Source organism: Anser anser, assembly GCF_964211835.1.
Source record: "Anser anser genome assembly, chromosome: 3".
Classification (NCBI taxonomy): Eukaryota; Metazoa; Chordata; class Aves; order Anseriformes; family Anatidae; genus Anser; species Anser anser.
The window spans coordinates 62,206,379-62,267,326 of NC_139722.1; the positions used below are offsets into that span (position 1 = coordinate 62,206,379).

General features: G+C 36.3%; 1 long non-coding RNA gene across 1 annotated transcript; it reads left to right on the plus strand.

Moving 5' to 3' along the window:
• The first annotated feature begins 29,977 nt into the window (after window positions 1-29,977).
• On the plus strand, window positions 29,978-60,409 carry LOC310896456. The gene is made up of 3 exons (XR_014581508.1): window positions 29,978-32,017; window positions 46,147-46,279; window positions 50,305-60,409. It is a non-coding gene; the product is annotated as an uncharacterized lncRNA (long non-coding RNA).
• Window positions 60,410-60,948: the final 539 nt, after the last annotated feature.

Sequence of the window (60,948 nt, forward strand, 5' to 3'; positions counted from 1 at the left end):
TAATACAGTGAATAAATTTACCAAATGGTATCTTATTCAGTAGAATATAGGAAACATAACATAATGGGTGCCAAGCATGCTAAACAGGGTAAAATTATTGACAAAAAATATATAGTTCACTGCACCATCAAAGCAAATGTATCAATAAACAAATAATTGAGTGAAGCTTATAACAAACATATGAAAAATTGAATGAGAGGGACCACAAAAATAGATAAACTGTAGAGTAATAGATTTTGATTTGCAAACTCTATAGGTAGAAACACATCAACAAAGATATAGGTACAATACATAAGTACAGGCAGCAATAGATCAGCAAAGAAATAGATTGCTTTGTCACAGACAGAGGGGAAATTTTAACAGCAAAAGGATAACCTGACACATCTTCCTTATCACATTTCAGTTTAACTGCTAAATATTTGTTCTTAGTTACTTATAGATTGCTTTGTATGCTTCACATACAAGTTGTAATATTTTATAGCTTTTATAAATACAAAGAGGCTAAGAGATGAAGTAAAGTTCTAGCTTAGAATCTGAATTTTTTTCACTTTTTTTTTTTTGAGAGTGGGGATAAAGGGTGGTGGTCCAGTGCCAATGAGGACAGAGTTTGGATTTTGGAGTCTACATCATATTGTTATGTCTAAAATTAATATTTTTCTAACACATACAATGGGGATGTCATTATGTGATACAGATATGTTTGGATGGAATTTACATTGCTTTTGCTACTTTTGCTCCCCCTTCTTGAAAGTTTTCTTCATTATAAGAAAGTATCATTTATTTAGTGTGTAGTAATGTTGTGAATAATCTCACTTTATGCTAAATTTCTAAACATAAAGCACCTACTATAAGCTAGGTTTCTTTCATAATCAATGAATAGCATTGAGCTCTTCCAAAGGGCACTTCTACTCATTCTGATGATTATAAATGGAACCTTGTTAAGTTAGATGAGTATCCTATTAATAAATGAAGTTAAGATGAATCAATATCCAAGTCACTTCAATTAAGCATTACTAATGTAAAATTAATGCGAAGAAGCTCATATGCTGTAAACTCACAAATTAACTCACTTTGCAGGAATTTCCCCATATAAATACTACAAATAGTCCTAATCACTTTCTTGTGATATTAATGGAGTATATTCCCTTCAAGGATTGTTAGTGTCCACCACAACCTGATATCACAAGATGTAACAAAGATAGAAGAGTGCAGTTAACTTACATTAATATTTATTGATTACATTTATTCAAAGCTTTCTATAACCTGGATAGTTTTCCCTTCCCTAAAATTTATGTAACTGCAATTTATTCACTCCTTTCTTCACAGCCTTCACTCCTCTGCCACACTTTTTTTACTCTGATATGGAAATAAAAAAATATATGGCTTTTGCTACAGTTTTAAATGAGGATTTTTACAAGCTAGTGGGGTGACAGTTGTAAAGAGGAGTTTGTGTCCTACACAATCCTGCCTGAGAAGGATCTGAAGGGAGGTGTGGATTCAGAGTTCACAGAATTTAAAAGTAATTCAGTTACCATTTTTCTTTCCATTTTATGCTGTTAATTTTTAAAGCAATTTCTTTTTTCCCCTTACCCTCAGGATTCCCTTTCCATCTGCAGTTTGTTGATATTTTTATTCCATATACTCTGTATTTGTCATTACAACATTCTATCAGGAATATATGACAGAAAATATTCTGGTCAGGGTTGGAATTCATTTCCTAAAGATGTTCAAAAGAGGTGTCTCCGTTACACTACAATTTATTTCCTGTTCACTTGAGATATTGTTGCAATACTTAGTTTATCCCACAGGTTCATTCTGTCTAGGTCGTTCCAAGTATGTTGAACAGACCCTATCAATGTACAGCTTTTACTAACGAGGCAGGGTTCTGGTGGATAGAACCTGTCTCTAGGATACAGACTGTGTCTCCACCTTCAGTGCTGACTCCTGTGAACGTGGGGAGAAGGTTTAATTATTCTATGACTACATTTCTGCACCTTTAATAAGGAAAAATGAAGTTATCAATAGTTGTCCTAACATTTGAGATAGACAAAAAAATACTGGAGACAGAGATGGAGATGTTTGATTCTAATACAACAGTATAATTCCAGTATGTTCATGAGATTGTCTTTTTAAGCATTCTTTCAAAATCCTTAAAACTTCTAAATAATTTTCCAGAGGGAGGTTGTGTGGCACATGGAAACTGATAATTCTTTTTTCTCTCTCCCTCTTTGCCACTTCTCTGATTTCATTCTTTGTTGACACAGCTCTTTGTATTTGGTGTGAAGACTTAACTTCATTATTGATACTGTACAGCACACTACATAGTGTCCTGGTATATAAACATTATTGAAAATAATCTAGTAAAAAGTTTTTGCTGTTTTAATTGTTTCTTTTATACCTTGTTGGGCAATTTAACAAGGTACAGTCGTGAAAGATTTCTGAGACTTAAAAATAGAATTTTTCCCAAGGACAGTATTCTGCAATCTAAATTCCTGGAAGAGAATTAAAAACTATTGAAGTGACTCAGAATTAATATAGTCCTTAAATCCTTATGGGAAGGGCCAGTGCCAAAACCAGAACACTGTTGTATCAGTGATATATGGCTGTTATCTTGTTTACTGCAGAAGACATGCAGAGTGAGAAGGTTGGCTGAACAAGATAGAAGTGCTTCTACTACAGCTATACAATTAAATTTCAGGTCACAGCAGACAGATCTAGGATCTCTGGCACAGTGTCTTACAGACTAGTAAGTGGCTAAAAGCTTAAGACCTCCTACCATGATCTGATTTCAGAGAGAGTGGCATTAGTTTAGTACGTCATTATTTTGTTGTGGAATGCGATAAAATACAGAAGTTATTTTGAATCTTCTCTTCGCAAGAACTTTATACCACAGAAAAATGACTTAAGGTTTAGGTATTTACAGATATATGCAGATTTACAGCAATATACTATATATGAAAAGCCAATTACATTTTCAAGCACTTGTCTCAATTTTTGTCAACTGTATTTGCAACATAATCTTTGCTTGAGAATGTTTAAACATTACAGAATGTTCATCTTTGCTAGGATTCATGTTTGAAGCCATTAATAAATATATAGATGTTCATAATTTAGTAAGAATTCTGTGTTTATAAACAATTTTTCTTTTCTCTGATGCTTAAAACCATATGATAACTCCACATGACAAACTAAACAAAAGAAGACATTTTATATATAATATATCATTCCTCTTCTCCTAAAGGCGGCTTGAGGCTAGGGTGCTTGTCAGGTTTAAAACTCAGGGTCTGGAGCAGGTCTGGATCAGATTAGAGTGTCAGAGAGGAACAAAAACACAGTTGCTTCTTTTTCAATGAGTGGTAGCTGTTTAGCTGAAGTTTCTGTGTAATTCCTGACAGTGTGTGTACAAGGAAATATTTTGTGAATAAGCAGATTATACTAAGAAATTACTTATGGTTCCTTGTAATGGATTTCTTTTCTAACTGCAAAATGGATGTGTAATACTCAGAAACCTGCTATCATTTTTCAAAGTAGCCATGCTCTTATTACTAGCTTTCTTGCTTCCTTATCCATTGCTGCTCACTTTCCGTCTTCATTAGTTGTGTACTTTCAAGTGATCATCCACTGAGAAAGTAGGAACTTAGTCTTCCTTGCAGCTTCTTCCTGTAAAGCATTAAAAGACGTGCTTTAAAAGACTCAACTGACCCAAATTCACAGCCCTGGGAAGTTCTTATTGTATAGGAGAAAGCAATAAGTGAAATACATATTTATGTACACCAAAACACCTTTCTAGGGAGATGTTTCATCACACTACCACTTAAGTTGTGTTCTGGACCCGAGGGTATTGAAACGTAAATGCAGCATATTTAAGAAAGAGTTCTTAATACTTCCTGGAATTTTATTAAAAGTTCACATGCAGTTCCTCCTGCTCTATGGAAAAAGACAACAACAACAACAAAAACCTACAACAACAACAACAAAAAAACACCTATATGAAGATTTTTCCAAGAATTAATAATCCATCATAGGGACAAGGAATACTTTCTAGAGTTCTTAAATAGCACTATTGCAGAAACTTAGCATGTCACACATACTGAATAAATAAAAAAAAGACAGCTCCTGTTGGTGGCTCAGGAAGAAGTGGTATCATTGAAAATTAGACAGATTTGTTTATGCTTACTAAAAATAAAAGCTAGAAAGAAGAAACATCCTAAGTATGTGTTGAACATTATTCATATTCCCTGAAGAAGTTCTAACTTGTATCATGCCTTGTACTGAAAAAAAAATAACACCATTTTCATTGAATACCTATATTATACCTAGCATAGTAAAAACTGGCAAGACATTTCTGTAATATGTCATGACATTAAAAAGTCCATAATAAAGTAGAGATTTCTACATCTAACAATTGGGTCCTGCTGTCCATACATCTAAGTAGTAAAAAAAACTGTCAAAGTATGGTTTGCAGAAAAAGAATGCAAAAAGATGACTAGCATCCAAGAATCATGAGCTGTAAACCAGCATGTTTTTTAGTTCAGAACCTTCAATTAGAGAAAAATAACAGGAGAGTCATATGACCTGATAAGGTTAAAAGCTATCAAGAAGGTAAAATACTTTTCTATGGTTTGGGAACTTCAGGGCACCATCACTTCCTGGAGAAGAAGTTTCACGATGCTTTCAGGGGATAAATGTTTGTAAATGATACTGACATTATAAAAGATAGCCATAGAGTCACACAAATTCATCTTCAGGCAGACCTGGCTTCCAGTTGTGATGGCAGTCAGAACTGGTGGACTTATAAACTTGTTATAAGAGTGCTGTGTTTTGCAGAACAAGATTATAGAGAGACTAGCTAAATATTCTGATTTTAATAGTTACATAAATGTTTGAAATCTGATGCTGTTATGTCTGTTTGGAGAAGGAAGACATGAGAAAGTGCATTTTTTAATTAAGTCTGTTTCAGCCAACTAAAATACAAAGTCAGGGCTGTTTAACATTACAGTCACAGCTAACATTTCCCTTGGTTAATCAGAATTCTAGCAGGCTACTGGACTCTGCTGATTTCTAAACTGCCGGATGCTCTTTCCAATGATTACCAGATACGGATCAATAAAATGAGATCCTTACCAGCCTTTTTTCTGAGTGTTTTATAATACTGAAAATTTGAGCTGTATATAATTGAGATGATTGTGATGAGTATTTCCTGGTAAACTTTTCCACAGGCAAACTAAGAAAAATAATTACGTATATGAGTGTATTCAGCCTGGCAAACTGTAACCCCTGATATGATGCTAAGCCTCAGTGCAAAGGATCCTGAAAATCTACCTGTAGTCTGAAATGCTGTTCACTGATGCTTTGAAGTCCATCTGCTAGAAGAACAAAAAAGATAGTTTATAGAACATGACATCTTTTATCCAGGTCCTTTAGAAAGCTACAGTCTATCTGCACTACAAAAAAGTAAAAACCAAACCAGACCAAACCAAACCAAAACAAACAAAACAAAACAAAACAAACAAAACAAACAAATAAACAAACAAAAAACGCTTTAATATGGTTAAAGAATGTCACGAGCAAGATGTTGATGTAAACGCTTCAGCCAGTGTGGTTTGTGGTATATAGTTCTTGCTCAATTTTACAAATAGAAGCCTTTCTGTAATATCTAGTGAACATTAAAAAAAAAAAAAAAAAGATAAACATAATGGCATTAACAGTATTCCTTTTATTCCTTTTCTCCAAACTTTAATTCCTGGATTCAATCTTCTTTATAAGATATCTCAACAGCTGGTCAAAAGTCCTTTATAGTATAAATTAATTGAGATACATTTAAATGAGCTAAGTGAGTTTACAACATTTTGGGGGAGGGTCCACACTTTCTAGCTTAATGCTTCAATCAGGCTATAATTTTGAATCAAAATAGTTTTCCAAAGCATTCATATGCCAGTAGTAACTAAGACTTCAAGCATCCAGATCTGCAGTCAAAAGTGTAATAACTCATTACAGAATAATGTCATAGGACATCTTGCAGCAATTCTCAGTCACTAACTACTTTGTTACTTAAGACCATGTGGATTTGACTGTCATGGGTTTGGATTATACTCATATTTAAATGTAAGTGGAAGAGAAGGAAAAATTGTGGAGACTTCCACATTTTAATATAGGAACTGGACAAATGAGTCTAGAAGTCCCACTCATGTTCACATTTACAAAGAATATTCTGTCATCCTAACATAATAATATGATTTATGTACAAGAAGCAGACAGTTTTAAATCCTGAAACATGTTTCTAATAATATCTTTGATGCCAGATCACTCAACTTCACTACTTCAGTTTCTGTACAGAGTCTTTCTGATCACTGCAGGATTTTTAAGGAATCAGTGAGGAAGAATAAATTTAAAATGGAAGTAGTAGTAAGAGGAGGAATACAAATTACTAATTCTGTTTATAATGAGAAAGTTCTTTATAAGATGGATGTTCAGCGTCTGGGGAAAAAAAAAAAAAAGAGAGAGAGAGAGAGAGAGAATAAATATCAGCATAGGTTAGTCAATCAGAAAAATGCCACAAATATCTATCTGTTGTGGCTGTGAAGAAATGGCAATCACATTTGTGAGATGTATCCAAAAAAGTATTTTCTAGAAAAGATCAGATAGCCTGTGAATGCCTTCAGCTAGAAAACTTTGTGCAGTTCTACCCACCTATATTTTAGACGCATTTGTTCAAAAGTAATACAGATCCAAAGGAGGCCTGCAGTGACAACTGAGGAAATGTAGACAGTGTTCTACAAAATGAGAAAAAGAGCTTGGTTTGTTTTCCCTAGCAAAGTGGAGCTTGAGAAGAAATACTGTTGTATTGCATTCATGCAATGCATTGATAGAAAATGCATTGATGAAGTGCATTTATAACAGAAAAAGCGAATAACTGCTAGACTTGTCATATCTAAATTTAGGATGGAAGTTAGAATAAAGTTTCTAACCACCAAAGGTAAGAGATTCTAAAAGAAGATTCCAGTAGGAGGAGTGTAGGTAGGCATCCTAACCACGTTTGATTCCTTCATGAAAAGGACTATACGACATGAAACAGCAAGAGATTGATAGGCTTTTATGTTGTCAGATATGTAAATTCAACATTATAAATCCACCAAAGTTTCAGTTATAAAAAATACTTTTTAGCAAGACTCAAGAATATTCATCCTTGGGTAATGAAGCAGAACTTGAGAACGTACATGGTTTTAAGAAGGAAATATGCAGCCTGTTGCTGTTGTATATTTTCAGTGAGAAAGACATTATGAAGTAGTGAATAGGCTCAAGGCTAGTTATTGTAATAGTTATTGTAGTACCTTCAGAATATCTTAGTGTGTTCTTGTCTCAATTCATAAATATTGTTCTATCTAGGACTTGTCTGGAACTGGATTTAAGGTAGCAGCGAATAAGTTCAATGTCACTATTTATTTGTAACATTTGAGAGTGATTGTGTCTGTCCTTGAAAACAAATTGTGCATGGATATTAGCTAATAGTCTAGGATTCAGTTCAGTAAGCCTGAGGTAGTCTTGGTAATCTATAAGAAGTAACTGAATGCATTCAGAGACTATACCTGTTCCTCCTATTGAATGTTTCTGTTTTTCATAACTCATGTTTACAAATAAAATAATCATATGTAAAATAATCATATGTAAAATAATCATATATATCAAAATAATCAAAATAATCATATTTCAGTGCTGCTGAGGAAAGCTATTCTCCATATTTGGCTTGCAAACTGCATCAGTCTGCTTTGAACACAGACCAGGTCACTGCAAGCTATGTTTTTCCATTTCAAGATTAGATCATTTGCACATATTATGAAAGATTGAACTTTAAATCGATCCAGAAGCCATAGCTGGTACAGAATGTGACACCTGATACTAAAATACTAAAGCATTGCATTTTGGCAGAATACAGGCCAAACTGAATTCTTGCAAACATCCATGTTAATTTCCAGATGCAGTTGAAGATATGGATCATTTTGCAAGAATGGTCTAGAATCTATGTGTTTCAGAACCAGTCTTATATCCTATATCATTCTGCCACACCTCTGGTCAATGGGAGCATTTGAACTGGAGCAAGAAATTAAGGAGAAAAAATGAGTAATACCAAAAAGTAAGAGAAACGACAATCCAAGAGGAGGGTTTTTTTAGGTACCTACAGCTTTGATTTTTTTTTCCTGTCTCTTGTTTGGTCTTACATTGCCAAAATTTAATCTTGTTTTGTGCTCAAGAGACAGTTAACCTCCTTACCCAGACTGTGAAAAAAAGTCAAACAGAGGAAAATGGCATTTGTAAGAGAGGACAATGATATTATATTTGACTTTTATTGTAAAGTTGCTTTGTTGGTATGATTGTATAGAAAAAACCTTTAAATATTAGGATTAAAGTCTGGGATACACACTCTCCTTTTATATGCTAGACTTTGCAACATTAAAAATTGTAAGGCCCTGAGTTTATAGATAATATATGGCAGAAGCCCTGGACGTGCCAGCTATCACTTCTATTCTCCATAAGACATCACTTCAGTCAAGACTTCTTTTTCCTCAAGATTCCAGGCACTAGTACTTAAAACATTTATTACACTCAGGATATGAAAGATATGTATAAAAATCAAATGTCAAGGTTTCTTTCTGTTTGTTTTTAATTCCAAAGAAAGGCTCTCATTCTCTCTTGTGTGGGGATTTTGAGGAAGATGACAAATAAATTACAAAGCTTGAGAAAATTGCTTCCAGGCAACACTAGAAAAGAACAAAAAGCCACTGAAACCATTTGACTCAGCCTTGGTTTCTTCCAATGAAAAAGAAAAAATCCATCTGGTCTCAGAAGCAGAAGGATTAAACTTTAGAATGAACTAAGATTGTGATGAGTAAAATACAGGCTAAACTAAAAAGCTCTGTTTGTGTGCATGTATGTGAAAAATAGAGGTAGTCTAACAGAGTAATTCCACTTCAGGAAGCAAAAAGAGTGTTTTTGTTTGTTTGTTTTTTCTGTTTGTTCCTGTTTCGTCTGTTTGTTCCTGTTTCTTTGTTTGTTTCATAAATTTTTCAATCAGCTTTTATAAATATAAAAGTATATAGAAAAAATATTAAAAAGCCATGGTGGTACAGTCCTCTGTACGTGAACAACTCTATTAATATCTCCCACAATTGTCTCTTTGTATGATGTTGGTCGACAGTTCTGTGTTGCAAAACACATGAAGTTCATCAGGTCATCATTAGATCAGGTAATCAATGTACGAAAACCAGTAATAAGGGAAAAGCTGCACATATCCTTGCTGCGTTACTGTCCTTTGACTTTTTGCTGCTGTAGCCTAAAATACAAGGTGCATCTGTTTAACAGGTTGCAAATAGGCTGGACCAACTGTTTCCAGCAGATGTGAGTCAGAACTTTCCAGAGATGCTCTTGAACTGCACACCATATTTGTAACACACAGATCTGGTTGGGAGAGTACTCGTGGGAGAAGGTAGTGAGAGTCTCATACCCTGTGCAGACTGAGACCTGACAGGAGGCTTGCACTAAATGAGCTTCTTTGTCAGAGGTTGACTGCAGCAAGAAAGAATTACAGTATGTTCAACACCTCAGTGATAATGTCTTCAGAGAAACCATACCATCATTTAGCACAAAAACACCGCTAAGTTTTAAGGATAACAGAGCTGAACACAGGATAACAGAAATGTGTACTTGTTGGTTGGTGAATGCACAGCGAAGTAAAAAGACTTACCGAAGCAGTTGATCAGTGATACTACCAGGAATACAACTGCCTAAGTGTAGCACGCTGTCTAGTGCCCTACCTAACAAAATACTGAACTAATGGTAGACCTAAAATGTGTTCTTATTTATTCTTGCCAATGAAATAATAAGAAACTGTCTTATGCAAATCATGTTCCAGTTTATGAAAATATTGATTTGGCTTGGGGGGATTTCACTGCGATTTTCAAGCATAAAATTCTAACTATTTCTATATTTAAAATACATGAAGTTGCAAATAAAAAATATATGTTCTCTCCTTACTAAGCTACAAAGGCAACTGAAGAGTGGAAGCCTTTCCCTTCAGCAACATCTTCTCAAACCAAAAACAAGTCCCAGAGAGAACCAGTGTGGTTAGCTCCTTCAAAAGCAAGAGCCTGATGCAAAGAGGGAGCCTGGCAACACTGCTTTCAACAGAGCCAGCTCAAGCAGACCAGCCAGTGTGCTTCTCGGCTGTGGACTGCAAGGATGCTGCCACTGGCTCAAGTCCTGCAAGGGGAGCTCCCATTTCATGACGTGGAGGAGAGAAAGATACCCACCCTCACACATGCACATATGTGTCCACTCACACACATGCACAAACATTGTGTGCACACCCATGTTCCTGTCAATGTTTGCCAAGCTACCTAACCCACTTCACTTTCGTCCTATTTTTTCATAACCTAGCTAAGACAGACTACTATGAGATAGAAAGGAAATGTCAATAACGGGAGTTTCTGCCTCACTGAAACAACATCTGACTGCTTTGTATGCACAGTCTGTGCTGCTGGGGAGCCACTCCTACCTCATAAGCCCATTCTTCTAGCATTATTTCCATTGTTATGCATTTTTGCCATCCTTCATCATTATCTGAAATGAACTGACATTAGTTTTGGCAGAAAAAAAAATTGGCAGAAAAAAAGCAGTTCAAATAAACCTATGTGAGCCTTCAAAAATATTTGATGCATTATTGAAAGAGAAAAACAGCTGTAAGAAAGTGTTTTATAGCTTACTGTGTAATCATAGAGACAAATATTCTACAAATCAGTGAATCTGCAATGGCAATATGATGAGGGCAGTCCCAAATGATGCTGGGCTGCTGTTACTCACAATTCTCATCTAAGCCTGTGATTATTTTTAAGCTGTGTGATTTACCCTTAAACAGCCCTTAAATCAGGTTATTTTTCTGAATTCCCTGAGGCTAGCTGCTGCAATAGGGCATTTAGAAACATGGTCCTGCTTTTTTTCTGAAACTTCTCATTGTTTTCTGACCAAGAAAACCCTGAAGGTACAGATGAGGACTCAGTTTCTGGTTATGTGTAAAAGTAAATGACCGATTGAAAGGCTAGGTTGCTCAGTAAATAAGATGTTGGACTGGGTGAGTTTGATAATTGATTCTGTGAAATCTTCTTGTTTCCCAAACCAAATACACACATATATTTCCTTAGACAGAATAGTCATACCTTCTCAGCCCGTCTCCTCTCTTTTACAAGCTGTTCTCCCTGTGATTGTGTGGTTTCAGCAATGCACACTCCACCTCTTCGCTACTTTGGCTCTCTTTAATCCATAAAAACTCTTCCTTCTTTGGTGGACTAAACTCTTGAAACATGTCCCAGTACAGAACTGATACCATTTGACCATGCTTTGGTTTCTCACTCCATTCATAAGCTGCAGCAGAGCAGCCACACTGGAATGCAATGCTCACTGCCACTGAAGCTCACCGCAGCTGGAAACAAACTGTGGGTCACTCTTCCCCTTGCTTTCCCTTCATTTTTTGATGTATACTTTGGTATCAGCACAGCAGCTATTTTGTCTGAAGGAGACACAGAGTCACAATCAACGATATTCTCAAGAGGATACTGCTGTGGACTTCCCTGGATTTCTGGTATTTGCTATTAATGCATATTTCTGTAGCGCTCACTTCCCCGTTGGCTGTGTTTGTGCAGGTCTCACAGGTTTCAGGTGAATGGATAATCATATCTAACAAGCAGTCCAGGACAAAGTGTGTACCATTGCAAAATCAAGAGACATATGTCTGCATTTAATTTTGTTAGGATAACAAGGATATCTATAGATTTTTAGAAGTAGTTGAATTTAGGTATTTGCATGTAATTACTGCCTAATCAAAAGACTGACAAAGCATGAGAGCATTTTACAGGCCACAAACAAAGCTGCTATCACATTATAGCAGCCATCACAGTGATTACTACCTTCGAATAAAATGTAGCCCATTGGAACATTTTATTTATGAGTTGTATTAAGCACATTTTTAAACCAGTTGGTGCTATTAAGTCATCTTGTTTAACTTCCTTCATACACAATGTTAATTTCATTCTCCAACTCCAGTACTAAGATTTTGATATGTTAAAGACACTCAGATATGATTTGAAGGTACCAAGAAATGGTTATTCAATTACGCTTAGTTGTACTTTGTTCCAGAATTGTTTGGTATTTTTTAATGTCTATTCTTTGTCTTATTTACTGAAATACCTATGAACTTTTGTCCTGGAATCAGACCTCATTATGCTAAGTTTCACAGACACATAGAACAAAAAGAAAGGGTGAGTGCTACAGTTGCCGACCTAAGTGATTATTCAAAGAAGTGCTAATCCCTTTATTTTGGCCAGAGTGCTATCCAAATTGACTCTGATTCTCTTGCAGACTGTCTTGCTAGGCTTACATTTTCCTGTTCTTTTACTACACAAATTCAAGTTTTAGTAATTTGTTATTGTGATGCCAAATTGCTGTGGAAGAACTCTGATTAACTGCACTGATACAGTGAGTTTTGTCCAGAGTTGCAGATTATATTTTGGGCAACACAAACTGCGTTATGGGGATATATTTCTATACATGCACTTACACACCTGGAGCTACAGTTTCATTACAATGGACGTAGATGGTTGTGTTGCTGATAAGTGAAAGCTGATGATTGGAGTATGCAGTTCATCCAGACAGTGCCAGTAGTAACACTTAAAAATAATTTTCATGGTCTTTGGGATAGAATTTGTCTTTGTTTGGGAAGGGAGAGGGTTAACTTGAAAAGAAAGAAAAAAGACAGAAAGACAGAAAGACAGAAAGACAGAAAGACAGACAGACAGACAGAAAGAAAGAAAGAAAGAAAGAAAGAAAGAAAGAAAGAAAGAAAAAGAAAGAAAGAAAGAAAGAAAGAAAGAAAGAAAGAAAGAAAGAAAGAAAGAAAGAAAGAAAGAAAGAAAATTCAAGCAAAGTAAAGCAGAAAATGTCCTTTGTTCCCACTTCAACACTGTATGCTGCAAGCACTCTTACCTCTTCTTCATAACTATGTATATTTTGAACAGATAGTCACAGCCCACTCGTCTACTGTTGATAGTTCTCAGGCTGATTTCATTGTTATACGTTAGTGATTTCACGACTATATATTATCTTTTGCAAATAGAGGTATTAGTACGATAAATACAAAGGATTTTTTTGTAAGATGTAAAATTTCTATTTGGTCTTTATCTTCTACTGATATTTGAAATGTTGAGTTTAAAGGAATGGTATATTTTCTTTATAACCTTAAAAAATGCTGGGAATGTTTTCCTAGGTAAAGAAAGGTTGGTATTTGAAAGGTGGAAAAAAAGACTAATTTGCACTTGGGAGAATTAATAAATTAAATACTGATTACACTCAGTTATGAAAGTTTTAAAGAGAAATGTGTTTATTTTGCATACATTGAAATGAGATCTCTATGTGAATTGGGAACAAACCAGATTTTGAGCAGAATTTTCATAAATTTTACATTGTCAATTACAAAACAGAATGAAAGAAATTAAATTCAAAGTTTCAACTGAAGAAAAAAAATCTGAAAAATATTTGTTTGATTAAACCATTTCATTTAGATAAAACTGAAATTTTCTTATTTAATTTTCCATGTTTTTGTATAAAGAATGTTAAAAATAAGATCATCAAAAGATTTCTGAAAATGGCAAGCATTTTATTTTTCTTCTTTGGGGATTCTTACCTTTCCTTGAAGCATCTGCCTTTTGAAATATTTGCCAGTGGAAGAAGAAATACTTGCAAGATTTCTAGTGTGCTCAAGATACTAAAGAAATGCTAGAAGTGAAGCTTACAAAATACTAAATTTTTAAAGACTGCTAAACTCCAGCTCAGCTCTACCTGACAAAGTAGGTCAGTAGACCAGAGAACAACAGCAAGTTTATAAGCAAGTTCCAACAATATATACAAGATAAACTGATTTGATCAATAATGTGACCCAACACAAACATAAGAACAGCGTTTTGAAATATCCCCCATCTTAATGGGAGTGACAGGAAGGGAGTAGTTTCCAGGTCTATCAGTGTAACACAGAATTACGTTCTGCTGTTATATGTGCTGCTAAATAAGATTTGTTACTGCATAACTTCAGACTGAAATGATATGACATCATTCATTTGCTAGACAAACCATGTTGTGGACCAGTTTGTTCTCCAGATGATTTTCTTAAAGATACATTGACAGCTTTTCAGTTAAACATTTTCAGGTAGCCAGACAAATAATAGTAGTATTTAATTATAGCTGAATTCTTACAAATAGTTCAAACTGTTCTAGTGATTCCATAGTCATAGAACCATTAAACTATAAAGTTGGAAAGGACTTCAGGAGCTCATCCAGTCCAACATCCTGTACAGAGCAGCATCCAATATTCATTCAGAAGCACACAAGTATAAGCAGAGTCATTGTTTTTCTTCCCAGGTGTGCTACACTTGCATATCTTTAGAAATGCCCGCATTTGCACATTTGTGTGCAACATGTCTGTTTAATTCCTCATCTCTGTTTTTTATTTTTTATTTTTTGGATAATTTCTGGGCTTCAAATGTGTAAAAATGATATTTTAGATTTGGTGAAAAGCAATTGTACTGAGAACCTATAAATAAAAGAAGTTTTGCTCTTTCATCTCTCTCTTCTTTTGAACTTATAGGTCCTTCAGCTTTGTCTTTTAGCAGTGGCCCTATTAAACTGTGGCCCAGAATGCTTGAAAAAACATGTTTCAAGAACTATTTCTAGTTCTGAATAGTCTGGATTTTAAAACCTCTGAGCATTCGGTGTAAAAATGAAATCAAATTTCTGTGTGGGTTATTGTGAAAGAAAACTTTTGCCAGATGCCTCCTCCTTTTCTCATTCAGTTGCTTAATTTGAGTTTTTTGATCAATGACCTGGACTGTCCCCAACTTTCTTTTTGTTTTGAATTTTGATAAACAGATTGGATATAGTTTTGTGGTAATGTCTGCTGAATGGGAAGCAATTACTGCTGGAGATCTAAATTAGCAAAACTTTAAATCCTATTGAAGCAAGAGTGTAACCAACAACATTTGTGTTAATAGTTACCAAGACTCTTTTCTAAGTGTCATTTTTAGAACAGACTTCAGCACTTAAGAGTCTAAGTCTATATTTTGTCTGTCAAACCAGAAGTGTTCCATAAATGTCCTCAAATGAAACATACAAAGTAAACATACATTTCTACTTCGAGTGTTGTCTATATGCACATTCATGTTATGATGTGTTTTCATACAGCAGTGGCTTGAGTCAGACTCTGTTTTGCCATAGATACACCTGGAAGATAGTCTTCATACTACATGTGTCCATGTCCATCAGCTCAGCTACTCCTCTGAATCAAAACACTTTACAAGTAAAGCAAAACATTTTTGAATAAACAAACAAACAAACAAAGTAACAACCCTTTTTGTCTGTTATTTTGTTCACCACTTTTGGCTGTGGGTTGCTTTTTCTTTGGTTCTATTTTATATTCCTTTTCCCAGCTCTGTAAAACAATATGAAGGTTTCATTCAGCTTAGACCACATAGGGCTTTTTTGTGCCCTTGTTTCCCATGTTACCTTGGGATTTCCATTCCAGTTGATTAATACTTTACTTTCATACTTCTGTCATGACCTTGTCAGTTTCTGCACGTGGTTTCATAACCTGCCCCCCGAGGTTGGGTTTGGAATAGATATTCCAGTTGCTTTCTTTCAGTTCTTGGGCATGAGCAGAAAGTGAACTTTACCTGCATAAGTGTTTCTTGGCTAGACTTTCTCTTCTTTTTGAATCCAGATAGTCAAGAGGCTTTCAAATATTCAAGAGGTTTGGCACTTATATTGACTACTAGTCCATTTCTGTTTTCAGTGCTGGAGGATACTGGTGACCCCCAAGGTATGTCAGGTCTTCTAAACCAATATTTAAAGTACTCTTGTACCTTCACTATGATAAGTTGGAAACATGAAGACCTTTGGCCCCTGATAGTCACTAATAAAACTTAATAAAGCCAGGATTCTCAAGTTCTAGTTTGATTTATTCATAGAACAAGTCCACTTATGTATTTTCTAGTATCTGTGTGTTTCAACAGCCAGAAATTTAAATGGCATATCCACCTCTCTGAAGAGATTGATCAGATGGAAAATATGTTATGTAAGGACTAGTTATGAGATCACCAAAGCAGTTTTTCTCTAGTTTAAGCTATATCTGTATACATACTGAAATTGTAAGAATACAGTTGCAACATCAACTGCAGTTGTATCTACAGTGAACTTGCCTAGAAAATTCATGCTTACCGTAGTGTTGTTGCATATATGATGAAATAAGAATATGACATACATGAAGTGAGAAATAATATCTTTTATTAGAGCAGTGAATATTTCTTGTGCACATAGTGCTGGAAAGACACGCATATTCCCTCTCCTGTTTTTCAGGCAGAAAAGAAGACAGTTTCCTTCAACCATGGAAGTGCTTGCATAAGAGCCTTAGACAAAATGCAGAAGAATGCAGAAGAACTACAGTCATTGGAAGTAACTTTTCTTTCTCCTTCACTACTCATCTAAATGCATTCACACTGTGGGTGCTCAAATCTACTTCATATACTTACTAATTACCTGAAGGCAAAACTCCTCTTATAGCTTCTTCTGAAAGACAGGGTGGGAGGAGTGGTGTCATAACAGTCATTATTGTGTACATCCAGAAGCTATATTCCTATGGGATAATAATGTTGAAGAAGAAAAAGAGAAGTAAGACTCTGTTCTGAGTAAAGGGAAAAAATAAATCACAAAGGTTTTGATGAACTCTAGCAGTCTGGAAACTGTTCAGATCTTCAAGCTAGTTCTAACCCATGCTGTGAACAATAGCATGGATTGTCATGGAGCGGTACTAGCTGAAGCTGTTCCTTCAGTAAGAGTATTTGAGATAGTCTCTCAGGGCACAAGGTATAATACTGCCAAGTATAATTTATGATTATATGTTGTTGGTTTCCTTCATTTTTGTAACTTTTCCAGTCTTGAAATTGAGAAGTTAATCTTTTGCTTTTCTTGATTATGCTTTTGTTTTCACTTTAAAGCTTGTCTGGTGGAAAGACTGAATGTGGATAGAGCAGATAATTTTCTTACTTTACAGTATTTGTAGGGACATGGTTACAAGCAACCATCTCCTCCGGTATTCATTATAATATATTGCAGATTATGTCTGGCAGCTTTTCAGCTTCTCCTTCTGTAAACCTGTGCACCCTTCCAACAATGTAGTTTTCCCATATCTTAAATTACTTCAGTTAATAAAGTAACTTTTTGTTGTTTCAGTTTCTTCCCGACGTCAAGATCTGTCACCTTCCACTGTATCAGTTGCCCTTTCATTTTCAACCAATTTTCTGATTCCTACTATCTCTCTTGGAGGGTGAAGCTCATCCTTCTTGCAGCTGGGCAAGTATCGTGCATTAACCTGTACAGTTTCAGGTGTGACTTGTTTTAGGTAAGGTGATATGATTCATCTCACATAGGTGAGTCTGTGTCATTCGCCCATTTTATTTCATTCTTCACCCAGAAATATCAAGCAAAAATTGAGACTGAGGGTCATATATTCATATCCATTAATTCTCATCCTTAGTTCTCAAGGCAGAAGAAAGCAAAGCCCATGCTCCATGATAACAGTTATGAACACCCAGTCTAGACATGTTTGCCTAAGTCTCCACTTCCCCAGACTTTGCTCTGGCTGTTACCACCAACTATTGGCCTAGTAGGATAAATGAGCTTCTTTTGCCCATTTCATTGCAATTAACTCCTGGGAAAAAAATTATGACTATTTCTTCCAAGGTCTAGCCAGCAACTACAGCATTGTTATTTGTGACATGGAGTATGGCAAAAATGACTTTGAGCACTCTATTGATGAGTTGGTCCAATGAATTTCAGATTTCAAGACTTTCAATGATAAGCAGTCTTCAGCAGAGTCAACTCTTTTGATGCAGCTGCCCTACTGAACTACTTAGTATCATTGTTTCCTGTTCCTCTAATCCTATTATCCTTGTCATGTGAGGAGCAGTTTAATAACAAATGTGGTAGCAGAACACAGGGGATATATGAATCCTTACATTCCAGCCAGAGGTTGCCTGATACTTAAGTCTCTCTGCTGTCTACACACTGAATTTGCCAAAATCATGAAGCAGAACCGTCCTGCTATATTCCTTTCACACTTTGTTTTATGTAAGGTATGAAAGACACCAAACCCTTGTGCTATTTGTAACTTGTTAGCACAAAAGTAAATGCAGTTAAACAAGATGACAGAGGAAGCAGGGAACATCAAAACTGCTGGGTGAGAGAAGCCTGAAAAAAATCAGTCCTAATCAATGTTTCTGGACTAGTGCCCTTTCTCCAAGTGTGTAGTAGCTGTGACACTGTAGGTTGAAATAAACACTGAAGTCTTCTCTGCATTCTTAGGAATGGTTCTCCCATTCTGTTTCCTCCATAGCTCAGCACTGAGTGAGGACCATGCTGTAGGCAGGCAGCTTGTTCCTCTCAGGTATTTCCCAGGCTGTACTTCTGTCACTGCCTTTTCCACTCTGCATTCAAAAAGTTCCACAGAGCTGAGCTTGCCCTTGAAGAAAGGAGCAATTCCCCCCTTTCTTCTCCTTTACGGAAGTTTCAATCTGATTCAGAGCACTGGGGCCAAAGTGAGATAAATTTAAGACCTTCTTCTTGGTTGCCACCCATGCAACCTCTAACATAACGGGAAAAATACACTGGATTTATACAATGAACTTGAAACAATCTATCTTTTGCAACCACAACAATATAGGAACAAAGTGCTCTAAAATAAGGAACATTTAAATATCTACTTGCATTTAAGAAGGTTTTATCACATCATATAGTAGTTGAGTTTTGGCCACTACTATCTCATCTGTTCTAGGAGAGATTGGTTTGTGCTTTTCAACATTAAGGACACTTATTCTCTAATCTAAACATTTTCCTTTTAGGCTTCACAATGGCCAGGGTTTAGTATTAAATAAAAGTTCTTTCATTTTGATTTTCTACAGCACCAATGGTCTTCAACAAGGTGCTGTTAGTCATAACAGTTTATCTTGTATGGGTTGGGCTAAACCTGTTTTCTGATATGGGAAACTCCCTGAACACAGAACTAGAAAGAGACCAAGCCCATTAGTCTCTGTAAATCATTCTGCAAATTTAGACCTCTGGAGGAATGGTCAAAACTAAATCGTATCATGTGAAGTCCTTAGAATTCAAACACTCTTCAGGGCATTTTGTTTTAAAGCCACAGAGTGTAGGCTGTCATAGCAGGTGACAGATTGTGGCCTGATGTGGTATTATCAGGGTAGAGACACACTTCCCTCTTCAAGCAAAGTCTTTTGGAGCTCAGACTACTTTGACAGACCCAGTGAGACACTTCTCAGTCCGTGATATCAGCTAGGCAGCTCTCTGGAATTCTGGGCACAGCTTCTTCAAGGACTGTGCTGTCCTTGGGTGCCCTAGGATGACAGAAAACAGAAGAGCAATTCTGTTATCCCTACTTGAGTCAAATGCTACTAGACTATCTCCTTCACCTTTAAATCAATGTGATTACTGAGAGCTTTGAATCACCCAAAAAGTGAACATTTTTTCTGACTTCTCATGACAGAAAGAGAAATTACTAATACACCAACACAGATTCTTTGAGATGTTTTCCAGATGACTTGACTCATTTGCTTTTTTTTCCCTTTTCCCCTAAAGCTCTCACAGACCTCTGCTTTAACACTTTACAGTCGAGAGGGACACAGAAAAAAACAAAACAAAACAAAAAAAAAGTAATACATATTCAGACTTTTAAAATCTGGAAAATATTAATTTTTTTTTAAATAAGGTATATACACGACTATATGCCCTATCTTATATAGCGTGAAAATACATCTCAATAATATTGGTTCATAATTTCACCTTAATAATACTTTTCTAATTATTCTAAATTGCTTGGGGATTTTAAAATCTAAGGAATCTTAATGTTTTCTTGCCATTAGGAAAATAAGATAGAAAAATTGCTCTTCCAGTCTTTTTTCTCTGATGCTCTCTGCTAGTCTGTAAATTCTTTAATTCAGATAATGTCATCATGCTTCCACAGCATCTAGCTTCTGCCTTCATTGGGGCTTTTAAATGCTGAGATAATACAATAAAATGAGTGTAGTTTGAAGTATCTTATTCTGCAACTGCAGAATATTTTCTTTAGCTTTCTTCTGTTTTCTGAATTTTAGGTAGCAGAAATTAATGTTTGTTTTTCCCAACCAACATGGGAAGCAGGAAAGTATGTTGTCATCAGCTGTTGCTATTAATTTTAACTTTAGTAGTAAGTCATAAGAAATTTATGTCTCCCATATTTAGGCAGAATCTTATGTATATCCATAAAGAAGTGGATAAATTGAACTGTTCACATCTACTTATATAGTGGATATATTTGTATGTCTACTACTCTGTTCCAAAGTGAAATCAGTGCTCACAAAACTCTTAGAGTGGTAGTTTTATAGTCCGACAATGTGAGCAACTTTTAGAACCAAATGCAAAACTATTTGTTCAAATTAACTTTCTCCCAATAAGTATTTTAGACAATGTTTTGATTTAACTATGAAACTGGTGAGACAACAATGGTGGTAAGAGTGGGTGCTTTCTGAATATGCAAATATATTTCCCAGTATACAAACATGTCTGCATCTTTTCCTGTGAAATGTCAAACAAAATTCTGTGTTTCAGTATTATATGCTTATTAAACTGTGTTGAAATTATCATATAAAATAAGAGTTGTTAATATGTCAGGATTTTTGGTATTGAACAAGAAATCAATTAGCATAATATACAAAATCTCCTTTTAACCAAATGTGAGAAGTATGACTTTTTCAATAACCTGTCAAAACATACAGCTGAAAGGGAAAAAACTGTAAAAAAAGCTGTAAAATTGAACCAGGACACCAGAGCTTTAGGGAATTTGTGTTTATCTTGAATGCCCCCAGCCAAGCGACATTCCTGAGAATTAAGGCCAGAAAAGGCAAGAAAATGTTTCAGTTAGTCAATGCTAGATACAGCTATTCTGCCCCAGCCAGCCCTACCTCTCTGCTCACTGGATAAGGAAGGAAGCATGTTCATGGTTCAGAGCTATGAATTCTCACTAGACAGCTGGCTACAGCCTATCAGCTCTTAGCTGGCCACACAAAGGAGTCTGGAGCAGTGTACAACCTCCAGGCAGTATTTTGTATTGGCCTGGCTTAGGTTGAGTCTGTGCTCAATCTTCAGAATCTTTTGATTGCTCCAATGCTACTGATTACACAAATAGCATGAGAGCAAGAACAAATAAATATAAATAAATTTAAAATGCCCTTGCGGTTGTCTCACACATTTCTCCAGTTCTCCCAAATAAGTTTTGAGGGAAAAAAAAAAAAAAAAAAGGAAAAAAAAGGAAAAAAAGAAGGAAAGGAAAGGAAAGGAAAGGAAAGGAAAGGAAAGGAAAGGAAAGGAAAGGAAAGGAAAGGAAAGGAAAGGAAAGGAAAGGAAAGGAAAGGAAAGGAAAGGAAAGGAAAGGAAAGGAAAGGAAAGGAAAGGAAAGGAAAGGAAAGGAAAGGAAAGGAAAGGAAAGGAAAGGAAAGGAAAGGAAAGGAAAGGAAAGGAAAGGAAAGGAAAGGAAAGGAAAGGAAAGGAAAGAAAAGAAAAGAAAAGAAAAGAAAAGAAAAGAAAAGAAAAGAAAAGAAAAGAAAAGAAAAGAAAAGAAAAGAAAAGAAAAGAAAAGAAAAGAAAAGAAAAGAAAAGAAAAGAAAAGAAAAGAAAAGAAAAGAAAAGAAAAAAGATCTCTCAGGTATATCCAATCCCTTTTACTGGAGAAATCTGTAAACTTGTGGCACTGAAACCTGCAACTCCTTATTATATAAATGTACTTATATTGCTCTCCAAAATCAGCTCCTGGTCTCCTTAGCAACACAGACTGCAAAGAGCTCACCAGCCTGGTGTTCTGCTGTCTGTGCAAGCTTCCAAGTCAACTGGAAGATTTTTGGTTTGGGATTCAGAACTTCCCTTAAACCAGTTCAAATTACTGGTAAGGGAGATTCTTCTTTTGCAGAAATTTTCATAAAAGCTGCATTTCATTGGAATATATAAGCAATGAACCAATAGGCATTTCTGAGAAAAACAGAAAATTCATGGTAGTTGAACGAAGAGCCATCAATTTATTGCCTTTTTCATTCCTTATCATATGCTTCATGATCATAGAACAAGATATTTTTATGCTGAAACTCTTTTCTTTAACATAGCTTCCCCTAATAACTTATTCACTTAAGGATACAAGAATACATGCAATAACAACTCCATTTCATTCTCAAAGGTTCTAGAAAGTAACACATTTTTCTTGTACACTTAGACAGAAATGTGAGAAATATTATTTTTCATCCCACCTGTCAGTGCTTGTGAGGTGTTATCATAGGACTAATGGTTACATAAGACTATCTTAGCTGGCTTCAGCCATTGAATTTTTAAATTGGTTCTGGAAATTAATTAAAAAAAAAATCCTTCCACAGTCATTTCTAGTTAGATTGAGGTTTTGTTTGTTTGTCTTTTTATTTTATTTTTTGGCTTTTAAACTTAATTTTCATGCTAGGTCTGTACACACTCAAAGTAGCAGTAATTTCATTTAGATTTAAGACTGAGATAGTTCCACTTCATCAGTTGCCACAACATTCCACTGCATGTCACCAAATTGATGAGGAAATCACTAATGAAGGCAACACCACATGTGTTAACAGTCAAATATTATGTTACTCAAAACATCTACAGGCTTCTTGATTCATTTGCACAGTGCTGAGAACCAAGGGAGGGAATAGAAGAACAGTCAGCCTCTCAGGTCGGGTGGCCCTGAGCTGTAAACTCCAGGATCCTGTCATTGAGTCCAAAATAGCCTCGTGGGAAAAGTGATACAGCAGTGAGATCACTGTGTGCTTCTAGACAATTTCCTTTTTCCTATATATTTAAATACACAGGGAATAATCCCTCTAATAAAATGAGGCCCACAATATGAAGATGGGCAAAGATTCAACTGAAGGGAAAGAAAAATATGTTCTTGTACTGCTGGATTTTCCTGTCTGAATGAGTGGGGAATAGTTTTGTGGCTCACTTGCTGGAAAGCTGTGGGACCTGGAAGAAGGGATAAGCACATGTCAGACAGACTTAGTCAAATCATGCACTTCCCCCGGCAAAGGAAGTCAAGATGGTTTTGTTTTCCTTTGTGGCTTTAAATTGTAGGAAGGAACCTTAAAGATCTTTGATGGAAGCCTTTGAACAGACAAGCTACACTGCCTGATTGTGCTGGTAGTGCTACGTTAGACACGTCTTCACGCCTGGGGTCTGTGAACATGCCCTGTTTGTACACTCTGTACTCTGACTTCTCCACAGCAAAACACGGCTGGGTCTATCACTGCTGTATTAGCATTTCTGCTCCAGAGCAACGCAAAACCACCAGCCCCAGAAAAAAATCCATTTAATTAGATTTTCCCACCACATCTGCTCAGATCCAAGGGACTTGCTGAACACTGTGCTGCCTCCAGGTAATGTAGGGGAAGGGCTTCTCCAGTCTGTACCAAACTCCTGCTGGGAGGGATTTACTCATATTACCGTAATGCTCTCTAAAATAAACTCTAGGCTGACAAAAAGCAGCTGCAAGTGAACAACAATTTTGGTTTCTGATGAAAACCTGAATGACTAGATTGTATGTGGGGTATGATTTTAAACAAAAGTATATCATGTGTATAGCTTGTGCCTAACTTCAGTTGTCTTAAGGTAAAACTGGACATGAAATACACATGAATGATTTTACAAATGGATTTTGATAGCTGTGTCATTTACAGGATATGTAGTACCTTGAACACAGCAGCACATGTTCTATTTTTAATTGTTCATCTATAAATAAAGCTTAATTAAACTATCTCAAATTGAAACAAGTAAGCTCTTTGATTCTTATTTTCCCCTCTATTCCTCAGAATGAATTCAGGATAGAAGTGGTTTCCAGATCTGTCACTGCAAGCTAAATCAAAACCAGAAGAAATATAGGAAGACTTTCCTTCTGTGTGCTGCTTCTTTCCCAGTCACTTTTACCAGCCTTTTTTTGCATAGCAATGCTATTCTTGATCTCAAAGTAATTTATTTTCCAGAGAAAAGCTATGCCAGTCAAAAACATGGAGAAATTTTGAAATACAGCAAATTAATATTTAATCCATGTTACCTTATCAATAATTTTTTGAAAATGATTGTTTGATAGAGAGATCTGCTTGTTTTCATTTCACAATTTATGTTTTACAAATGATTTTAGCTCATCCTTCATTCACTTCAGATAGATAGCTGGTTACAAAATGAGGCAAGTCCTGATTTAATTGTCCTTGTCATATGCAAAATACTAGTTATGGATAATTATTTGGCTTGGTAGTAAGTGGTGGCTAAATGTATTATTCTACTAAATAATTTATTGTTTAAAAAGAGAGTATTTGAGCAATTCAGATTGACTTTCTGTTTTCAGTCTGTTTATGAATGAATTTACTTTGCATCTGCTGTTTATGGAGGGACAACAAAAAAACAGACAGTACCTGAAATTATTTTGGGCAATTTAATGTAGATAATAGGTTCGGGCAAATCACTATATATGGCCAACAATACAAAGAACTACCTGAATTTAAGAGTATCCCCAAAACATGTAGAAAAAGAGTTAGGTTTTTCTCTGTATAATTAAAGTCTGCACTGTAAATGTATACACACATGGGATTAGAGTCACATTTCCATTTGATACTTTACTTCTGGCATTTCCTGACTTTGGGGTACTTAACTGTGCAATTTTCACATTTTCCCAACTTGGTGTTTTTACTTTTTGAATGGAATCTTTATTTGTGCTGGAGACAGATAATGATCAAACATCTGCCTGTGGATACACTGGTCATGTACCAGCCAACCGCTTGCACGTGTCACCAGGAACACCCAGTTTTTGAGTCGAGACACCAGCCCTTACTCACTGCACTCTACTTTGCCATGAAAAGACTGGATGTATTCCTTCCAGCAGAGGGCACTGGAATGGTAGACGCGTCTGTATGAAACAGTATCTCAGTGTAATTTAAGAGTGAAAACTCAAACATTTGCTGAAAAACGCTTGAAATGAAGTAGATAATAAACAAGAGAGATAATTTGCATTATCCCTTCAGGCATAATGTGATTTTGCTTTGGCTTTATTCCAAGAAGTACAGAGGAGACCTTTTGATTAACAATTGTATGCCACTATGAAAAAAAAAAAAAACCAAAACACTCTAGCTCTTAAGAATTAATAAAATGTGAATTTCTGGTACATAAATAATGTATTCTGAATGCCTTACTCACAAAAAGCCTCATTTTTTGTGTGTTTCAGTTTAAGGTGTATCTTTTTGACAAATATTTTTTGTCTTAAGGAAAAAATTAGCTTAGCATTTTATGCCAAAGCAATAGAACCCATTAAGATTTTTGTCCACAGTACCATATCTAACAAAAAACTATGCAGACACATAAGGGATCCATGTCTTTAAATACTCATTATGATATACTGCTCCATTTCAGATTTCTGACCTTTGCAAAGCTGAAAATGTTATCAAAATTGTAAGATCCTGTGACAGGTCAGAAATCACATGGCTTGAGACTGCAATTGCATGGTTGTGATTTAGTAACTCTCTTGAATAAGAAAGACTGAAAGCCTTTATTGATAGCTATGAATTAGCTTTTTTTTCATTGCATTTTTGTGTAGAATGTCCACTCTGAGAGTCTGAAGCTCAATGTCTGAAATTTAGCAGCTTTGCTGGTATATGCCTAAAGACAGAAGCAAATTCTAACTGAACAGACTTCTTACTCACATGAAGGATGAACTTCTGTTCTCTTAGATCTTCCTCCAGAAGTCTGTTAAATGCAACTGCTCCTTCTTATAGCTGTCTTAAAGTGAAAGAACAGCAGAATTTTCACGGCAATTGACAGAAACCTTTAAGTAAAGGAATGCTACAACCAGTAACAAAATTAATGATAATGCTTGAAGAGAAAATATATATAATAGCTGATTGTATCCCCATTTTCTGTTCTCTTCCAGATTGCAGGTGCATAATCTAGTGTTCATTTAACACAGAAACTCATTTTTTAAAATGTTTTATTGATTAAATTTAATCCAGACAGTTTGTGCAGTAAAATCTTCTAGATAATACAATCATCTTGAAAAGAAAAGTTAAGATGGAAGAGAGGCAATATTTAATCCAAAATAAAAAAGATATATTGACATAACATTGAATTTTCTGTTTGTTTTTTTGTTTGTTTTGTTTTGTTTCATTTTTATTTTTTTCTCCAAGGTCAGTATAATACAGAATAACTTTATTGCACATCCTCATTACTGCTCAGCTAAAACAGTTGCTAGTTTAGGGTGACACACTGTGTTGGTCTATGTCTAAAATATGATAACTCCAATGACCACTTTCTAAATATGATATGTCATTTCATACTATGATTCCCACTAGAATTACCAATATGAAACTCTTTTTCATTGTTTTGTATGTTTGCTTTTTTGTACTTTTAAAAAAGTGTGTGGGCAATAATATTTCATAACCTCTTTTTTCCTTTTCACTTTGTATTTGTGTGAAAGAGATGTATGGCAATGAGTGACCAGGGCCAGGAGAAAATTATTAAGTGAATTGTAGACGTGAATGTAAAAATTCTAGCTGTGCATAAGCCAGGTTCTGAGCTAAACTCATGAAATGCATTTCAGTTTTAAGATATTACGGTAAGCAAAGAATCAAATTTCCAATTCCAGCTATTTACTTTATATAAACATCCTGGCTGCAAATTAACCACAGAAATGTTGGATGAAATCATGTTCTTCATCTAAATGTACAATGAATATCTAGCCAAAGGAAGTACGTTGTTCTTTACTGGTACCTCTCAAAATTCTTAGTGCATTTTCTTTCTGTTTTGTTTTGCTTGCCTTATATTTTCAGCGATCCATAAACATCAGCCTTTGATATACACCAGCCTTTCTACTAAGGTAGCTCTGGAGCAATAGATTGAGCCTCCTATTAAGTAAATAAATCTGCTCTTAACTTCCAGAATTATAAATAACACCAGGAATGTCAGGGCAACCTTGGGGATAAGCCAAGACTTAGCACAGCTGCTATGACCTTGCATGTCAGCATCTTAGCCTTTATCAGCATTTGATTGTGTACAACATGGAGTATCTTGGGTTTTGCATTAATTTAATTGTATTTTAACAACATACTAGGAAAATAAATAAATAAAAAAAAAAAAAAAAAGAACATTTCCAGGCTGTATGATGTTTTCTAGGAGTTTTGCATGGGATGTATCTGACAAATAATTCATTATGATGGGAGTTATATTAATTTCCTATGATAAAAAGTAAACACTGTAGCCATATTGTAAGCTTCTGTGAGCTGAAGCCACTATGCTTGCAATAAGAGTTTATCTCCTCTGACATAGGACACAGAGCCAGAGAAGAAGCTTTGCTTGAATAATGAGAGTTTTGTAAGAACTAATCCTCTTCTCACTGCAGTTCTGTACTTCAATTAAGTGTTCTTTAATGAATGTCTAATTTTAAACATGCAATTAGTCAGTGAGAACAATAGACCCACCTGTGCTTAATTTCCTTTACGTGTCAAAGCTTTACTGTCTTCTGCAGCAGTATAATCAGTTTCTACAGTGCAGTAGTTACTGGATAAAAACTAACTTAGGTCCTCAATGAAAGACTGAATTCAACTTTTCTTTTACAGTTTACTAAGGCTTTCTGAATACTTTTTATTAGGTATATGTTTACTCATGTTGCCTTTGGACTTCTCAAAAACTGGACCAGAAACATCAAGATGCTTCTCCTAATATGTCTACTGGGTTCAATTATTCCAAGTAGTAGAAATCACATTGCTTTAATTTTACAGCCCTTGAGATTTTTATGAACCAGACCACTGAACTTTTGGAGTCAAGATATTCAGTGATTTGAAAATTACTGCTAAGATGTACATATCATTCTGTCTTTGATTTTTATCATTGTTGATCTGATTTCAGTCACATTTGATGGTATTTTTACCTGTTCTGACCACTTTATGGTAACAACATTGATACTCTTGCTGGGTGCACTGTTTGTGTGGTGCTCAGCTGCCGGCCAGGTTAAACCACAACAAATACACATCCAGCTGTTATGTAAAGACTGGAAATACTGACCAACCATCAAATTCTCCTGTGTTAACAGCAATATGAATTCAAGGTGACCTCCATAGAAGTTCAAGATGGTATCCAGAGAATTCTCTGCTTTCCATATCAAAAATCTATTTTTTTTTTTTTTTTTTTTTCTGGTGAAGAGGATGTGTTCCTTCAGTTGCTTTATGTAGAAATATGTGCTTCACACACTGCATTTCAGTCTAGAATTCTGGCTGTAGCATATTTGCCAAAATTCACAATCTGAGTCTAAATTCTAAATTATAATAAGGACATATAATTAGTTCAGTTAGAGATGCCAACAACTTTTGGACACATAAAAACCTGTTTTTCAATAAAATTCCCTCTCATGACTGCTGAAGGACTCATCAAAGAAAGAGAGGCTTAATTCAATATGTTTGAAATGCCTGTAATGTTATAGATCCTAAAGCAATATCTACAGTACGAATTTCTATAGACTGCTCTGCAAAGAAATATTAGCCTCTGAAAATTTAGCAATGCAACGGCTCTACCATTGTTTCCCAGGAACACTATGATGCTATTTACCAAAGTATTTTCTCACAGTGTATATAAGCTAAAGAATTTGTTAATGTTTTGAATTGTACACGTGGTTTAGCTTTACCTTTGATTTTTCTAATGGTCATAGGTCTGATTAAAGGAAGGGAAAATGCTCCTTATGCTCTTTTTAATAAATTACACTTTCTACTGTTTCAGCTTAACCGGGAACTAAAGGAAATGTTATGTTCCATTATCTTTTAATTATATGCAAATTCTCTGAAGTTAAAATTTTAGGAGACTTCATTACAAAGCACACTTTTCTAGTACTTTCACCACATTTTCTTTTCTCAGGCTCTGCCTGAAGGTGAATTTGTGTAGAATCCATTTAGCTATTCATGTTTTGAGTTATAAAAATACAAAAAGCCCATTTCCTTCACCAAGGGAAGTTTTCTTTCATTTTTCTTTCTCTCACTCCTCTCCTGTCCTATCCCTTATTCCTTCAACACACATGTTCAGGGAGTAACTTGAAATGCTGGTGTGTCCAAACACAGTATTTACTGAGAAAGACCTGCTTTCAGCAATGTGAAAGGGCAAAGGTAGAAAACCTTGGAAGTTACCAAGAGTAAGAATGTATCAAATGCTATTCATATCTGCGTAGGGAAGGAACCAAGGATAAATGTGTGCTCTGTGAATACTTGTGCTAGTAAAACTTAAATGCACAAATGTATGCCTAAAGGTATATTTTAAAAGTACATTACTATGAATGAAATAAATGTACTTAACGTTTTGCCTTCCCAAAGAAGTGAAAGGCTTTCCCAGTCTCTAACGAGAAGTATGCCACTGAAGCAAGTGCACTGCTTTGCATTACAGGTGGTTGTTCAGGTACAAGTATAGCAAGGATATGAGTCTATCAGAGCAGGAAAATAGCATTTTATGCTAATCTTACACGTACACATCTGACTGTACCTTGTCAAGCCAGGCAGACACTTATTCAGTTATCTGCTTATTTTTGTCCCTGTATGTTTTGATTTTGCCACCTAGTTCTGCAGCAGAAAGGAGACCTTTGACAATAGAGCAGCCCATGGAAAGACAAAACTGACAAAGAAAGATGAAAGGAAAAAGAATCCAGTGAAGTGTAACTTTGCTACACGTCCTTTCCCTGGGAAGATGAGAAGCTGCGTTTCAGCCTTTGTTTGCTTACCAAGTGCCTGCTCATCGACTAACAGGATAGAACATGTGCCCAGTAGGTGCCCAACCCCAGAAGTGCCACAGCGTGTGCAGTGCAGAAGAGGTGATGAGGTTCTTCTTCTCCTTCGTCTGGGTGCTTCAAAGAGTGGAGCTAATTCAGCACAGGCAGAGCAGCTGAACATGACATCCCTAATGCACTGTGGCCTAGCAGATTAATTGTACAACAAAGCTACATTATTTGTCCACCCACTTTTCCTGCACATTAAATGGGGGGATAATGAGTAATTAGTTGTGGTCTGTTTGGAAAAATGAGCTGTTTGTTCAGCATTTTGAAATCATAAATCAATATATACTGCAAATGTGATGTGCTGCCTACAACTTCATTCAACAGAGAGCAGCATTGGACAGGAAAAAATGTTGTCTCTCCATGGCTCTTAATGCTGCCCTCTGCAGAACCTGGTATTGGGGGTGACTTCCGAGTATTTGTTTTGAGAACAAATGTGATGGAAGAAGGCTTGTTCACCACCTTCTATGGGCAAAGTGAGCAAAACCTAACAAAACAAGAGGAAGATAAAAATGGTGATCGCCTGGATCACTTTGACTTCCATGGAGATGACTATTCAGTTAGCAATCTGGTGACGCAAGTATTTCCTTTGGCACTCCAAGGTTCTCTCCAGGCATGTCAAACAGTATTTTCAGACAAGCCTTTTAAACAAAATTTGTCTCTTTATGGGGCTCTCTCTTAGGGTTTCTTCAAATACTGGCTTTAGAATCCAAGGAATTTTTGGAAGAAATCCACTTCTCTAGCTGACACTGTTGGACCAAATAAGCCCGTGCATTCCCTGTGGTAGGTTACAGCAGCTTTCAGGGCTCCCTGATTCAGTAGTTTCCTTCAGCCTTTTGAGGGGTACAGCATTTCTGAGCTCTCTTCAGCCCTGCCACTACTCTGTGGTCTCCTTCACCACTCCAGGGATCTTCCCAGGAGTACTTTGAAAACAGGGAAGATTTACCACTCATAGGACTGCAGCTGGTATCAAGAGGCTGCAGGTTAAAAAAAAAAAAAAGACAAATAATGTTCCCTGCATTCACATTTTGCCAGCACTGTTTAACTGTTTATACAGATGTAAATAGTTCTACTCAATAACTGACAAGTCCTAACAAATCTATGTGTCAGTATTTCTGAGATATAGTCACAAGAAGCTGTAATTAGGTTTCAATTTTCAGGATTAACTCTGACTTTTTATTTTCTGCTTAAAATGTAAGCATAACACTCCAACTTAAGGGGTTAAAGCAGTCTTTATAGTGAATGTAGAGCATATGCTCATCTGTGTGATTTTGTAATTCTGAATACAAAAATTTTACCTTTTTTTTTTCCTTTGGCTTGCAATAGTGTATGTGCTTGGAGGGAGGGTGACCAAGATGGAAATTCACTTATATGCAGTGCACCACACCTTGCCCAAAATACATGGATGACTGTTACAATATTGTAGTTATCCATAACCGAGAAAGAAAGAGGGAGAGAGTGTTTTTTTGTTTGTTTTGTTTTGTTTTGTTTTTTTAAATCAAGATCAGGCATTTTATTTTCAAAAATTCCTTGTGAGTTCAGAAGACACATTTTTATTTATAGTATGTTTTAGCTTTGTCTTCTACACCATGTGATCTACACTAAGGAGACATCAGCAAGCTTCACAGCAAAATGGAAGGGATAAAAAGAGGCTGGTTATGCAGGAACAGCTGCTTGTTTTCAGCAGCATCACTTGAGAGTTTTTCACATTCTCCTTCTCCGCCTCTCCCCAAATGTTCAGCCTGCTGTGTGCAAGCTGGGTGTTTACAGTTCAGGACTATGGAGGAGGAGGAAATATTTTGCCTATTGTTCAGTGACGTCAATGGCTTCGCTCCCAGTCACTTGAGGGACGCTGGTGCTTAGCAAATGTCAGTACACTGCTGCTACTGCATGTGCCTTACAGCTTGCTTGCAGGAATTTAAGGTCTCTCCTCCAAGATAGATCCAGTTGGTGGATGAGGCAGGTGTGAAGGGCAAACAACGATAGCCACTGAAAGCTCTTTCTGCTGCTTTTTGCGTGGGAAAGCACCAGGTGATAGTTTTTACTGTGGCATTAATATAGAATATTTATTAACATTAAATGCTGAATTTAGTGTGAAAACTGTCTTTTATCCTGCACCACGTCCTTCCCTCTAATAATCTTTCTCTGTATTAAATCAAGGTTCTAAAAATAGCACAGAAGACTTTGAGAATTTTATAATTAATCAGGATAAATAGTTATCTCAATGTCTGACTGTATTCAGAGCTTTTCTGATGTGTTCTCATTATGTATTTTGTTACCAGATGCTAAGAACTGAACTGAAAATGTATGTTGCTTGAGATTTTTTAACCTTGGAGCCAATTTTTTTAATGCAGGACTTCTGAGAGGGAAATATAGCTACAGCTGATGTTCTTAAAGAGACTGCTATTGGAAAGCCTCTCTTAGACCACTTATTTTGCATTAAAACCCATTTGAAATTATTTTGGTGAACTTTGTTGCCTATATTTGTAATTGAAAAATGCATATCTACAGCCTTTGTGTATATATGTGGGAAACTTGGGTTTTAGAAAGCACTGAGAAATTGTTATTTGGTGTCACTTAGCTCTCCACATTAGATTTCTGTAGTTAAAATTGAAGTGATTGGTTTCAAAAAAAAATGACCCATAACATATTTAAATAGAGCTGTGGCTCTGGATGGGATCAAAAGTTCAGCCTAATAATTATTTTTACGTGAGATGCTAGTTTTGTTTCATATTAATGAAATAAGCACAGTAAAAACTTCAAGTGTTTGGAGGGTTGATTAAAGCCTGCAGTGCTATGTAGCAGTTTGTTGATAACTTTTAGGTAAAGGGAGAACATAAATTGATGCGGCCATTTTGTAGGGCAAAAGTGGGAAGGCTAAGGGCAGACAAAAGTGAATGCAGACACTAGTGCTGGGCTTATGGTGTGAAATGAAAGGTCTAAACAAACCAGTATCAGCCTCTTCTAATTCTTGATCAAGCCACTAATCATCACACATTGCCTATAGGGATGAACAGTCATAGAAGAGAGGCTGTAAGTAGCCTGGCTTTTTGTGCTGAGAAACAATTTTTAGATAGCTTGAGCTGATATGGATTTAAATCTATAAACTGTACTTTATGAGTTGCTCATAGCTATGAGTCAATCACAGATCAACAGAAGAGAGCTTTAGCCCAAGATATTTCCCCACCAAAACCACTCAGAGTTTTTGTGGTAGAAGTCTGGAGAATAACATATATTCAAAAAAAAAAAAAGTCAAAAGGCCCTAAAGTTTCAGAAAAGATACTCAAAATATGGAACAATACTAACAGTTTACCATAATTTAACTTATTTTTGTGTATGATTTACAATCCTCAATTATATGATCACATAATTCCTATTTTCCTTTCTCCTTCAAAAAATGAGAGGCTAATTTTCCCTCCAACCTGCCTAGACCTCAGCAAGGGAAATATTACTAGGCTAAGAAAGCAATTTGTTTCCTTGATATCTGTTCTAGTGTCTGGTCCTATGACAGTCTACAGAAACTCAGAAAAATCTGTGTTGCTTCGTGTATGCACACTGCAGACAGAATTTTTAGAAAATTAAGCTAAAGGGCTCCATTAAATCTATTTTAAACACACATGAACTGCATTTTTTCAGATACTTAAAACGCGTGCAACTGAGGTTGCTTTTCTTGAGGAACAAAAACACCAAGAGAAATCATCCATCATCTTCATTTCTAAGTGTGGAGGCCAAATATTTCTGAACAAAAGTGTTGCAAGAATTTTTAAATATGGGAAATATTTGGTTTCCCACATAATTTTGTTATGTAAAAACTCAGAACAGAGATGATGCTCAACAAGGAAAATTTCAGGCTAAACATTTTAAAATTGAGATAATATGATAAAGAAATTGTTAAAAAACTGTAATGCATATTGTGTTTCTAAAGTTAAGGTTTAAGAGGCTAAGACAGAAGCATAGATGCTATAGGATAAATGGGGAGAGTTTAGACTCTTTAGCATCTCTCTTTAGAGTTATAAATTGGGATGGGAAGGGATTTTTTTTTCCTGCTTCTTGATTAGAGTGGTAAATGATAGGATAACTAAGAACAAGTATTTGGACTTGTTTTCTTTCCAGTTTCTGGATATGCAAATATTGCCCAAAACATCTCTCCTAAAAAAACAAACAAATAAACAAACAACAAAAAAAACAACTATCTTCTTTTTTAATTGGGAGTTAAATACACAGTTTAACTGTATTTTTGTTCGGCCATAGGTGTGATCTGCTGTTTACACAACAATTTTGTGCTCAAGATGAGGAGGGCACAGTCATTTCATTTTTATGCAAGAATCCTTGCAGTATATAAAGGTAGTTATATTTTTTTTTCTTTCATCAAATGTCATCTTGTCCCACAAGATTAAGCTACAAGGGGTAGATAGTATGAACAGCTTTTTTTTAATATACACATGAATTTATTGGAGCAATATTTTCTGGAAAGAAAAAAATCTGCTATATTTCTTTGCTTGTGTAATTAAGATCACACTTTTGAATTTCTCAAGTGCCATGCATTTTGGTGTTCCATCTATGTAAGTAACACACAACTGAAGAATATAGCCAAATGCACTACTGTCAGAAAAGGGGGTGTCAAGCTGCCCAGACAAGCATCTTTTTTCAGAGGAGCATAATCAAGAGATCAAATGCAATTTCAACTTTCCGATTTACTGTACTGGGTGTGATCAAGATAATAAATACCTGATGAGATTTCCAAGTATTCTGGAAAATCTGTTTCAAATCAGTGTTGAATATTATCTTCACTGTCTGAATACCGGGTAAGGGAAGCCTGTTGTAGTTTCACTGCTGTTACTCCAACTCCTCTACAATCTTTCAGAATGAGAGCAAGTGTTAAAGGCAGATTTGTCAGCATCTTCCAAGGTAGTCTCACCTCTCTTTCAAGGAGGAAGCTACTGAGTTAAATAAGTAAATTATTCCCAAAGAAGAATTAAGGGTGTATCTTCTGCGAAGTGTTGCTAATTTATTTGTGAACCCTTCATCAGATTTTGCACCAAAGGCAATAAGCCATAGAACACACTGGCATTTCACTATAAAAACTGTTTTTTTATAACACTAACTCAAACCAAATCATATTTTGTGGACAAAAGTCTGACTTCCACATATTAGTCAAACTCACGGACAGTTCTCTGTTCTAGGCAGAAGTAGGAGATTAAAAGTCTTTTCAATTTAAATTGCAACTGAATTACAATTGACACAGTTCTCCAGTAATTGTTTCCTGATTTTTCAAGAAGTTTTCAGGAACAGCTCATCATCTAATGAGAAGGAATGTAGTATTAAAGTTTATGAAACATAGACCATGAAGTATAATGCTTAGTATTCCCCAGAGTCTTTTACATAAATGCACAAATATATAAATATCAGATTAATATAAAACATACAAGAGCAAATTAACATAAAATCCTGCTGTAATATATATGGTCGTAATTATTTTATTTTCACGGGCATGGACTACAAGTCTCATGAGACAAAAGCCCAAACCATGCTTTGCATTTAGAAATCGTTTCATAAAAGTCGTGTACAAAGACACATCCATTATTTTTTTCTTTAAGAAGGAAACTGGTGTATGCTGAAATATTCTTCTCTTAACTTTTTTCTGTTCTCCTCCACTAAACTAAACTAAACTAAACTTTAGTTTTAGTTTAGGTCCTGCTTGACGAACCTGATCTCCTTCTATGACCGAGTGACGCGCTTAGTGGATGAGGGAAAGGCTGTGGATGTGGTCTACCTTGACTTCAGTAAGGCTTTTGACACCGTTTCCCACAACATTCTCCTCAAGAAACTGGCTGCTCGTGGCTTGGACTGGTGTACGCTTTGTTGGGTTAAAAACTGGCTGGATGGCCGGGCCCAGAGAGTTGTGGTGAATGGAGGCAAATCCAGTTGGAGGCTGGTCACTAGTGGAGTCCCCCAGGGCTCAGTACTGGGGCTAGTCCTCTTTAAGATCTTTATCGATGATCTGGATGAGGGGATTGAGTGCACCCTCAGTAAGTTTGCAGATAACACCAAATTAGGTGCGTGTGTCAATCTGCTCAAGGGTAGGAAGGCTCTGCAGGAGGATCTGGATAGGCTGGACCAATGGGCTGAGGTCAACTGTATGAAGTTCAACAAGGCCAAGTGCTGGGTCCTGCACCTGGGGCGCAACAACCCCAAGCAGAGCTACAGGCTGGGAGATGAGTGGCTGGAAAGCTGCCTGGCAGAGAAGGACCTGGGAGTACTGGTTGATAGTCAGCTGAATATGAGCCAGCAGTGTGCCCAGGTGGCCAAGAAGGCCAACAGCATCCTGGCTTGTATAAGAAACAGCGTGGCCAGCAGGTCTAGGGAGGTGATTGTCCCCCTGTACTTGGCTCTGGTGAGGCCGCACCTCGAGTACTGTGTTCAGTTTTGGGCCCCTCGCTACAAGAAGGACATCAAGGTGCTTGAGCGAGTCCAGAGAAGGGTGATGAAGCTGGTGAGGGGTCTGGAGAACAAGGCTTACGAGGAGCGGCTGAGGGAGCTGGGGTTGTTCAGCCTGGAGAAGAAGAGGCTCAGGGGCGACCTCATCGCTCTCTATAGGTACCTTAAAGGAGGCTGTAGCGAGGTAGGGGTTGGTCTATTCTCCCACGTGCCTGGTGACAGGATGAGGGGGAATGGGCTAAAGTTGCGCCAGGGGAGGTTTAGGTTGGATATTAGGAGGAACTTCTTTACTGAAAGGGTTGTTAGGCATTGGAATGGGCTGCCCAGGGAAGTGGTTGAGTCACCATCCCTGGAGGTCTTTAAGAGACGTTTAGACGTTGAACTTAGTGATATGGTTTAGTGGAGGACTTGTTAGTGTTAGGTCAGAGGTTGGACTAGGTGATCTTGGAGGTCTCTTCCAACCTAGACGATTCTGTGATTCTGTGATTTACTAAAGTAAACAGACTTCTTTCTGCCTTTCACCTTCCAATGGAGTTTCTAAGTCAGACTTACATTTCCTTTACCTGTCTTTAAGATTTTTTCCCTAACGGTATCAAATAACTGGTTGCCAGATATTAAGAGTAACAGGGAGGAGATCTGTCATCACCCATATGAAAATCAATGAATTGTGTCTAACCAAGAGATAAAGTGAGTACTTTCTTCACATAGTAAACTAGTTATTGGCAGAGCTAGTTTTTCAAATAGACGATATAGAAAGAATAGTGTATAATGCATTATATTGTTATGATAACACTGTTCCATGTATACCATGTATACACATTTTTTGAAACGATATCTATTGCAAGTCTTCTGAAAGAAATTTTAAAAATAAAATAAAATTAACACCACTTGTTGCTTCAGCGTGGGTAGATAGACACAGAAATGAAGAGAGTTTTATTTGCTCCTTCCTCCCCTCCCTCCCTCCATTTCCTTCACCTCCATCCTTCCCTTCCCTTCTTCCCTCCCTTACCTTCCAGCAAGACACCTTTCTGGTGCTCTTTCTCTATGCACTGTTGCTCCTTTGTTTTAAACTACTGCAAAGCAAGCAGGAAAATCTATTTTAAAATAGCATAAAATTATTAGCTCAATTAACTATTAGGATATTTATATTGCTAGAAAAATACTTTTGAAATACATGAAATGTGAAAATCTCAGCTGTTGACACCATGATCACATTAGGTAACTCCTCTGGTGGCTCCTGTGATTGTAACTCTTGTTTTGGAGAAAATCAGAGAGCATAACATTATATTCATTACACTAGTTATCTATACACATCTCTTGACCTATTATTATGGCCTGGGCTTTATTCTTCAGGCCCCATGAAAATTTATTTGGGGTAATAGTTTTTGAGAAAATATTTTGTGAGCTCCACTACACCTTGTGCAGTGATGGCTCATGGATTGGACTGGCCAGGAAAGCAGAAGACAGCTCTAAGTCTTCACTTGACTGAAGGCAAGCTTTGCCTCTCAGACATAAAGCATACTGTTATACTGGAATTTCTTCAGTAAGAGAGTGGTTTCTAAGGAATAAGCAGCTAGCTGTTCTCATGAAAACAGAATGAAAATGAAATAAAAAAAGTCAAACTCTTAAAATAAAGGAGGAGAGTACAGTCCTTGTGAGGAGAAACAATGCCAGTATTTATGCCACTATATAAGAATCTATGATTCCTAAATAAACATTATCATAACATATTAACAGTTTATAAGTATATATATGTTTGTGTCTCAGATTGTATGGGAGTCCCACTGTATTTCACAGTCTATTTCTCAATCACAGCTGCAATGCAGTGGGTGGAACATTACAGCTTTCTGCATCCAAGAAGGTACACAGAAAATTTCAGCAGAAAAGGCAGGAATGCTGTGCACTAGGAGAACCAAAACAAAGAAAAAGAAAAAAAGAAGAAACAAGCTAGCAATGAAAACTGGAAGTTGGCAAGGAAATATGGTTGGGGAAAGGAATAAAATATGTTTTAATTTCTAAATAGTAAGGTATAGCTTCATGTCTCCTCTACAAGATAGCAGCATGTCAGCATGACATGCAAGTTTCACATCAGCATACTAGCCTGAGGATCTTCAAGTAGCTAGGTTGTTTGAGGGGGAAGAAAAGGGAAATAGATAAAAGGAGACTAGGGGAGGGGAAATTTGAAATACTGTTAATTCAGGAAAATGTTTGGGAGAATGATGCATGTTGGAAAGTACCTTTCCCACTTTCCAGGGATGCGTGGGGATTGGGATAAACATCAGATGCAATACAGAGGAGGGAAATTAGAGCCCAGAGGGAATGGTGTCACTTGATAGTTGGAAGGGGTAACTGGTCCAGAAGGGAGAGAGGAGGGAGGAATGAGACGCGATGCCACATGTGAAGGAGAAGACGTCAGAGTTTGGGTTTAGCACCTGGAGAGAAGGCATAGCAAAGCATGGGGACAGGGAAGGACCTCAAGCTTCATGTAGTGTATCCTCAGAACCCAGTTTATCATGAGAATGTTTTTTTAAATCTTATTTTTCTTTACAGAAGATTTTTATCAGTTTTCTGTTTGTTATAAATATTTTGTAGCATTTACTGCCATAGAAGTAGTATTAGCAGCAACAACATTTGTATTACACTAGTGCCCAGAAGCTCCAGTTGGTGTTGGAATCTATGTAAATACAAAACCAATCAGCCAAACAACTACAACAGAAAACCTACAAGATCTTTGCCCTGAGGAATTTACATAATGAACCTTGTTGCAACTAAATTATGTTTCATCCGTTCTTCTAAATCAAAATGCTTTAATAATGAGTAAATGAGTTATTCTGTAATTACAAGATTGCTGTACTGCATCACAATCTTTTTCAACTCCTTTCCTCACATTCATTTTTGTGTGCTGTTGAATTTCATTGCTTTTTTCCCAAGAAAACCAGAACCAGTAGGATTCTCTTACCACAGACAATCACATCAGTACAGAAAAGCAGGAGTTTTGTTTGTTTGTTTTCTGTGTGAAAGCTCTTTTCCCTGTGAGGTGAATGGAATAATTTCTTACATGTAAACAGCACATTTAATTTAATTCCTGCACATATGACACACTTTCATCTTGATAGTCTAACATGGGAATTGCAACAGGAATACTTTGTTCTATTCCCTTTGGCAAGTTTTTGTCTTTGGATATTATCTTATGGTCCTTTTTAATGATGGCTACGTATGATGCTGAAGGTCATGCACCCCCAAAACAGCAGGTATATGATTACTCTGTAACAAAACATTATTTCACACAAGATATTTATGCAGGTCTTTTTATGTGGAAAGCCAGACTGTGGTATATAAACACATCAGGCTTTAACAGAGTGTTAGCATGGCTGTCACACTGCATAGAAAAGATTGCTGAACTATGTCAACATGAACAGTGCATCAGTCCTCGTGCCTCCTAAATTGCCATATAATCAATATTCTCCCAGTACGCTCTTCCTTTTCTAATGGCCATTTAATGCAACGCTGTCTGTTCAACTAAGACAGAAGCAGCTAAGCTGCATCCCTTTGGTGACTTTAACAAGGTGCATCAAGATGATTTTCTCTGGTTAACCAAACAATTATCTTACTGTATCTACTTGTGGTGAACATGGGAGTGGCACTTTTCTGGGTCTCTGGTCAGCATTTGTGACTGAAGGACAGGAAAAAGGCAGGATAAAGATGAAATTTTAGAATTCTGTAATGAGTACAGGAGTGTTCAAAAAGAATCTCTGACATTTCATTTCATTTCTGTTGCTGCTCTGAAGAGGTGCTGCAGCAGAGGTGAATGACACTAGTGGCAAACTACCCATCCCATCCATATGTATCCATATGCATGAATTTCTTACACTAAAATATGCCCATGGAAACAGTGAGCAAATATGATCAAACTGAAGACAGGAAGGAGACATCAGTTAGCAAGGAGATGGAAAGATTGGGAGGAACAACTATTAAGGATGAAGAGCAGCACAGAGAAGTAAAAAGTAGTTCTGAGCTGAGGCTCTGAATGAAGCAGAGAAGTTGACTAGGTTAATGAACTGTTTGTCATGCAAATAAATACTTTCAGTTAAACTCAAAGACAAGGAAGGAAGGCTTCTCCAGGGTTAGTCACACCTCAGCAAACATATGAGTGCCGTTAATGTTAATGACATAACTGTTGGGCTGAGAAGGTTGGGATCAGTGTCCTGATAAGCCTGATGAACTGGTTGGACAAACAGAGGCAAAATCAGAGAATGAACCAGAGCTAGATGAATATAGTTTCTTACTAAGGAACTGCTCAGAGAATTCTAGCAAATAAGCTAGTTCCTGTTAAGCAGGGTGTTTGTATATGAAATTAAATCAGCATGCTATTAGTTTGTTGTTTTCAAGTAAATGCTCTGTTTTTAATTTTAGAAATGAACCATATTTGAAAATAGTTCATTTGGAAATGAACCGTATGTGAAAAGAGCAGAACCCAGCAGGCACACTAGTTAAGCATAGCAAATGGGCAGGTACTACAGTATCACATCAAACTGTGTGAGAACTGCACTACTCCAGTCTGGGAAAAGTCATAATGCTCGACATCAGAGAGCTTCTCTTAGCATGACCAGCCGAAGGAATGAGGAAATGTTGCACCTATAGCAGATAAACTAAACGGATGAGTTCTATAGCTGTTACATTTTAAAGAGAATGATGTACTTCAATTTTATTTGAATGCCCATCCAAACATCAGCATGACCTTTGCAGCTCCTTGAAGCCAGATTTATTTCTGAAAACACCCTTAATCTCTAGTGAATTTGATATGACTCTGAGTTCAATATAAGGGGTCACAAGATCGTACCCAATACTCTGTTAAATGAAATTAGTATTCTTTGTGCTGCTTCAACCAGATGTGTTTTTCTTTATTTTTGATTCTACTGGTGTGTAGGTGGTAGGTAGTCTTTCTAGCACCATTAGTTCAATGTCTTTCTCTAAAACTACAGGTAAATATATTTCCAAAACAAGTAAAGCATTTTTACATGTATGCAGTAATATATTATTATTTTTTAAGTTTCTGTTGGAAATATTTGTGGATAAACTATAGTCAGAGATGTCTTTTCTGACAGAAAAATTCTGAAGGAAGTATGACTGGACAATATTTTATCTTGTTAGGCATACACAAATTTGTTTGGTTGCTATGACAAACGGTCCAAAGCCACGTGACACTGAGCTTTCATAGTATGAACGAGAGAGGGCAAGGTAGAGTAAAATGAAAAAAGTGTTTAGTGGTCTTCATTGTCTTTTTAAAGCAGCATATCCTCACTTTGCCTGTTTCCTCCATCGTCTAACGTTTCTTCATCTGACCACTGTGGAACAAAACTGGAAAATGTCTGGTGTGCAATACAGAATGAGCCAACATAAATTTGAGTTAATGCATAAAACCAGGCATGCTGTCCTTTCTCTCCCCACAACCTGCTACTTTTTCTTTCCAGTACTGCTTGAGGAAGAATATTTTTTGTACTTCTGAGACACTTCTTGGGCGATTCCTATTTCAAAGTACTAAGTGTATCTTTTCTAATAGGCAAGCGAGTCAACTTGTACAGACAGTTAACCATTTTCTTACACTCTAAGAAATTTTAGAAAAAGACAGAAGACCAATTTATGTATTCCCATTCTGAACAAACACAAGTTTGTTATATCAATAGAAGATGGACTAAAAAGCCAGTAGCTTCATTTAGGAAGAAGGTGGCCTATGACTTTAAATGAAAGTTAGTTGAGGAAAATTGGCTTTCTAGGAGGCAATCAAAGTTAAGTATACAGTAGAAATCCTTCACAGTGAACAGATATTCATAGCAGTTTTGTGTAAAAAGCACAGTGCTGAAGAAAACAAATTAAAAAATCACTAAGTCGTCAGGTCTATAGGGTTCAAATGTTCCAAATCTTGCAGACCAAGTTGGCAGTTGCTACTCAGAAGGTAACCCAAGAGTGGAATATCATATGGTGTTAACTGTCAGGACTGAAGTGCTTTGGTAGCAATGTGTGTGGGAAGCCTGCACAGAGCCTGCCTGCAGTGTGCCTAACAACCAAAATTGTTTTGCATTACGTTCACCCGCAAATTGAAAATATATGCAATATTTATTCTAGTATAGTTTTTGGCAAAGATTACACCTCTAACACTTTGAACAATTTAAGCAAGCCTGGGGATCTTATCGAGGGCAGTAAATTAGAACATTTTGTTTGTAGAAGAAGGATTTGCTGTACTCCACTGTAAAAGCCAAGCCAAAGTTGAACTATGCCCTTTAAAAAATAAAATAAAACCTTTTCATAGGATAAACCATCTCCATCTAGAAAACAGTTAAATACTGACCTTATTGACAGCAGCTGAACAAACTTGTTACAGAAAAATGTGTAATTTTCAATGTACTTCAAGTATGTTTTTATTCTCATTTTATTACTTTATATAAATATATTTCTATAACATATATAGTCCCTCATTGGCATTTGAAAAAACAAACAAAAATCTTGGAAACATTTTCTAATGATTTCAAGTTTTTCAGAAGTTGCTTTTACAAAACACAAATTCTGAAGTATATTTGAACTTTTCTCTCCTTTTAAAATAATATGCATGTGAAGGTACAGACTATGTTTTTGACTGCGAAAATAAGAAAGATGTACAAAGAGAACCTTCTTGCAGTTTGGGTGGACATGGCCACTTGAAACTATGAGAACAAGAACCACTGCAAGCTTTTGAAATTCTGAGTGAGGTTTTTAAAACAAGGAAATGAAGTTCGACCTACTTCTGAATAAAACACATCAAGGCCTTTGGTGCTATCACAGAAATAGCTATTTTCTCTACTACTTCTTGTCCAAACAGTTTTCTATCTTCTCTCTACTGTAATTTACATTACCCCCATTCCTTGTTGTGCAGATTTTTATGAAACCCCTGTGAGACAGAAAAATACTTGTATAATCTCATTATAAGGTAACAGAAGTACTGTAGAGCCAGGGCATTTGCTGAATTTTTTCAATATATTCTGCAGTAGATCAGGAAGCTGACCCAGCATCAGTTAACCCCCAAGTGGAGTGAATCAAACATTGTACCATTAATGGTAACTTAAGGAAAAAGCTCTGGTTTTTGGAGGAATACACTAAACTTTTTCATTCAAAACCTTACTTGTCAAGAGTTACTATGATTTTGTAGTAAAAGAAAAAAAAAAAAGAAAGCAAAATAAAATAAAAACGTAATGCTCAAACATAAATTATCACTTCTGTAGTAGAAATTGTTCATCTATACTGTTGCAATTCATTGCAAAAGCTGGGCAAGCAGAATCTTGAGCGGATCCCAAAGCAGACCAAATTGTCATCATTTGTTCCTGGCAAATAGGCCTTCTCAACTGGAAGCAGACACCCAACACAAGAAGTAGTCTTTAATATTTTTATCCTGACCTAAGGCTGTGTTAAACTTACATTCTGTGAGAGGAAAAGTTAAGCAATGTGAGAGAAAAAGCTTAGTGTGTTCTGTCTTCATCTTCCATTTAAGGAAATACAGTCCACAAAGTTTAGTTACTTAGCATGGTTCTAGAAAGTAATATAAAGACCTATATTCTCTGCATTTGTGTTCTGTTAAACAGCTGGTGATATCCAGTGGCAGAAATTTGAGGTTGGGTGTGTTCTCTGTAGCACCCAGAAAAACCTTCGTTTTCTACAGATGTTGCTTCCTCTTTTAAATTAAGTTCAGTCAGAAGAAGCAAATGGCAGTGTTTCCCTCCAGTAATATGGAAAACAGGCTGAATACTTCAAATGTATTTGGATTTATTAGATTGCATTTGGTTTGTTTGGTTGAATGGCAGTTCCACATAGAAAGCCCGGCAGGACATCACACAGCTCAAAACCATAGTACTTCCCTCTGATTCTAATTTATACTACTACCATTCAGTCACAGGGAAACCTAGCCAGAATGAGGAAAGTACAATGGAGAAATCGCTAGCAGCAAATTAAACCTGATCTTTCTTTGTATGTATTAAGCTAGAGTGCCGTGGAGAAAAATAGCTCAAACAGTCTTGTTTAGTTGTCCTTTTCTTTTTGTTTTCAAACATTTGTAAAACATTGTTTGTCTCAATGTTATTACTACGATTAATTGTGCTAATTCAAAAGTAGGTTTAAAGTGCATAGCAAGGAGTGACAGAAGTTTGGAAACCGTTGGAGTCAGTATCTATCATTACACTGATGTGTTTTGAGATTTAGAAATGCTTGCAGTTATTGTAAATGGATTATTGAGACAAGATGGCAGCAACTTGGAGAGGTACCCAAGCTGGCTTGACAGGAGGTGTCTGAACACCAGCAGCAGCTTGGCTGTGGCACCGCAGTGTTCTGCATGGCCTAATTCATCTTGTTCTTGGCTGCTTTCTTCCTTGCCATCTTCCAGTCTCTTCTGCAATAATCCAGATTTTGTTTTAATGTTCCTGTTAGTCATAATTATTCACCAAATGATTTATACAAACAAATTTCAGCTTTTGGATAGCTTTTTCTGTGCTCACTTACTTGAAATATGGTATCACTCACTGAGTCACATTATTGTTTTTGTCCTCTGAGTTGATACATAACATTGCTACAAGAAAGACTTAATAAATAATGCATAAAAAGACACAATGCAAACAAAGCTCATTTGTGTAAACTTTTGAATTAGTTTTGGGACTCAGCACTCTTCAATGAATGAACTACCAATCCTCTGAATAGCATTATACTACAAATAAATAATAAATAAATAACAGCAAAATGTTCTGTTTCAATGAAACTTTGCCACTTTGAATGATAAAATTCTCACTGATTTCACCGAGGTAATGATTTTAGTGTTATTTATGATAAATTTACTAGAACTATTGTATGATTCTGCCAACCTGCTGACGTGGTGATTCACTGGATTTTTATGTTTGATGGTATAGTACAACAATATTAGTTATAGTATTTTTATTTTTAATGAGAATTAAGAACATTCTAAGCATCTTCATTTTCCATAACTTACAGCTATTAATAATATATAAGACTGGATGTTGCTTTTATTTGCTTACTTAACAATTAGCAGCAATGACAAAATCACAAAGTAAAGAAAGACTGAGACTGTTTTTGAAACCCCATCAAAGCCCTGCAAGGAATGCTCAGCTGTTTTGTTACGTATAATTGCAGACATAGGTCTGACACAGTTGAGCATTAGTTATCAAAGCTAGAAAAGCTCTCGTCTTTCTACATTTTAAAATGTTCCCATTTGAGCTGTAAAACCACGAGCCAAACTGAGAACATTTTTTATAAAACTGTAAAACATATTACCAAAAGGACAGTCTTTAACTAACACCTAAGCTAAATCAAAATGCTAGGGATTTTCTACCAGCATTACGAGGCCAAGAAGGAAAGGTGGTCCACATTGAAGAGGGAGATGTGAAGTTCTGGTTTGGAATCAAGCTCAGTCCACTTGCATATTGTAAATGTTGACAGTTCTGTCTCTGTTCAACATGTGGTTTGGAGATGTGGAGATGTGACTTCACTCCCTCTGCAGAAACCAACATTTCATCAAAAGACATGGGTCAATGTGTCCTTGCTCCCTGGCATCAGGAGCTGGTTGTATCTTAGAGTGTCCTGTCCACAATTAGCTAGCAAAGTCAGAAAGCTCCAGATATCTGTACCACAAACTTCCAGGTGAAAATCCAGATGTGGCTACCTGATGAAGCATAATCTCCTTTACTTTTCAGTGCTCTGTGAGGATGATAGTCTGGAGTCTAAACAAGACAACCAAGTACCAGATACTTCTGTTCAGGATGTATTCTGCCACTCTGTCCAAAACAAGAGGTTTACATATAGTCAAAGACATCTCTGAAGGTATAGGTATGTATCTGAATGTCTAAACCCTTCCTATTAGTTGTCTTTATTAGATGAATATAAGAAATTCGATTTTGCTTTGTAAGTTTCCAGGAGATGAAACTAATCAGTCCTAGAGAACCACAGAATATGGTGAAATATTAACATTTCTCAATAGTAAATATAGTTTATATACTAGTATTTTTTAAATTTTGGAAAATATGTAGATATAATCTATTTATAGATGTTAGTGTTTTCCTGTGTTCTGAGTACTAGGTTTCAATCACACCAAGTACAATGGTTGGTTTTATGACAACGATTTTAAATGTGATTAATAAGCAGTAGGTTATGGTTCCAGCAAAATAATTAATGAGGTTGGTTTTCAGTAAAGTGGGTGGCAGTGTCTCTTTCCAGATAAAAGTTACTCACACAGTTTAGGTGCTGGAATATCTTCAGTTGTGGATGAATTAGGTACCTAGTCTGACACTTAGAGTAGCCAGCTTCGTAGGCATAGGGAAGCCTATACCAGGCCAAAAAAATATAACCAAGCATAGGGGAGCGTCAGAGACAAAGTCTCCTGTACCCACTTAAATATATATTTGAAGGCTGTAGCTAGGCATTTCTGTTGAAGCAGCACTCTGATTCCTGCTGCAAACAGAAGCAGACCAATTTCTGTGTGCTGAGCTGCAGTTACAGGTTTGAGAGCTCTGCATCTTTGTGTTTGTGGGTTTTACTCACAGATGGTACTCTCCAGGGGAATACCTCCACCCCCAGGCTATGGGGTACCTTACCGTTCCTTTTGAACTGCACCTTCACGCAGCCAGAATGTGAAAAGGTGGGGCTGAAAGGGCAGCACCAGATGTCAAAGCCCAACTCCAGCCTTGTGGTCTGAGCACTCAGCCAGGAAGGAAAGGGGCCTGGGATTATGGTCCCTCCTCTAGTACATGAAGGACTATAACAGACACCATACTTTTCAACCAAATTCAGTGCTATGCCTGTGCCATGTTCTGAGCATACTCAGCAAACTGAACTCTATGGTAAGTTTGGGCAGAGGTGCCTGGCCTTTGATCTACCAAAGATTTTTTTTGAAATTCTTAGCACCTCGGGTATTTTTTGTAAATTGCTCATCCGACTTCTGATGCCTAAAATGGCATTTTAGCTTCTCAGCTCACTGTTGGATCTGGCCCTAATGTCTGTTTTGATAATACAACAGTAGGTTCTCACATCTAAGATTGCAATGTACTTAGTATGTTGGCTTGAAAATAGGTCAACAAGATGTAAGTTCTGTAAGAAGCTTGGGAGTAGGGAACTGAAAAAGTCCTTAGGCAATTTGGCTTCAGCATAACCCATTGATTATAATCAAATAAGGAAGAAGTTAACTCATTATTAACATAATGCAGTAACAGATAAGCAAGTAAGTTATAATCAGCCCAGGCATAATCTTAAACAAAAAGTGTTTGGAAAGGGTCATAAACATTTCTTAAGTCTCTGATGTTACAATTTAGTTATTGCTCATTAAAATATGCAAAATAAATGTTAAAATAATTATTTAAAATCACCTGTTAGGAACAGAAGTTAAGGCTGCAGACCATATTTCATCTGCAAAGCCTCTGAAGTGGATGAAAAATACTGCAGCAAGGCTTACTCACTGTCTAAAAATCAGCTTGAGAGAAACAAACTGACAAGTATGTGAAATAAAAATCTTCCTAAGTTAACTTGAGGCAGATCTACCAGATCAGTCTAGACCAAAACAAGGGCAGCACTAGTCTTCTTTCCAGCTCTGTAGACATCACTGCAGAGAGCCTGGCTTCTGCCAAGTCTGTGGTACAGAAATGACACTTGGAGCTTTAAAATGTTCCCTTACTGGTTCAAGTCAAAAGTGCCTCAGGAGCCACTGTGACATTCAGAGTGAAGCATCCTGCCTGTACACAAGTTTGGCTACACAAGTTGTGAGTCAGGCATAACCAGCTTTTAATGTTATGGCTTGCATGTTGCCCAAGGCACCTGAAAAAACCTTGAAACTCACACTGTCCAGGACAAACCTGTAACTCTGGAAAGACTTCTGTGTTCTTGTCATAGCAGTCTTCATATTTTTTCTCAAAGTCTAGAAAGTTTTGACTGTATCATTATAAATCCAGGATAACCTCACTAACATTATGTGTAGTCTAAATTACCCAAGACCAAACTAACGTGATGCATGCAACTGTCAGGAACACTGACAGAATTGCAGAGATAAGTCAGACACTGCATACCTTTCCTCCTCATCCTGCTATGTGTGCTGTGAAATTTCTGGGTGTTTTTGTTGTTGTTTTTTAGCATTTGCATTCATCCTTTGATTGGAAAAGTTATTTATTTATTTATTTATTTATTTATTTTGTCTTTCGCCAAAGAGTGAAGATGAGCTCTAGAAATAAGCACAAGTTTTCCTGTTTGGAAATTTACTGTCTGGATATGTAATTTGACTACCATTTTTCTATTGGAACAAACCTGGAAGAGGAGAAAAGCGTTTGCTTATTTTTTAGTAACAAAAAAAATAAAATACTTTGTCCAGTTTTATCCTGTGTTAACCTAAGGCTTCTTTTAGATTAGTGTACTGAAACACATGCTTTTCCATCTGTCTCACCCCAGAGCTCAGTGACATCAGTAGAATTGTTCTGGATTTACAGCAGTATAACTGAGAACAGAGCTTGGATCTGAATCTAGTTCATTCAGTCTTTCATTATAATAAACTTTCAAGTTCATAAATAATCACTGTTGTTCAAATCCTCTTTCACTAATCCTCACAGCTCTGTTTATTGAAGCCTCCAGAACTATACTTAAAACAAAATTAATGGGTGGAATATTACTAACTGTAGATACAATTGAATGAATTAAATTGTGCAAATAGGTAAAATTAAGCAGTGCTTAAGTAGCCCAGTGTGTCAGATTGTTTGGTGTTGTATGCGTACGCTTTAAAGGAATGCATGCACTTTAAAGGAAAGTTCATCTCTCTCTGTATTTAAGTGACTGAAAAATAAGATCCTTGACAAATCTATCAGAGGACTGGATTCAGATACTTTGCAATATCTTTGATCACAGTATTTAACATGTGAAGACAAACTGGAGATTTTAAATAAGGCCAATTTCACAGTATCCATTCACTACTTTAGATCATCTGTTCACTTATGTTTCATAGTAGCACAGTAACTGAAAGTCATATTGTCCTTGGTAGTGTTCTTTTCTGTATTCATTTCTTACGTGCTGTTTGTTACCATTCTCAATAGTTACATTTCATGTTTCTCCTTCTGCTCTATGTGTAAAGTTGCATTTTCTTCTCAAAACTGTAATGCATTTTCTTCTTTGCGTTCTTGTATCTCTAATTATTCTGCCTCTGAATATTATTTCTCTGTCCTTGTAACAGTCATAGTATCTCTCAGTTGTGTCCACTATAAGAAATTTTACTCTATCTTCTCTGTTACTTAAATCATTTTTGATTTATTTTTATGCTGCTCTTATGTTAATGTTCCATATCCCTTTAGAATCATAGGAAATCCCATGTTTGAAGGATCCCACAAGGATCATCTTACTGTAGAGTAAGTGATTACCACAACAAAAATGAACTCATTCTCTTCCTCTAATATTTTTATATTTATATATATTTATATTTATTAATTTATTTATATTATTTATTTTTATTTTATTATTCATTTTTATTAATCATCACCACATTTGACATGGTTCACGCTGATATTCTGACAGTCCTCAGAGCTAGTAGGAGATTTCAAGGTCTGAGCCCCTTCACAAAGGGACAATTTGGTAGATATGGCTCATGGGTCCACGTAAGATGGAGAGTCCATAAGACTGGAGGATTAGACTAATCTCTTCTTCTTTGTCTTTAAAATACTGTGATTATTAATGACACTGTGATGGTAAGTGATTCTGAAGAGAGACAATAAACAGCAGTTATCCACAACATAGATTTTTTTTCTGTCTAGTTTTACATCAGAGGCAAAAAATGATTTGTATGTTACACTGAAACAAAAATCACTTTCATTGTACCTTCTGTTTTCCAGGAACAGGCATCACTGTGTCTCCTTCCCGGAAGTGTTTACCAAATGCTTGGATGTGCAGACCCATACACGGTCCCTAGAAAATCCAGAGCAACTTCTGTTTCAGTGTTAGAATAAAGAGGTAGGGGCAGGGGCAGTGACTCATTTCAGTACTTATGGGAGCTGATATTGATGGCAATAGAGGAAAAAGAGAAAGAAGCACTAAGGAAAGGAGAATCATTTTCACCAGCTGGGAAGAGAGCCTGAACTTTGTACATCGCATCACATGCTGATGGAATGGAAATGTCCAACTTTTTTATTACTATTGTTGGTGGCAGTTTCCAGCTGTCTCTAATAGTGTCCAAACACAGCAGAGAATAATCAAAAAAGGCTGGTTACATACTGCAAGGCGCCCTCATAGGTATCAGCAAAGAGGATCTAGAACTTATCCTGGATTACTACAGAACCTCAGCAATGCAGGAAGAAAAATTAATGCAGCAATTAAAGGAGTGAAAAGACTAATTCAGACAATCCTGGCAAAACAGTGGAAAAGTTGGAATTGAACTCAATTAAAAGAGGCTTATTTAAATGACTAGCAGTCAAAAAGAGTATCTGGACAACAGGCCTTGTCAAAATATTTCTTTTACTGAGCTGCTAAGTTTAATTTATAAAAGTAAGGTTGATGACTGTGCATGCGTAGGTTCCTGTGAAACATGAGTCAGTCCTGAGATAGCAAAGTACTTTTTTCTAAGAAATTAAGATGTTACAAATTAATGTTTTATCAGCTAAATGCATTAAAACTGAGCAATAAGTGTGTGTTAGATGGAGTTGTAGAACATCTTTTTCATACACTGAATTTTTAAAAAGCATACATGATTCAAAAAACATGCATGAATTCAAAGAGCTAAAGGACTTTATGTCAAAATCAGCACAGACATAGCCTGGAGTTTCTGCTTTTGATTTTATGTCTTAACAGTACATCAGGCACCCTTCCATTCAGATGTATGTCAGATGTGTCCAAAACATACATCTAAACTCTTGCAGCACTGTATAAGGGATGAAAAAGAAATGACCATATTTAGTTAATGCAAACAAGGAGTACTGCAAAATAGTTTGGCCCAGTCATAACTTTGCTCATCCCTTGGTTTTTCTGTTTCAGAGAAAGGAGACACCATAGTTACTGCTTAATATGTCAGTTACGTATGTATACTGAAAATATTTGAGAATGGCCTTCTCTCTCTGTCTTTATGAACTTTTCTGCAGTAGTATTACAGGCTGATGAATATACAATACTATTTTAAGGAGATAAGATTAAATAAGTTAAAGAGATGTGTCTGAAGCAGATAACCCTTCTCATAATGGCCCTCTACTGTCAGTGGGTTCAACTTACTGAAGTACTACTTTTTCCTCAAATCACATAATGAAAAGAAAAGACGTCAGAGGGCAATTCCAAGAACTACAAGCTAGGCAAGAGCAGATTTAGTCTCTGAAAGTTTGCAAATCATCCCTTTTCAATGAAAGAAAAAGGCTGCAATTGTCTTTTTGCAGTAAAAGTACTCACAATAAATAGCAGAAAATACCCATCAGTACAGCTGTTTCTGTATTCTATAATGATATTGACTTGACTGTGTCTTACATACCCTAGTATACAAAAAGATTTACACATCACACAGCACAGGATGCAGCAAATACCGATGTTTAGCTAGTTATGGTGGTGAAGCCAAAGGTAAATCATGCCAAATTTAAGCCAAGTGCCTGGCTTTGCATTGTCTGTTTTGGAAGCAATAAGGCACTTCTGATATTAACTCTTGGCAGTTGTAGTAACTTTATGTATCACATCACACCTATGATGTAGAAGTCATGCTAGAGAATTTGAGGCCCATCAGATTATAAATACCAGAAATCAGTAACAACCTTAATGCGCAAAATTACATTGTTGATTTATTCAAAACAAGAATATAACATCTGCCACAGACTGTCAGATATTAGAGCTATCAGTTAAGGACTTTAAAATGCAACTCCCTGGTCAGAAAGGCCTACATTTATGAAAAGTAGAGGAGTTCAAATACAAAATGATGAAATACATTCCTCTGTTCTGAATTGCTCAAGTTGAAGGGGCTTCAGCACATGCCTATAGCCACTGAATATATTAACATGTCATTTACTACATAACTAAAGGAGGTAATCCCACTTTTTTTCCCAAGATAGGAATGTTGTAGTTATTCTAGACTCTTCTGCACCCAGGCTTGCCTTGGCTTTGAAAGGTATTGGGCAGGAAAAGGCGGAGAATTAAGCTATCAGGACAGTGACTGACTGCCTATCTTCTAGTCTAGCTGAGACAGCTCCAGGCCTGACTGTTGAGCAACTCTGGTTGTTATTTAAACCTGATTTTATATGAAGACTTTGCAACACTCAGTCTATCACAGCCCTGACAAAACAGGATGGGAAGAGGTGGCTGGTGAAGTATTTCCAGTTTGCTGGTCAGGTGCTGGAGGAGCTGGGATAGCACCAAGCTACATTTGCAGAGCCAGAAGCAGACCCCGCAGCTACTGTGGTGACTGACACCCTGGCCGCCCAGCCTGCCTACAGAGCTTAGGGAACTCATGCCCATCGACTTTCACTCTCTGCAGAATATAGACAGACAGCTTTTCACTTTCACTATGTGTTTTTAAGAACCTCTTCCTAATGAGCAGTTCTCAGAATGCATTGTAAACGTCTTCATATTGCATTCTCCGTCTGTTCTTACATTCTTTCTGTAACTAAATAGTTAAGAGTGCTGATTTTTTTAAATACTATTTACATGAGGTAACAGTCTTGCAATGAATGGGGCTGTTCACGCCTCAGAGCATGTTTTTTTTTAATCATTCTGTATATTCAAAAAATTAGTTATGTTGGGTACACTTGGATCTCACTGTAAGTATTTAATTTGAAAACCCGAGAGCTAAAAACTTTTTTTTCATTAGTAAAAGCAAGGACAATAGGCAATAATGAAGAGGCTTGTGTATATAATCATTCTCTCCTTTGCCAAACAATGTTCCTTACCCCTTACATGATGTATAGGGAAAATACTGTAAGTTGAGAAAAGTCTGAAAACAAACAAACAAACAAACAAGAAATGAGATTAAATGAAGGCTATCTATACATTTTGTTGATACAGAAATATATTCATAAATGCCCAGCAATCATTTGAAAATTGTTAACTAGCCATATTACAGATTAGATTTCTGTCTATTCCCCTTAGCTACTAATTCCAAAAGTCATCATTCTCAGCTACAGTTCAGGACAAGACAATCATATCTGTCAAACCAAAACAACAGGAACACTAAATCCTTACCTCTTCTCCAGGAAGCAAAGAAATGCTCATTTTGAGTTTTGAAGCTCAGCCAAGTTATGTATATCAAGATTTTATCTGGCAGACAGGCAATGGAGGAATGTTCAAATGTAATCAAAGACATTTGCTAAAGTCTAAGATTATCTTAGTATGGTTGTTTCTGCTTTTAACTAATCAAAGTTAATTTTCAATTTAGAAAACATTTTGTTTCTCCATCAGAAATACTGAACAACAGTGTTGACAATATTTATGGTGTACTTGCTAGACTCAAGAGAAAGCCCAACTGGTATACCCCTGCTAGATTTGCTGGATATCATTACCTAGAGAGACTCATACAAAAAAAAGTCGTGAACTTCATATTGAAGTAAAGGTACTTGAAAATAAATATAATTATTCTGAAATATTTGGTCAGAACATATTTTAATTGAATGCAAAGTGGGAAAAAAATAAAAGTAGGGTAGTACTGTACTATTATTGAGAATTTCTGGTCTTAAACAGTATGAATTACTAGGCAGTCAGCTTGTAAGAAATGGTTACTTTTTTGGTGCAAACCTTTGGCAGAGATAAACATATAGCCCACAAAGTTCATTTAAAACTTGAGTCTGTGGCTGAAATAAAATTTGTGGCATGGAACAGTACATTATAGCTATTACTTCTAGTAATCTGTAAAGATTATAAGGAGAATAAGGTAGGGTTGTTTGTTGATAAGGTGTTTTCAAGCGCTCAATGGCCCAAAGTTTCTGAAATTTACAGTTATTAAAAGAAACAATGACTGTAGAACTTGACTTTCCTCTGGGAAATAACTGTTTCTAACATTACGATATGATAGGAGTAAAGAGGGAAGGCTTAAGGGAAGAAATGTTATTATGTATTCAAGAAGTAGCCTTACTATTTCTCCTATGAGACTTCATGTCTGGAATGTTAATATCTGAATATTCAAAACAAAGAAATATTCAAAACAAAGAATTAAGCAAGATAAGTGGTAAATTCAAAACTACGCAAAAGCATAACATGAAGTCAGCCTGAAGAAAAATTATTTAAAAAATTGTAGCTAACTAGCAGATTATTGTATTTTAAAGATATATTAAGCCTTAGAAAGTATTCCAACAATTCCTTGCATGTTCTTTGCTATGAATCGTTTTATATTCCTATTAGTCCACAGAATAACAGGATATCTCAGACACTGTGCTAAGTAATCTATTTACGTTCAGTGTAGTTAATTGATGCACAGAGGACATGCTTAGGTTCAAGTCAGATCTGAGAATGCAGTTCTCCTCTATTGTGAATTACTAGATATTTTACAATGAGCTTCACCTTAAAATAATGGTGTTTGAAACTAAATAGAATTATTCTGAAATATTTGGTCGGACTAAATTTAAAGCTAATACAAAGTGGAGGAAAAATTACATGAAAGTAAAAAAAAAATCTGTTTTAATTTAAGATGATACATTTTGTCACATTTAGTATGCAAATGGCAGACATAATGAAAGGTTTTTTTTTACTAAAAACAGCTGCTCTGGGTTATCCATCTAAAGGGTCATCCATCTAAATAAGTACTTTGAAATATAGCAAAGAGTAGCTTGTTGACTGATGCAGGAGAAACAGTGATTAAGTTACATAGCAGGTCTGTAGACGTTGTGAGGCAGAAGAGTTCACTGTCACTTGATCACCACTATACACTATACTCAAGATACAGTTGTATCTTGAGTTTCTTTAAAACTTTCAAGCAGTACCACCTGGGCCTAGTGGTTTGCCAAAATAAGCATTAATAATTTGTTCTGCAATCTCATTTGGTGAATGGTAAACCTGAGCCAGATAATCTGATGTGTCTGCCTTGGAAAGACACCTTCCAAAGTGACAACTTTCTTAAACTCTCTCTACAGTGTACCCAGATGCAAATATTTCATTAAATAGTTTTAATTGTTTTTTTGTTTTTTTGTTTGTTTTGCTGTGACTTTGTCTTCTATGAGTACTTTTAGAAGCTTTACAAAAAATACTTTTTGGTTACTATTGTTACTATTTAACTTTTGCAAGCTGTTTTTCAAGCTGTTTTTTGGCTTGACCGTCTCACACCTGAATATGATCCATTCAGTCCTCAAAACGTACTGGTATATGGTCTTTCCAGCAGATAGCATTGTGCTCTAAAGCTGTTTGGACATTTATAGAATTGTTTATTTACCATACGTTAATACCTTCTATGGTTTTCATGCACATACATGAGCAGAAACAGAGGTTTTTCAGTGTATATATTACAAAACACTGGAGAAAAAAAGAAAAAAAAAAAACAACGAATCCACTCAATCCTGATGCTGCTAGAGAGAATGGTTACCATAGTCAGACCTTGTGTCATATCGTGGCTATAAACCACTAGCAAATATCACAAGAAAAAAAGCCAACAGTAAGCCAGACTAATAAATAAATAAGAATAAACCTAGGTAGTTCATCTTCCCACTTTTCCATTGTTGTTTTTTGATGAATCAGAATGGGCCATCCCCTTTTAAGGTCACATTGCCCAGTGAGCTCCAATTAAATCACTTTTGTGCATACAGAAAGGTTGTTGTCTTCATCTGGCAAAAATTCTGGTAATTTGGGAATAGAAAGTATTTATATTTCCAGCAGGTCAGCCAGAAAATCTATAAGAATTTGAGACATTAGGAAGGTCATGAGGAGGAGCATGACTGATGTTCTCTCAGCTAACTTTAAATCCCACCTAAAGAAATTTTAAATAATGTCAGGCTAACAAATATTAACCCTGCAATAAGAATTAAATGCCAATCCTATATTCATTTCAAAATATACACAAACCTAAAGCTCTGCTCTTCAGTTCTGTCCATAGGTAGACATATTCAGAGGCTCTACCTGTTTGGAAAATTACATTATTGGAAACATGTTAGTATTTCAAATTGTAAGCCTTAATTTCAGTTAAAGGCCAAGAGCCTTTGTGTAATACACAATAAGAAGGCAATCCAAGAGATTAAATGTGTTGTCAGAATTTCCGAGTAAACCAAAATGGTTTGAATGATATATGCTACTCTAATCACTACAAAAAATATATATTTCTATTTATCTGCTGGTGCTGTTGGTGAAATGGTTGAAATTTGATAAATTCTTTGACTTCTTATGAAATGTTTTTTTTCTCCTGTCTCCCCCTTTATTTCAATTTAGCAAAGAATTTGTTCTGTGTTTAAGAGTAGGTCTTGTATTCGGATGTTTGGGTTTTTTTGTTTCTTCATTTTTATATGTGTTAGCATGTTTTATTTTTTTAATAATTGTGTTTTGGCTTTCTATCAGTATTTTGCCGACAGATTGACTTCCAATTTTAGTATTTTTTTGTTTGCGACATGTATCACTTTATGTCAGTGTATTGCAAACAATGTTATCTCCTGGACAGAACACCCATCTACATGTCTCACCATGTTCACTGTTTTGGATAAATTGCTGTACCACTGTGCCTCTTTCTCAGTCCGTAAAACACAAGACAGTAAGAATGATACTGTTTGGATACAAGCATTTCTGGATAGCTTGTAATAAAAGCATTATATAAAAGCACGGAAATATTTAAAAACGAGTATTTAAAACAAGACCAAACACCACAAAGTCAAAACACCACAGAGCATCTCAAATTTAGGGATGATCTATGAACATCCATGAGTTCCTAACTGAACTGGTTTTCTTTCTATATTAAGTTGAAACTGGCACTTTTTGCAATAAGAATCCACTCTTATTGTAGTTATTTTTCTAATACGTTAGTTGTTTTTTCCTAAGAGCTTTGCTGATTTAATGAAAATGGATTAACTAATTATTTCTCATTGTAAAGATCAGCTCAGTTCAGCATCTGATAAATCTAATTTATACATAAGAGCATGCCTCAGCATCAGGAACCACAACCTGATGAATTGCAGGCTGACTAGATGGCTTAGGCTATGGGATAAAGAAAGGAAGAATTTCCCTTGTGAATTTCCTCGGGGACAGGATAAAAACACACGGTTTGCAGCTGTATTCCACAGTTTGTGCTCAGTGTTGCTAATTATAAGGAAGGATTCCTCTGGTGCTGTGGGGATATTCATAAATGCAACTCTAAATTAAAAACACTTGTACAAAAACTCCAGACTTGGTTTTGGAGATCCAGGGGTGGTTGCTGTATGTTGAGACAGCCAGCACATTAGATATAAATGGAATGATTTATTCACTTCCTTTGCCTTAAGGAAGGTGGGTGGAGTCTTTCTTTTCCTTCCTTCCTTCCTTCCTTCCTTCCTTCCTTCCTTCCTTCCTTCCTTCCTTCCTTCCTTCCTTCCTTCCTTCCTTCCTTTCTTTCTTTCTTTCTTTCTTTCTTTCTTTCTTTCTTTCTTTCTTTCTTTCTTTCCTTCTTTCCTTCTTTCCTTCTTTCTTTCTTTCTTTCCTTCTTTCCTTCTTTCCTTCTTTCTTTCTCTTTCCTTCTTTCTTTCCTTCTTTCCTTTCTTTCCTTCTTTCTTTCTCTCTCTTTTTCTTTTTCTTTCTTTCTTTCTTTCTTTCTTTGTTTTCCTTCCTTCCTTCCTTCCTTCCTTCCTTCCTTCCTTCCTTCCTTCCTTCCTTCCTTCCTTCCTTCCTTCCTTCGTTTGTTTTCAGAGGCTTAATTATGATTATTAACTCTTGGCCAGCACTTAGGCAATGCCAGTCTGCTCTGTCCAGCATATAGTATGAATGGTATTACATTCACAGAAAGGCAGCAAGCTTCTGCTATCCCATCAAAAAAAAAAAAAAAAAAAAAAAAAGTTTACTAGAGTAACAGGAAAACTTCTCTGTGCTCTCTGGTTTGTGAGCCTGTAAGAGAGAAATTTGGTTTGCACATGTGCAATTATTAGAACTATCTAGTCAGCTACAACACAAAGATGGAACAGAAAGAAAAGCCATGGTTATTATCTGGCTGTGTTGATCTCCTTAGAGCTTTCAGTTGCATTCCTGATATGTGATATGTACTTTTATTAAGGTGCCTGATTCAGCTACAAAGCATGGTGAAAATAGCTTTGTTTCTAGTTATCTTGAAAGCCTACCCTGAGTAAAACATGTAGTAAAAAATGGTGTCAGGGATGTATATTAATTAACAAGACTATCTCAGAAATTTGATTGCATATCTTGGGGGGAAAAAAAAAAAAAAAAAAGAGTTGATCTAATCAATGTCAAAAAAAAAAAAGAACAGGAAGGAAGATCGGTTGACTGTACTGCTCTTCTTGCTCTGTCTAGAGGTTGCCAAGTGTGATTTACTGCACCCATGAAGTTGGGTACAATGCATTTGAAAACTGAGCTGCTCTCAGGCAAATCATGCAGTAGCCTGGCACTAGCAAATTTCTGCTAAGTGTTCATGCAGCACTCAATTTAAAACTCAGAAACCTCTCAAGGCAATACACAAGACACAACATGAGAACTCTATATGAGCTCCATGAACATACTGTAATCACACAAAGGAAAAAGAGAGAGAGGACACCATTCCAATATCATTTTTTCCTCCCTTACAAAACATGTTTGGAATCTGCATCTTGCAGTTTCCCCTGGCAACTCTCTAGTATCACAGGGTACAATGTCCCAAGGCTACACTCCATTACACTACACCATCTTTTTTCTTTTCTCTTGCTCTTCGAGCTTTAATGAAGCCCATCAAATTTGCACAAGTGCCCTATTTACTGTACAGAGATTACGTCAAAAGAAATTGTGTTGGCTTCCTTTTAATGCCTGAAGATTGGCAAAGGATCATGAAAGTCAATTGCTGTTCAGCTTGCTAAGTGATGGCATGTACCGCTGCCTTGCCTAATTACAGCAAATCAGATGTTTCCTGTTGTGGAAAACAATACTAAGAAATTACTAACTCTTGGTGTTTTAATGAAATAGTATATGTTGAGAATCAATTGAAACCAAGCATTAGAACATTAATTTCTGTTGATGTTTTCTCATCAGCTAATTATATATTTATAGAAGAATTCAGGTGAAATTTTCAGTCTTTCAAATATACATTACTGATCATTTACACCCAGAGCTGAACTTGGACAATTATTTTCATAAGGTTTTCTCCAAGAATGGTCTGTCAGTGGGTTATAAGGAATAAGAAACATCTGGTAAGCAGTGGACTAACATACAGGATGGCAGAGATAATTTACAAAGAATATGCTGGGTTCACACAGATAGATGGAGTTAATATTACCACAAGAAAATCAACATGAACTTAACCTCTGTTTGAGATCTCAGTGCTCCTATTGGAGACATTTCTGTACAGAAACATATTCTCTCAATTTCTGAGCCAGTAGTTCCCTAAAACGTGTTTTTACACTGAGGGATTACTGGGACATCATGATAACTCCTACAGACACTCTTTGTACAACTTCTATACGTAATTTCAGTTGTCCTAGTTTTCCGTCTAACAAAACTGTAGTTAGTGTGACAGCCTTTGACTCTTTATAAAGGATGCACTGATTTCCTTCACTTGTCACTTCACTAAGAGGAGGGCTGGATCGATCAATCAAATCTTTACAGAGTAACATGAAAAAAATAGCTGTTGTTTAAGGCTCATTTACAGTGCAGAATTAAGCCTGAAGAAATGCCTTCTATCAAAAACCTAACTGGAAGACTCAACAAGAAAAAAATCTGCAGCTTTTAATTTCCTAAGAATGAACTGAATTGAATGAATGAAATTAAAATCATACTTGTGGCTTTGTGTTTGAGAAATTGCTTATTAAATCACAGCATTGCCCACACAGCACTGATTTTGCACTTGCAGCTCAGGTAAGGAAAAAAATGCCGTGACAAAAAACTTCAATAGAGTGTCTTTAATAAATATGCCAGTGGCAAATCTTTGCTAACTATGAAAGTGATTAACACTGTTTTCAGTGTTTATCAAAATACATACCTGCTCCTGCAGAAGGTTCTAGGCAGAGGCCTCCCCTGGCATCTCTGGAGATTTCCATCCAGATTCAGCAGCAGGTGAGCTGAGGAGAACTTGGGTACATCAGGCTTAGCACTTTACTCATCTTCTGCTGTGCTCTGCTGATCAGAAGCTGTGGAGAGCTTACATGGAGGGCTTCAGACCTTTTGGGGAGAACCGAAAAAAAAAAGATTGTCTTTGAGCCTAGAATGAGGACTGAGTAAGGTTTTGCTGGAGCACTTGGAAGAAGACTCTTCTAACTGCCATGCAGGCTCATTTGTAGCCAGAACGATGCAAAGTTCCTGGAAGGACTGAGAGATATAGGGTGTATATCCATTCAAAGGGATTTTTAGTGACAAAGTCAGGTCTGTTCAGTTCATTTTGTTCCTACCAATTTCCTATCCTCTCTTCTTATTCGTGATCAAGTCCTCTGTGTTTGATCTCAAAC